Source organism: Rutidosis leptorrhynchoides, unplaced genomic scaffold (genome assembly GCF_046630445.1).
Source record: "Rutidosis leptorrhynchoides isolate AG116_Rl617_1_P2 unplaced genomic scaffold, CSIRO_AGI_Rlap_v1 contig233, whole genome shotgun sequence".
Lineage (NCBI taxonomy): Eukaryota > Viridiplantae > Streptophyta > Magnoliopsida > Asterales > Asteraceae > Rutidosis > Rutidosis leptorrhynchoides.
The window spans coordinates 18,380-84,537 of NW_027266482.1; the positions used below are offsets into that span (position 1 = coordinate 18,380).

The 66,158-nt window shown below is 34.4% G+C and overlaps 4 protein-coding genes and 1 pseudogene across 4 annotated transcripts; 4 read left to right on the forward strand and 1 right to left on the reverse strand.

Annotated features, from left to right (window-relative positions):
• The first annotated feature begins 14,228 nt into the window (after window positions 1-14,228).
• LOC139882138 (uncharacterized) lies at window positions 14,229-25,381 on the forward strand (annotated as a pseudogene).
• Window positions 25,382-26,800: 1,419 nt separating this feature from the next.
• LOC139882139 (DNA repair protein RAD51 homolog 2-like) lies at window positions 26,801-30,951 on the forward strand. The gene is given in 13 exon segments (XM_071866506.1): window positions 26,801-26,884; window positions 27,046-27,159; window positions 27,261-27,413; window positions 27,554-27,657; window positions 27,779-27,842; window positions 27,959-28,014; window positions 28,582-28,662; window positions 29,308-29,336; window positions 29,339-29,366; window positions 29,807-29,898; window positions 29,966-30,085; window positions 30,441-30,584; window positions 30,908-30,951. Coding segments are annotated over 13 exon segments (1,113 nt in total).
• A 10,998-nt stretch (window positions 30,952-41,949) lies between these two features.
• Window positions 41,950-44,835, forward strand: LOC139882140 (ethylene-responsive transcription factor RAP2-7-like). Its single transcript, XM_071866507.1, has 10 exons — window positions 41,950-42,434; window positions 42,550-42,575; window positions 42,682-42,712; window positions 42,796-42,883; window positions 42,971-43,116; window positions 43,349-43,393; window positions 43,482-43,583; window positions 43,684-43,816; window positions 44,115-44,213; window positions 44,569-44,835. The coding sequence occupies exons 1-10, from the start codon at window positions 41,950-41,952 to the stop codon at window positions 44,833-44,835; spliced, it is 1,422 nt and encodes a 473-aa protein (XP_071722608.1).
• A 4,006-nt stretch (window positions 44,836-48,841) lies between these two features.
• On the reverse strand, window positions 48,842-53,748 carry LOC139882141 (uncharacterized). The gene is made up of 12 exons (XM_071866509.1): window positions 53,653-53,748; window positions 53,222-53,349; window positions 52,987-53,134; window positions 52,793-52,902; window positions 52,541-52,624; window positions 52,397-52,445; window positions 52,205-52,296; window positions 51,800-51,938; window positions 51,386-51,465; window positions 49,840-51,296; window positions 49,477-49,584; window positions 48,842-49,365 (listed from the first exon to the last, which is right to left on the reverse strand). The coding sequence occupies exons 1-12, from the start codon at window positions 53,746-53,748 to the stop codon at window positions 48,842-48,844; spliced, it is 3,015 nt and encodes a 1,004-aa protein (XP_071722610.1).
• A 4,292-nt stretch (window positions 53,749-58,040) lies between these two features.
• LOC139882142 (L-ascorbate peroxidase 1, cytosolic-like) lies at window positions 58,041-60,517 on the forward strand. Its single transcript, XM_071866510.1, is given in 9 exon segments — window positions 58,041-58,159; window positions 58,270-58,444; window positions 58,874-58,939; window positions 59,234-59,282; window positions 59,390-59,475; window positions 59,897-59,918; window positions 59,921-59,975; window positions 60,113-60,215; window positions 60,446-60,517. Coding segments are annotated over 9 exon segments (747 nt in total).
• The last annotated feature ends 5,641 nt before the right edge of the window (window positions 60,518-66,158 follow it).

Below are 66,158 nucleotides of genomic sequence, written 5' to 3' on the forward strand. Positions count from 1 at the left end.
GCAGTTCGGGCGCCTGCAACATGTGTCGGATGCCCCTCTAAATCAGACAGGGACTGAGAGGTTGCACCGGATGAAGAGGTCATCCCACGTTGTGGACTGGGAACGTGTTCATGATTATCACGTCCATCATTGGCACGATCGGGCCAACCATGTCGTTGAGGGTCCGCATACAACTAACCCGACCGTTGTGGAGTTATACGGAGGGTGGTACATTGACAAGACCGTCCGATTCGTTCAACAGCCCGGTCGTGAGCCAAGCGGAGGTGGTTACAATGGCCACACGGATTCGGTGAATGCCCTGGTGCGTAAGATTTACTGTTGTTTATGTGTTATTTATTAATTCATTGTCTGTGTACTTTCATTCGTTGAACGATCTGTTTAACTACTGCCCTACATTTATTCATTGTTTGTGATGTATTTGTTTGCAGAGCCACGGGTTGAGCCAACTTATTTATCAGGCCAACGATCTGCAGGACCAGTACAGGGGCAACGAATATCACCACGGCTGTTCACAGCAATTCAGTGATATTTCGTTAGTGATACGAGATTTGATGGAGGCGACAGGTTTGCCGATACAGGAGGAGGCAGGGGTCGCGAGCCAGGGCGTCGCCCACGTAGATCCCACCCAAGGATACGTTGCGCCCCAGCGGAGATCACTACTGAGGCTCGGGAGTCGGGTCTTGGGTAGCGGCAGACAACGCAGACGACGATCACATGAGGTACCTCCTCCTGCGGCTGCTGTACCTCCTCCTGCGGCTACAGCTTCCCGCCATTCCGTATCGGATTTTAGGGCTGGTACCTCTCGTCCCGCAGGATCCTCTCATCACAGTGGTTCTTCATCTAGGCGTTCTACATCATCTCATCATGGAAGTAGTCATGCGCAAGTGCCAGAGTCACATCCATTGCACGTCGATGATATTGGCACTTCGCATTTGGGCTTCACGGATCTACTGACCGGCGGGGAATTCACGACCGATGACCTGACTGATCACACATCTCCGTTTCAGCAGCTCCCCGTCTCCTTCACGGATACAGGTCCGCTGCCGACTGCAGAACCTACGCAGTTCAATTTTGTCGCGGGTTTTTTCGGTGAGTCTCAGCCGCCGCACCAGACTCCTGACCCAGTGGGTGGAGATGTAGATATAAGTTTAGGCATCGGAGGAGATGCCCCCACTGAACGTGGTGAACCATTTGCGGAGGAGATAGAGCTGCAGCGACAAGATCGTATCGGTCGCGGAAGTCACACCCTTTAGTGATGCTATGATCAGGGTAGTGATTAAAACGAGCGTTCCAACTTCGGGAAGCTTGCTTTAGTCCATAAATAGACTTTTGAAGTTTGCAAACTTTTTGCTCACTCCCACTAGATGTGAAGCCTTCTGGTTGATCCATAGAGATCTCTTCCTTAATGTCTCCATTAAAAAAAGCAGTTTTCACATCCATTTGCCATATCTCATAATCATGATATGCAGCTATGGCAAGCAAGATCCGGATGGATTTGAACATAGCAACTAGTGAGAAGGTTTCCTCATAATCAATACCTTCTTTTTGGGTATAACCCTTCGCTACCAGTCTAGCTTTGAAGGTCTCTACCTTCCCGTCCATTCCACGTTTTCTCTTATAGATCCATTTGCATCCAATAGGTTTAACACCAATTGGTGGGTCTACCAAAGTCCATACTTTGTTGCAATACATGGAATCCATCTCAGATTTCATGGCCTCTTGCCATTTTCCCGAATCGATGTCTGACATCGCTTTCTGAAAACTCTGTGGATCAATATCCTCAGATGCCAATTCAGAAACACCTTCAATGACAAAACTACTTTTAGTCATTGATCTTGTAACCCTTCTAGTAATGGGTTCAAGTGATTTTTCAGAAGGTTCTTTAGGAATTTCCTTTTCCACTTGGGGAGGTGTAGTTTGTGTTTCTTGAATTTCTTCAAGTTCTACAATATTGCCGTTATTTCTATCAGATATAAATTCTTTCTCCAAGAAAGTGGCAGTCCTAGAAACAAAAACTATTTGTTCTATAGGATTGTAGAAATAATATCCAATACAATCTTTTGGATATCCCACAAACTTACACTTAATGGATCTACTATCCAATTTGTCTCCCACTAATTGCTTAACATAAGCCTGACACCCCCAAATTCTCAAATATTTATAACTGGGTGTCTTATTAGTCCACATCTGATATGGAGTATTAGACACTGATTTAGTTGGCACCCTATTCAAAATATGTGCTGCCGTTTCTAAAGCATAGCCCCAAAATGACTTAGGAAGATCGGTAAAACTCATCATGGAACAAACCATATCTAATAAAGTTCTATTCCTTCTTTCGGCTACACCATTTAACTGTGGTGTACCGGAGGAGTTAATTGAGAAATAATCCCATTATCTCTCAAATAATCAAGGAACTCCGTATACAAATATTTGCCTCCTTGATCTGATCGAAGAATTTTTATATGTCTACTAGTTTGGTTTTCTACTTCATGTTTGAATTCTATGAACTTTTCAAAGACTTCAGATTTGTATTTCATCAAATACACATAACCATACCGTGAATAATCATCAGTAAAGGTTACAAAGTAGACATAACCATGTCAAGCACTAACATTTAGTGGCCCAAATACATCAGTATGGATCAAATCCAATACATTTGAGGCACGTTCCGGATGTCCAACAAACGGAGATTTAGTCATCTTACCTTTTAAATAAGATTCACAAGTTATCATCGATTCCAAATCAAATAGATCAAATGATCCATCTTTTACCAACTTATGCATTCTTTGTTTAGAAATATGACCAAGTCTAGCATGCCAAATATTTGCATCTTCCTGATTACTTTTCTTCCTTTTTATTCTTTGTTGCATATGTACCATGGAATCATTTGTTTCGATAACATACAAATTGTTCACTAATGTACCACAACCATAATATACATTATCTTTAGATATCGTACATTGTTTATCATATATAACAAAACGATATTTCTCCTTGTCTAACAAGGGAATGGAGATAATATTTTTTATAAGTGCTGGTACAAAGAGGCAATTATTCAAAACCAAAACTTTTCCAGATTCCAAAGGTAAATGTACAGTCCCACTGGCAACGACATCAACAGTTGTACCATTCCCAAGTCTCAAGGAGACTTCCCCTTCATTAAGCTTTTGGCTTTTGGTCATCATCTGTAACATATTACAAATATGAGAACCACAACCGGTATCTAATACCCATGAAAGATCATTAACTGATAAGTTAATTTCAACAAAGAACATACCTGAAATGGAACGCTTCCTTTTTCAGATCTGCAAGATATTCTTCGCAGTTTCTTTTCCAATGCCCAGGCTTATTGCAATGGAAATACATTCCTTTCTCAGTTGGCTTAGACTTTATCTTTGTAATCTCCTTTTTAACGGATAAGGTATTAGAACTTTTCTTTTTCCCTTTATCCTTCTTCCAAACTTTCTTTAGTTTATGAGATTTTGAGGATGAACCAACAAGTAAAACATTTTTACCTTTCTTTGTTTGATTCTCAGCTGTGACTAACATGCTCAACAATTTGGGCAATGAAACATCCATTTGATGCATATAGAAGTTAATCACAAACTGATCATAAGAGTCCGGCAGAGATTGCAAAATGAGATCAGTAGCTAGATCATGATCTAGATACACCTCATTACTCTCGAGTTTTCTCTACTAGAGCAATCATCTTAGAAACATGATCATGGATCGAAGTCTCTTCCGTCATACGGGCTCTAAAGAGTTCCTTAGATATCTGATATCCAACAACTCGAGGGTTTTCACCATACAACTCTTTGAGGTGTTTGTAAATCTCTGAGGCATGTTTAATGGTCTCATGTTGTCTTTGAAGATCAGAAGACATAGAGGCCAACATGTAACACCTTGCAATTTTATCATCTTTATGAAATTTTGCCAAGGCGGCTTTATCCTCATCTTTTGCATCTGATGGCAATTCCGATGGAATTGGAGCATCCAAGATATAACGCAAGTCTTCGAAATCTAAAACAATTTTCAGATTCCTCAGCCAGTCGAGATAGTTGGGACCATTTAATTTATTGTTGTCGATAATACAAGCAAGCAGATTTTTAGACATTGTGAAATTCTACATCAAAATGTAAACAGAGAACAATCAGATAATTTGAATAGATAAAACATATATGATAAAGCACAAATCATACATGAATGCTCTCACTACACAAAATGAACCTTAGCGCCCTTAAGCTAACATTAGAATCATCATTCTAAATGTAATGAGATTGAGATCCAACTTAAAACCATTATACATCTGAATTTTATCAGCCATGTATAACAATTCTAAAAGGTAAATAACTCTTATCAATCACATCTCATGTGACTCTCATATCCTAGCCTCACTATTTACATCAACTCCAATTTTATGGACGCTTTAATGTAAATAACGTGTTAAGTCATTTAACCCATCATTCTTGCACATAGTCTAGTGAACACGTCATGATAGTCCCCAATTTTATGGTCGAAGTATCATAACGCACTATACTTACGTGCTAATCATATTTATAAATTAGCAATGACATCTCCACTACATATGTATTCCGAATTTTGTCGACAAATACATATTTGATGAAGATTCACAAACTAACTAATGATGGAAGGCCACAATTTAATTAAATTCTTTAACACAATTGTTAAGACATAATATTAATGAGAACTATTCTCATAAGGGATTTTGTAGGTCTCATCAGTCATGACAAATAGAGCATGCATATGGAGTTCTATGCATATGGATATCTCTCGATGTATTTATCACATAAATACACGAAGACAAGCAAGATATGTAATTTTCTACGCATCTTATGCGAGAGAAATCAAGTGGGTTGTACCTGGCTCTGATGCCACTGTTGGGAATCACATCCACGTGGACATCGGATTTAGCCAACACGTGGCAGTGTGCTAATTGGTGGAATTTTAAATTTGATCAGGTCGAAATGTTATCACGTAACACTTACATGATCAATTAACGCGTAGCGGAAAACCATGATCTGTCATATCGAGCATGTAATTGAATTACTCTAATTCAATCTAGCATTACACATGCAACAAATATATCATCATATAAAGCATACAAATGACAAAACCATTCACATGAAAGAATATCCAATGTCCAAATTATACAATCCGATATTGATTTACATCTTTCAAAAATTACATCCAAATAGAAAATAAAGTCTTCTTGTCTCTGAGTCTCCAACCTGCACAAGAAGGGTTCCAAACCCTAACTTCCGTTTCTCAAACGGAAAAGGTTCAAGAGCCTCACGTGTGACTCCTCTAACGGTATCCACACAAGAGAAAATATCCATACTTATGTATATGCTATGCTAGATCATATATACACAATTTCACAAACATGATATCTCAAAACTCCTTTTGAGACGATAAATTCATATAACTCCATATAATCGTCAAAACTCCTTTCAACGATTAACCAATTATCATATGCTAACAACTTAACATATCAATTCAATAAAAGAGAAGGAGAATGAGAGATTACCTTTGAAGAACTCGAGTAATAAGGTCTCCTTCACTCTTTATATATGCTCCTTGTCAATCAACAAGAACACCAAAGCTTCTAATTTTATGAGCAAAGAAAAATTCAAAATTTTCCTTTAAGCTTCCAAAGCTTTCTGTTCTTCTCTACTCTACTTTTTATTCTCTCCGTCATATATCAATATATATAGCAAAACTATCAAAGCTAATCTCACATTAGCTTTGGTCAAAAGTTTAACCAATAAGGAGAGCATATGAAGATAGAGATTTGACCAAGAAGTATGCCTGGAAAAATCCTGCCGCCATACATTCAATCAAGTTGCAAATTAATTAATCTTATATATTATATTTACTAATTAATCACATTAATTAGATATAACATATATCAGTCATATATGGAGTTACAATTAATTCCAACTCTTGAAATTATGAAATCGAATCTATTTCGTATCATCGAAAGATTTGAATTTCAACTCTAACACTTAGAACAATTTAATTTGATTCAATCGTACACTTACGATTAACCAAATTAAATATCATGTCCGAGGTATAGGTTTCTCTTTTAGTGTGTGACCCTTTAGGTTCACCAATACGCTAGTAATAGAATCGTATTCTATAAATCATGGTTATCGTCTAGCAACGAGTCATGAAGACCTAGATATAGGTGAGTTTAAAGTGAACCTTTCCGCTTACAATTTCCATGTGATACGATCCTTTCGTCAATCTATGTCCCGATTGAACTTAGAGCGTGAATGATTAGTCGAAACTCTATAAGTTCAATAACTATGTATCTATTCAAGCACATGACTTTAGGTCATTAGAAAACTCCTTTTCTAATTTCCACATTATCTTGGCCAAGGATTTAAAGTCATGGCTAATATGAAAACATAGGACATCATTATCATTTCGATAATTGACGAATCCTTTGTTGACACACACCAATCTTCATATATAACAAATCATGCCGAAGTCACACCCTTTAGTGATGCTATGATCAGGGTAGTGATTACTAACATAACTTGTTATATATAAGATTACCGTGGTGTCTCAAGTCTAAGGATTAATGACACACAATTGTACCGTGAGAATCCTATTTTCGACACATAGTTTCACATAGGATTTCTCGTCGGGTCAATACAGTGAACTAGTTCTCTAACTAGCACCCACATATGCACATTAGTGTCTCCACACTGATATCCATGGAATGGGATATCTTCCCAATTGAAAATGCATCATATGTACTAGTCTATCCGAATCATTAATGTCCCGTCTCAATGATTCTATGACTAGGTATATTTAAGATCTAGGCTTGTAAGGAACATATAACATGATTATCATCACTATGCATAACCATGTTCCATGTTCCATGAGCCACATTGAACTAAGGACCTTATCCAAATTACTTAAATATATTGCATATATTTACAACAAGTAAAATGATAAGCGGTGCTTTTATTAAATACAAATATTTAATTTACATTACTATTCAAAATAAGATTACAGAAATGCCCAGATACTAGCGAATCTAAAGCCAATCACATTGGTTCTAAGGGCACATTTCTAACACGACCGAATATCGAAATCTGCGAAATTTTAACAGTTTGATCTCATAAATGATGCTTCCATTGAAAAGTGCATAAAGTAACGATTCGAAAAAAATAAGTAGTGATCAGAATCATGCCAATCGGCGATGGTCAGTCACCGGATCTGTAGATTAAATTTCGGCCGTAACCAAAATGACAGATAGAGATATTGTACCTAAAAATCATCAAAACCAAAAGTTTTAGTCTAGATCTGGGAAAAAAAAACAACCTCAACAGTGGCCATAACGTCGATTCCAGATCTACGATAACGCTAGAAGATATGGGTCCAGACATGTAAAAATTGACAAGAAATCGGCAATAGACGAGCTCTCTCCGATCAGTTCCGACGCGAACCACCAAGAACGCCGAGGAAAGAACTTCAAATCACTAAAAATCGACCAAAACAACACTAATTAAACCAAAAATTTTGCACCAATAGACTCATAATCAAAGCTTTTATAACATATATAAAAATCAGAATGAGATTTAAAGAAATAAAAATCGAAACCCAAACTTTGGCAGTAAATCTATGCCACACGAAGCAAGATATGGGAAAAATAACCTTACCATCGTGATCTACGGGACAAAAAGAGTCGACCCATGTAAAATATAGCTGAAACCCGACGGCAGCACCGCCGCAAATGGCAGTCGGGCCACCGCCGGGGGCGAAATCGTTTCCTAGTCCCATAAACGAATTTCCTTTAAGTAAATCGACTTAATTGTAGTCCAACACATGCATTTCAGTTTAATTGACATCCAATTTGAGTCAAAACCCAAAAAAAATATGGAATCAGGTCACTTGAACCCAAAAACAAATGAAAACAATTTGAAAGAAACGACAACTACTCTCCTCTCCACTTCTCTTCTGCTATGGCCATGAAAACCTTCGACCGTATTGATTACGTAAAACACGCAAGTTGATCCGAGTATTATAGTACAGTTGATTATAGCACAATCTACTTTAACAATAATATTGGTAAAAATAGCGATCAGAATAATAAATTGCAGAATTGATAAGGAAAGATTGCACGCGATATTTTTACGTGGTTGAAATTAGAATGACTCTTACATCCACGGGATCTAGTCCGAAAACTGTTTTACTATTTTTGAGGTTACAAATATAGATTGGAATTTTCCTCGAACCAGTCATCAACTGCACTCCACCACCTATACTGTTTTTCCAACCCCTAGTAAAAGTGACTCTAAATCTCGATGAAACTCTTCGGTAGACGACGTCAGATCTTCTTGTAGACAACACGCATGAACAGTACCGCGTGAAAAATATTTTCGTGAATAGTAAAACGCACGCATAAGAAGCTTTTTCCTAACTGAGCAGCTTCTTATAAATCACATAATAGACTTTCTTTCTGGATAGAGTTCTTCAAAGCAATCCAAACACTATCACATCAATATCTTTCCTTCCAAATTTGTTTCAAACACTTAAAGGATAATAAGATATTTATTTTTGATTTAATCCAGTAAATAATTCGGAAGACTTAGTCTTCTAGTTGAACCGAATTATTACTCCAAATTGCTGCGATGAACCAAACCAAATCAAGTCAAGAATGACAAACCAAACCGACCCAAATCTTGTCGTTACATTCTCCCCCTATGTCATTTTTGACAAAATTGAAATTGCAGCATGATTAAATCAAAACAACTATGAAGACCTCAAAACGATTTGATCATCCAAAATACTCCCCCTTTTTGCCAAAAAAGGACAAAGGCATATATCTGACATAAATCTTCGGAAATGATCCAGCTTATACAGTCGCAATGAGAAATATTGCTCCCCCTCATAGCCTTCGGTTATTATTTTCAGACTCTTCACTATATCCTGAAGACCAGCGTTCTCAGCTTCGACTACCTTGATCCTGTTCAAAAGATCTTTATTTAAGGAGTACAATCTCTCCCAGTCTTCAATCATCTCAGCCTCGATCATCAACTCTAAATCTTCTGCAACTTCGACTTTCGATGCTATAGTAGTATGTACTTCGACACCTAAAATTGTAGTAGTCTGTACTTCAACGGATTTCTCCTTTTCACTCGGACATCTAGAAGAATAATGCACAGTTTCTCTAGTGACAGATCCTACATTCAATGTAAGAACTTCTGGTTTTTGAACCTTTATGCTGGAGATCTCAGAATTGCTGGACCCTCGTCGCGTATTTCTCTTTTCTGCTGGTGGGTAAGCCATTGAATCAGGAATAAAAATAGATCTATCCGGTACTACCGAATCAGATTTTGATACCACTTGAAAACCTTACGCCGTCCTGATTATGTAAAACACGCAAGTTGATCCGAGTGCTATAGTACAATTGATTATAGCACATTCTACTTTAACAACAATATAGCAGAAACAACAATCAGAATGATAAACTGCAGAATTGATAAGGAAATATTGCACGCGATGTTTTTACGTGGTTCAGAATCAGAATGACTCCTACGCCGACAGGACCTAGTCCAGAAACTGTTTTACTATTTCTAAGGTTACAAATATAGACTGGAATTTTCCCCGAGCCAGTCCTCAACTGTACTCCACCACCTATATTGTTTTCCCAACTCCTTGTAAAAACTGACTCTAAATCTCGATGAATCTCTTCGATAGACGACGTCAGATCTTCTTGTAGACAACACGCATGAACAGTACTGCATGAACAATATTTTCGTGAATAGTAAAACGCACGCATAAGAAGCTTTTTCCTAATTGAGCAGCTTCTTATAAATCACATAATATAGTTTCCTCCTTGATAGAGTTCTTCAAAACAATCCAAATTATATCACATCAATATCTTTTATTCCAAGTTTGTTTCAAACACTTAAAGGATAATAAGATATTTATTTTTGATTTAATCCAGTAAATAATTTGGAAGACTTAGTCTTCTAGTTGAACCTAATTATTAATCCAAATTGCTGCGATGAATTGAATCGAATCAAATCAAGTCAAGAATGACAAATCAAATCGATCCAAATCTTATCGTTACAGGCTAGATTTGGTTCCGCACATGGACATTTCTGAAGGAGATGAAGATGATGGCTTTTCTTTTTTTGTAACGTCTCTTCATATGCTCTTATTGAATTCATCGCTTTAGGTATTGGGCTTGGTTGTGCTGAATTTAATTTTTGATGGGTTTCATTTGATCAAATATTAATTAGAACAAATCAGAACTCAATTTGGAAAGGGAATGGTGCAAAAAAGAAACTGAGATCACGAGGAAGAACATGATAAAATAGTGGGACCAGTTAAAATGATCAGTTCATTTTTTTAACTCGAATGTCATCTGTAGACTCTAAAGTTTGATCACGTTAGAAGACACGTGTTATTTATATAGGATTGGCTATATTTGAAATATAAAAATGATTTGGATATTTATATATGTATTTATTTATGAATTAAAAGATTATAATAATTTAATTTAATTTTTATTTTTAGATAATAAGCTCTTATTTCATTCATAAAATTTATTTTATATAATAATAGAAAACATGTTCATACCGATTAAATCTTAGATTTGTCGTATTCGTACCCATTTCTGTACCGTGCTATACACAGTCTCTAAGTATGAGGTTAATAGTTATTTTTAGTGCTTATAAAAAAAATAGATTTTAAGAACATGAGCTTTCAAAAGTCGAATTCTTTCTTTTTATATTTTTTTCATACTTATTGTTAAATACAATTAACACTAAGCATTCTCTTACATATATACATGGTAATGTTTGACCTATTGACATGTCTTACTTCTTATAATTTGAGCATATCATTCGTGAATCATGGCAAATTCTTTAAGAAAAAATGTGTCTTCGGCAATAAAATATGATAAGTGAGATTTCGAATAAATATTTAATAATCTTCTTCTGTATGAGGGAATAATTCATCAAAATAATGAGTTATTTGTTTGTCAATTCAATATGTGTAAAGAAAAAATTTAAACTCATAATCTCAAATTATATGGAGAAAAAGACAAAATAAAGTGAAATATTATACCTTTAGTGAGTTTAAAATCCAGAGGTTTATACTTTTTAGTTCAATTTTTCTATTTAAAACAACACATTTTTTTTTATCTCTATCATTATTCGTAACTTCCGTCTACTCCATAGAGACTACTTAAAAGATTGAATTATGAAGAGGACTAGGAAAGGGACCAAGTACAAACGAGAAGAAAAGAATTAGATTAAGTTCCGTGACTTGAATTGATTGTGAAAAAAATTGCAACGAAGTCGAAGGGTCGATTGAAAATTATCACTACCAAATTAATTGGTTGAATACTTTAGTAGAATTTTAATACTTTAACCTGATGGTATCGAATCATCGTTTATATTAGCTAAGTAAATTGAATCGAGCCGGTTCGATTTTAGCCGGTTCGATTTAAAAATTCTTCAAGAAGCATAATCATATTTTTAAAAGGGGAATCGTGGAGCACGTATGCCCTTGGTGGAAACAGATCCTTTTTCTTTTTAAGAAGTTTGGAAAATACATTATTCTTATTTTCATAGTTAATTCAAACTAAATTAATTAATTAATACGGATGAAAATTATGTCGAATGTTAGAAAATAACCAGATCGTCATAGTAAATAACAGACTACGGACAACAATGGAGGATTAAGCTAATATCGATTAGATATTATATCAAAATTTAATATAGTGAGTAGAATTTAATTATAAAAATACTTATGTTTTAATTATATATCATGCATTGTGATTGTATATACTCCTAAATAGCGTATATTTACACTTAGACATTTATGCGCTCCATATTTTCTTTCCAAAGGATGAGTATGTATAAATAACTACGTACTTAAGTTGGTTGTGCTATATATATATATATATTTATATATATGATTTGAGAAAATGTATTGATATAAAAAAATTTGATAAATAAAAATGGAAATTACAAATAATTGTTTATATGGAATCGCGTGAGAAAATCATAGTAAATATAAGTTGATTCAGGGGTTTGACAGAACTCACAATAGAAGTCGACATCGGTTCTACGGAGCACCGCGGATGGTTGTGATGATACAGGCGTTGGGTTAATGAAGCGTTACTGTCCATTCAATCCAGAATTTGGAGGAAAAGTAATACAAGATAATTGTTCCAGATAAAGATACTAAATTTTAGTGGAAGAATGGCTCAACATTGAAAAAAGTTCGATAAGACGGATATCGGTTAAATGCGCACATACGCTTAATAAACTTATAATTATGATAAAATTAAAATAAATAATTTTTTTATGATCGGTTAAAATGATTGGAAATTTGAAATAAATTTTCAGAAATATAATTATTTGATTTTCTAAAACCGACTTATATAAGTCGAACAAGTAAAATGATCTTAATTGCATTACATCTAAATTAAGAAGATTATTTGGTCAAGGAACATAAAAATGACATAATAAAATAATTAAGTCTAACCTAATTAGTAAATTGTTACCACTTCAAATTTATTCAAATGTTAGGAAATAATTATTTGAATACCGTTATAGATAATGGAATTATGGACGATGGAGGAGGATTAAATTAATATCGATTAATTTATTATATCGGAGTTTAATATTATGAGTAGACTTTTAATTATAAAAGAGTATATATTTTTATTATATATTACAAATAAGTGCCCAAAAGTCATCATGTAATATTGCAAGATTTATAGATAGAAGTCTCGTTGAAACTTAGCACCGTCTCATATTATTTAGATTACATTGTATAAAATCCACCTTAGTTTGTATGTTTGGGTGTGACCACTAGATCGTAAAGAATATTTCATCCGTATCAAAATATACAGGATATTTTTGTGTATTAACGGAATAAAATAATTGGTTCCTTTAAATTTTGGCACATCTTCTTTCATCAACAGATTTAATAGTCAAAAATAAAAAATCTACTATAACAAATAATTATTCATCGTTTTATCTCGATATGACATTAATTGGTTTGTATTTATCGAATCTTCGGTCACTTTTTTTCATAATTATATCACCTCTATTTATTTATTTATCTATCTATATGTTGATAAAATAAAATAATAGATTTGTTTAAATATTCAGGTATGTTTTTTATCGGTGAATGAATGATAATTAAAAGTTTCTTATAATAAAATTTAAACTTAACTCCAATTGATATAATAATACTCTCTCCGATTCACTGCAAGTTTTTTATAATAAAATTTGTTTTGATCAATTTCAAGTATTATTTTATGAAATTTATGTATATATAAGTTTTCTTTTTTTAATTTTATCCTTGTATTTATAAAATTTTAAATAAATATTTATTACTTTTGAATAATAAATAATGGACATACATGTAAGTTTTTCTATTATTAATTTTTTTAAAAAATTTTCAACTTTCATTACGAGATATTTTGAGGTGGACCGAAAAAGGAACTCTCTCTAAACTCTCTCATCCCTGTAAAAGAAAAAAGCTGCTCTTTCAAAACAACCATCGAGTTGTAGGCCTGTTTAAAATATCTTCGAGTTGTAGGCTTGTTCAAGATCTCCCGAGATGTGACCTAGTTAAGAAAATCCCGATTGAAAAGAGTAGGGATTCTATCAAAAAAAAAAAGAATATTTTTTGTGGTAGTTGAAGCTGGGGAGATTTATGAGAGAACACTAGACGCATCACTCAGTCATCCACTTAATTTATTCCAGAACAGAAAGAAGAAAATGGCAAATCAACCAATTACAACCACCATTCTCATTATTAATCTCTCCAAGACGAAGAACTGGCTATTAGTATATTTCTTTCTTCCTCTGCTTCTACCTAAATGGTAAGAGCACCATGCCACCATCATAATCTCATAATCCATGTATGCTCCTCATTACTACAGTAATCATTCATCTTCTAGTGTTCGCTGGTACTTGTATGTTGTGAGATCATCTGGCAATCTTCATGGTTACTTGTTTTGATTACTTAATTTATCAACCTCTTCTGCTCCGATCATACTAGCACTCAAAATTGTCATAAGGATTTCAGTTATTGTGTGCCTATGGGCTATCGATTCCCTTTGTAATTTCATTTTGTTACTTTAAATGGTTTTTGTTTCAGCGCTGGACTGGCCAGAGTATATAATCTTAATTTATGATTGAAGTTTGAGAATGGTGGCTATGGCCTGGTTTAGAGCTGCTGGTTCTAATTTAGCAAAGGTTGCTATTACGAGGACAATATCTCACACTTCAAGGACTCACAATCAGTTATTTCATTCGACAACTTCAGTATGGAAGCCGCAAACTGCTCGTGTTTCTCGTCCTGTACCCCTCTCTAAGCTGGCTGACAATTTCTTAGACGGAACCAGTAGTGTCTACTTAGAGGAGCTTCACAGAGCCTGGGAAGAAGACCCACACAGTGTAGACGAGTCATGGGACAATTTCTTCCGAAATTTTGTGGCCAGGCTTCCACATCACCTGGAATTTCCGGTCAAACCATTCAGGAGAGTATGCGGCTGATGTTGCTAGTAAGGGCGTACCAGGTGAATGGTCACATGAAAGCCAAACTGGATCCCTTAGGGTTGGAAGAAAGACGAATATCTGACGATTTGGATCCAGGAATTTATGGTTTTACAGATGCCGACTTTGACAGGGAATTCTTTATAGGAGTTTGGAGGATGTCGGGATTTTTGTCCGAGAATCGACCTGTTCAAACTCTTAGATCCATGTTGACCAGACTTGAGCAGGCTTACTGTGGGAATATCGGTTACGAGTATATGGATATACCTGATCGCACTAAATGTAACTGGCTGAGAGACAAGATCGAAACTCCAACACCGCTGCAATACAGTAGGGAGCGTCGGGATGTTATCCTTGATAGGCTTATCTGGAGTATGCAATTTGAGAACTTCTTGGCCACCAAATAGAAAACAGCTAAGAGGTTTGGGCTTGAAGGTGCAGAGACTTTGATTCTTGGAATGAAGGAAATGTTCGATAGATCAGCAGATTTGGGAGTCAAGAGCATTGTTATTGGAATGCCTCATAAAGGTAGATTGAACTTTCTAGGAAACGTTGTTCGAAAGCCACTCAAACAAGTCTTTAGCGAGTTTAGTGGCGGTACGAAGCCTGTTGTCGACGACGATGGCGGGCTCTATACGGGAACTGGAGATGTTAAGTATCACTTGGGAACTTCCTATGATAGGCCAACTAGAGGTGGGAAGAGAATCCATTTGTCGTTGGTCGCGAATCCGCGTCATTTGGAAGCTGTAGACCCAGTAGTTGTAGGGAAAACTAGAGCAAAGCAATACTACTCTAGGGACATGGATAGGACTAAGAATATGGGCGTTTTGATACATGGTGATGGTAGCTTTGCTGGGCAAGGGGTTGTATATGAAACACTGCATCTTAGTGCTCTTCCGAACTACACTACTGGTGGGACTATCCATATTGTAGTAAACTGAAGGCGTATTCCGACCTGTTTCGACAGATTAGTGCAGGTGTGCTAACAGGTACGCGTTAGCACAGGTTAACAAAACACAGTACAGTAAATAAATAACACACGATATTGTTAACGCAGTTCGGTTTTCCTACTCTGCGGGGCCAAGCCCAGAGGTAAGCAGCATTCCACTATACTTGAAACAATAGGACAATACTTTGGTTACAACTCGCTCATCTATAACATATCTCCTATTTTCCTAAGTGTACTTTTTGCTTACCCAACCCGTCTAATCACAACTAATTAGGACTTACAGTAACGCCTACACCAAACGGGTGAGGACTTCACGCGACCCTCTTTCAGATACACGCGTCTCGTTGCCTTGTCAATCCGGACAAGGGCTTGCTCGCAACCCTCTTGAAGATATACGAGGACCTAACACTCCACTGTGCTCACAACTCTCTCTAGCTGCTAAGTGATCTTCTTAACTCTGATTAAGAAGCGTGTAAAGGATGCCTCTGCTAGTCAAGTCTTCTGCCTTTTATACTGGAGTCGATTCTGCTGTAAATAGGAATATTCTGCTCAAAACGGAAATAGCAGCTTCAATAGAATAGAAGTCAATCGTCAAGTGATTCCTTCATTCAATAGGAGATTCTGTCTTTTAAGTCTTCTCTTCAAAATAGGAATAGCTGTAGGATTTTGAGATATCACCTTGAAACAGAATCCCTGCTGTGATGGAGATTGATATTCTGTAGAATCTTTTTGCTGGTTGACTTACCTTTGATTACCAGTTTCCTTTTCCAACAAGGAAACTAAGTATTAATTCAAATCAAATCAAATCACAATCATATCTGAATCAAATCAACCAGGATTCGTGCATTACTAGTTTCCCAATCTGATTTGTACTGTAGGATCGAATCATATCTTCTGAAGTAAATGAGGTTTGACGAAAATAGCCAACTCATAGAAACTGCCGCAGACCTGTGTCCATACATCTTCAAGCACAGGTTAGACGCACAGGCAGTTTGCAGCAACAATCTCCCCCTTTGGCATTTTTGGCAAAAACCTCCGAGATCCTTCGTACAGTACCTAACTCCCCCGTGAGTAAGCATGCACCAAGAGACGAAAGTAACAAGTCCCTGGAAACTAGTAATAAAGCAAAAAGAATCAACCTGTGTAGACACACCCAAGAGACACGATGAGTAACGTGTGCAGACACACCCAAGTGACACAGTATTGACTTGCACATCTTTTTGCCTGCGCGAATGATGATGTAGACACATATTTCTCCCCCTTTTTTGTTAAGAAATCGCCAAAGAGACACCCAAGAGGTAAAAAATAAGTCTATTTTAAACAACAGCAGCCAAATTTTCTTCTTTTATCTGAACAATATGGGAAGTGTTTGATGTCTCCCCCTCAGCAGCAGCATCGTGCTCCCCCTTAATATGAGAATGAAGGGATGAAGGAACTCCTCCTGAGCACGAGCCTCCCCCTCAGCTTGAGGGTTACTCCAGAGCAACAACAGGATCCTCTGTGTTAACAGGATCCGCAGCAACGACAGGTAAACCAGAGACTTCTCATCTTACTGCTTTAGGCTTTCTCCTTGAGGTTCAGCTAGACACAGCTCAATCATTGTTTCCTAATATCAGAAACACACTCCAACCTTTTTTTTTTCTCTTTTTTTTTCTTTTTCAAACGAAAAAAAAATAAAACAATAATTAAACATGGTATATACAGGGAGTGAACACTTATCTCATTTTCACGTTATAGTGCAAGGTCCGAGAGCTCCTCTCAAGTATTCAGGCCTGATTGAATTAGGACTCTTGATGAATATATCCGCTTTCTTTCCTTCTGCAAGTTTTCGAGACAAGTTTTGGCTTGTGATAGCAGGCATGGTTTCTTGGACGTTCCTGGTATCTGTGCTAACAGGAGATGCCTCCACACTAGGTGCGTTTTCATTCCTGCCAACACCCTCAGTTTCTAAAGCTTCCACACCAGGTGTGTTCTCAATAGTTTGAGGTTGATTAAACACAGGTTCCGCCATCCTTTTTTAACTCCCATTCCAACCTTAGCTTGTTTCTCTTTTTTCCAATCTTTGTACCCACCGTCAGGATCACATGTGAGCACAGGACGACCATTCACAGGTTCTGATTTAGATGGATCAGCAATCTTTTTCTCACCAGTCATGTGTTTAGAGCAGCCGCTGTCGAAATACCATTCATCCTTTTCTCTTGATGGAATTCTGCACATCAGATTTCTCACATCTTCCTTCTTTACCCAGATACGTCGTTGAGAATGATGTATGATATCTACTTTCTTCCTTGGATGTCTTCTTAGTTTCGAAGCAATGAGATTTCGAATATCATCCTGTAAGATATAACACTTAGGACGTATGTGCCCGGGTTTGTTGCAGTAGTGACAGATAATTCTTCTTCCTCTGTCTTTGTGTCGTGAACTGTTTCCTTTCCCTATTTTAGAAGAACCACGACCAACTCCAAAAATATTATTTTTAGGAATCACTTTGTTTAGAGTTTCATCCAAATTTTCTTTCCCTTTGTTGAAGTTTTCAATTACACAGTTGGCTTCTTCTAGCTCCTTCTCTGTTTTTGACAGTTCAGACTTTAGTTGTTCAATCTCGGATTCATACTTTCCGAGTATCTTGTCGAAATCCTTTCTTTCTTCTTTCAGCTGTTGAACTTCATCGAAGAGCAGGTGATTGATTCTAAGAGATTCTCCCATTTGTTCGAGTAACTCTTCGAATTTAGAGTATATGTCTCTGTCGTCATCACTATCTGAACTTTCATCTGAACTTGAATCACCTACTGACTTAACCGTGCTTCTAGAATCTGTGTGCACGGTATTCTGGGTGGAGTTTCCAGTTGTATGGGCTGTAAGAGCAAGAAAGTTATTCTTACCATTATCGTTGCTTGATTCAGACTTGTCTACTGATGAACTTGAGCTTTTCTTTTTCTCTGTGGAAACAGCCCTTTTACTGGACTCAGGCTTAATAGCAGATTCTGTATGCACAGAATTTTGTGGTGTGCTCACAGTATGTGCAGTAAGAGCTTTGCAGGCAGGATTTTCGTTTTCACAATCATCACTGGTCTGAGAATTATCTTCAGATGTTTCTTCATCACTCCATGTGGAGAACAATGATCGCTTCTATCTTTCAAGTGTGTTGGCACATTTGGCTGCGATGTGACCAAAACCTTGACATTCATGGCACTGTATTTGCTCTTTTTCAAATCTGTATCTTCCATTTGGCTACAATGTTGACTCATTCTTCTTCTGAAAGCTTTGATTATCCTTCTGATTAGATGAAGTGTAAACCATTGCGTTTGGTCCTTTTGAACCCCTGTACATCTTTCTCATATTCTTCGTTAAGAGTGCTAACTGCTCACAGATTTGTTGCTCGCCTGTACTGACAGGTGTTGTGGCCACATCAGTTTTGAAAGCCACGCTTTTGGGTTTGAATTTGTCTTTACTTCTCATGGCCAGCGTCATCTCGTGGGTTCTGAGTTTTCCCATTAAATCATCAAAACGCAGGTTCTCAAAATCAGTAGACTCACTGATTGCATCAATCTTCGAGCTGAACTTTTCCGGCAGAGAAATCATCACTTTTCTCACTAGTTTGGATTCCGGAATTACCTCGCCAAGTGCAGCAGATTCATTAGCGATGCAGCGAATCTCTTTTTCAAAATCAGCAATAAATTCATCATCATTCATGGTTAGAGAGTCAAACCTGGTAGAGATGAGATGTAGCTTTGATTGCCTGACTGATTTTGATCCTTCATATGTGAGTTGAAGGGCATCCCACGATTCCTTGGCAGTCTCGAAATTCTGAATAATCTTGAACACACTAGGACGTACAGCACACTGGATAATACTCACAGCTTTTCTATTTGCAGCACAAGTGACTGATTATGCTGTGCTCCACTGATCTTCGCTCTTCACTGTTACAACACCATTAACAGTAGCAGTAGGAGGTGTCCACAGGTTCTGTGTAGCACGCCAGATGAGTTCATCTTGGCTTTTCATGAACCATTTCATCTTGTGTTTCCAATAGTCATAATTGGAATCCGTAAGTAAAGGAGGATGAATGGTTGAACCACCCTCTTCAATTCTGTCATCCATGGTCGGATATCGCAAGATCTTTTCTCAAGAGATTTCTTGAGCCCGCTCTGATACCACTTGAAGGCGTATTCCGACCTGCTTCGACAGATTAGTGCAGGTGTGCTAACAGGTACGCGTTAGCACAAGTTAACAAAACACAGTACAGTAAATAAATAACACACGATATTGTTAACGCAGTTCGGTTTTCCTACTCTGCGGGGCCAAGCCCAGAGGTAAACAGCATTCCACTATACTTGAAACAATAGGACAATACTTTGGTTACAACTCGCTCATCTATAACCTATCTTCTATTTTCCTAAGTGTACTCTTTGCTTACCCAACCCGCCTAATCACAACTAATTAGGACTTACAGTAACGCCTACACCAAACGGGTGAGGACTTCACGCGACCCTCTTTCAGATACACGCGTCTCGTTGCCTTGTCAATCCGGACAAGGGCTTGCTCGCAACCCTCTTGCAGATATACGAGGACCTAACACTCCACTATGCTCACAACTCTCTCTAGCTGCTAAGTGATCTTCTTAACTTTGATTAAGAAGCGTGTAAAGGATGCCTCTGCTAGTCAAGTCTTCTGCCTTTTATACTGGAGTCGATTCTGCTGTAAATAGGAATATTTTGCTCAAAACGGAAATAACAGCTTCAATAGAATAGAAGTCAATCGTCAAGTGATTCCTTCATTCAATAGGAGATTCTGTCTTTTAAGTCTTCTCTTCAAAATAGGAATAGCTGTAGGATTTTGAGATATCATCTTGAAACAGAATCCCTGCTGTGATGGAGATTGATATTCTGTAGAATCTTTTTGCTGGTTGACTTACCTTTGATTACCAGTTTCCTTTTCCAACAAAGAAACTAAGTATTAATTCAAATCAAATCACAATCATATCTGAATCAAATCAACCATGATTCGTGCATTACTAGTTTCCCAATCTGATTTGTACTGTAGGATCGAATCATATCTTCTGAAGTAAATGAGGTTTGACGAAAATAGCCAACTCATAGAAACTGCCGCAGACCTGTGTCCACACATCTTCAAGCACAGGTTAGAAGCACATGCAGTTTCCAGCAACATAAACAATCAGGTAGCTTTTACCACTGATCCTAGAGCTGGCAGATCTTCTCAATACTGTACTGATGTGGCAAAGGCATTGAATGCTCCTATTTCCATGTGAATGGTGATGACCTGGAGTCGGTTGTACGTGTCTGTGAGCTTGCAGCTGAATGGCGCCAGACGTTTCACTCAGATGTGGTTGTTGACTTGATCTGTTATCGTAGATTTGGTCATAATGAGATTGATGAGCCTTCTTTTACTCAGCCCAAAATGTATAAGGTTAGCCTTTCAGCACCAAATTTTGTTATTTCTGCAGTTGTTTCTCTTAAATATTGGTTGACCAATTCTTATTCTGTTGACTGATTATTATGACAGGTTATTCAAAGTCATCCCTCTGCTCTTGAGATCTACCAGAAGAAACTCTTAGAACATGCACAAGTGACAGAAGAAGATATTAAGAAGGTTAATGACAAGGTACTTAACATACTCGATAAAGAATTTGAGCAGAGCAAAGACTATGTTCCACAGAAAAGGGAATGGCTTTCGTGTCACTGGGCTGGATTCAAGTCACCTGAGCAGCCAGGGGCGGATTTACATGTACATTGGGGGGACCAGGGTCCCACCCAATTTTTTGAAAAAAAAAATTAAGCTGACTTCAATATATAAATTATGTGCATAAGTAGAAAACACAAGCAGTATTGGCGTAGTGGTTAGGACATTCATATGTAACTTGAAGTATCTGGGTTCAATTCCTCATTTTTAATTATTTTGTCTCTTTTTCATTTACCCAACATTTTATGTTTCACTTTTTCTTTCTTTTCAAAAATGTTTTTTTTATCAATTACTGGAATAATAAAATAAATACTTGCTCAAAATTATATATTCCATATTTTTTCCTTTCATTTCAAAAATATTTTTAACTATTACTTGAATGAAAAATAAAAATAGTCATATTAAATCTTGTATTACTTAGTATATTATTAGTATACATTTACTATTTTTATTACTACAACAAGTATTATCAAATTTTTATTTTTAATACTTTATTTTTACAGACAATTTTAATATGTAATAGGTACGTTTTATAATTTTTTTAAATAGTAAAATTTATTTGAAAGAATAAAACTTCCTATGTATAAAACTATTAATAAAATTAATTATTATTTTTGATTAATTTTTTAATGAATAACGATTTAAGATAATAAAAAAAATTTCGCGGTGCGACAAAAATTTTAAATTCACGATTACTATCGGTCCCACCCGAGATTCGATCCTGGATCCGCCTCTGTGAGCAGCTCTCACGTATTCGAAACACAGGGTTAGTAATTATTATTTCTTTAATTAAATTGTCTCTGTTCTGTTATTTCTCCTGTATCCACTCATTCTATATTTTCAATGGCGACTTTTTATACAGGGTGAAACCTGAGGTCCTGAAGAATGTTGGCAAATCAATCACAACCATTCCGGTAGATTTTAATGTGCATAGAGCTGTGAAAAGGGTATATGAGCAGCGTGCTCGAATGATTGAAATGGGAGAAGGCATCGATTGGGCCGTTGGCGAAGCACTTGCTTTTGCCACATTGCTGGCTGAAGGTAACCATGTTCTGTTGAGTGGTCAGGATGTTGAACGTGGCACTTTTAGTCACAGGCATTCAGTAATTCACGATCAGGAGACAGGAGAAAAGTATTGCCCCCTTGCGCATGTCGTAATGAACCAAAACAAAGAGATGTTTACTGTTAGCAACAGGTATAAATTCCATTTGATCTTTCTTAATGAAAGAAGACTTATTAATTTCTGTAACGACTATTGGCTACGTCTCCGCCATTCATCAGTATGTTATCTGTGCAGCTCTCTTTCAGAGTTTGGTGTTCTTGGTTTTGAACTGGGTTATTCAATGGAAAATCCAAACTCTTTGGTGCTGTGAGAAGCTCAATTCGGCGACTTTACAAATGGGGCTCAAGTAATATTTGATCAGTTTTTGAGTAGTGGTGAATCTAAGTGGTTGCGACAAACTGGTCTTGTTGTGTTGCTTCCTCATGGTTACGATGGGCAAGGCCCTGAACATTCAAGTGCAAGGTTGGAGCGTTTTCTTCAGGTACACAAACAGATAATTTTGATTTATTTAGCACTTTGAACCTCTCTTTCACCTTTTCTCAATCTAGTTTGTGAGGCTGGAGCAATACTAAAGAGCTGAGTTTTATATGCATGGTGTTAGTATTTAGTATTTCATACTTGTTATATTTCTTAATGTATTAGACAAGTAGCCGATCTGAAGTAGTTTGGTTTTAAAGCATGGTTGTTGTTTATGGGATGAAGATTGAACTAGCTTTGCCATAACCTAAGAAAACATAGTATTATTTGCAATTCTTAGGTTAATTTCTTAGTATTCATCATCTTTTCCATTTTCTTTTGCGACTATTTGACATGAAAAAGGACTGCCTATATGTGGGATTCTGCAAAATCTTTTATCATTTGTTTCTCTAGCATCAGTTGTTTGACAAATATTCTGACTCTGACAGATGAGTGACGACAATCCTTACGTCATTCCTGAGATGGATCCAACTCTGTGAACACAAATCCAGGAGTGTAATTGGCAGGTTGTGAATGTTACAACACCAGCTAATTACTTCCATGTTCTTCGCCGCCAAGTGAGTACTGCAAGTATTATATATCAATCATTCGAACAGAGACTTCTGTCCATTTCTTACATTTGATGACTTTTCATTTTGTAGCTCCACAGGGACTTAGGGAAACCTCTCAATGTAATGTCTCCCAAAAATCTACTCCGTCATCCAGAATGCAGGTCAAATCTAGAGGAATTTGATGACGTCGAAGGTCATCCAGGTTTTGACAAACAAGGGACCGGATTTAAACGCCTAATAAAGGATCGAAATCTCCACTCTGATCGTGAGGAGGGTATTAGGTGTTGTAGAAAGTTTGGGTTTGACCCAACTTTGACCAAATATTTAGAAGGGACCTACTAGCTAGAAAGTTTCGGAGATAGTTCAAACTTGTTCATCTTCGTGAGGAGATGAAGTTCGTATATTCATAAGCCATATTTGGTGGTGATATGAATATGAAATAGCTAGCCAAAGTTGTTATGTTGAAACCAAGTGGAATGTGAAGATTCACAAACCCACATTGATCATGTAATAAAAACACAAGCTATTTATATAGTATAATGTGTTAGAGGAGTGTAACTTGACTTGTCACTCTACTGGTTGGGCCTTAGTTTGGGCTTGGGTCGTAGACAAAATTATTTTTCGATTTTGGTCCATTGTTTGGTCCGATTCAATTGATTTGGTTCGATTGAGTCAATTGAATAATTCCCATGATTGTGCTGTTAGCTATAACAGTTGGATATGTATATATATATATGTATATACATTGGTCAGAATTGTATATACATTGGTCAGAAGCTCTCTCTGAAGTTTTCCAGAACTTGTTTTTCTAGTTTTCCAAAAACAAATCACATGAGAGCTCCTGAACCAACTGAAAAATGGTTTTCTCTTCTTTTCTTGTCGTGTCAAGTCTAAGAGAGAGTTTAACGATGTTCCGTTCTGTCCATACCTTCTTCACTAGCGCCCGGTGCTCGAAGGTAAACCCCACGCCGTTGTATCCTGGGAGACGGTTGTCGTAGCGTTGTGCGTCAGAGAGAACGTGGCAAATACGTCTTAAGGAAAGCAATTCAAAATCGTGCCTCGGTTTCGTATCTCTATCCTTATTTACTTTGCAATTTTCATATGTTGTTGTTGTTTATATGAATTGCCGTATGAATGAAATTCAGTAGTTTGATGTTATTCAATATTTGTTTGTAATTGTTGTTTAATTTTACACATATACATGAAATAATCCCAACAATAGGTGCCTAATTCTTTGTTCTGGAAAGGTCTGTATACTAATTTCTAGCAGGAATGTGATTGCTCAATTTGCTGTTAATTAATCCAATTCTGTTTCTGTCTTTATTTTGGTTTCAGGTTTATTACGAATTGGATGAGCAGCGTAAGAAGGTGAATGCAACAGATGTTGCAATATGTAGGGTAGAGCAGCTATGTCCTTTCCCATATGACCTCATTCAAAGAGAACTTAAGCGACATCCAAGTAAGTAATTTGAAACGATTTCTAGCTTAGTCTGATGCTATTTGTCCCGGATTTTTATTAACAACTACTGAATCTTGCAATTTATTATTAATATATGGTTAGTGTATTGATTGCAATTTTGAATATGGTAAGTACAGCTAGAATCTCAAACAAAATAAAATAAAATAAATGCCATAGAATTTTTATAGTATAGAATTTGAGTCGAATAGCATGGTCGAATGTCGATCTCACTGGTTCTTATTTCCCGGTTGGAGAATTTATGAAGGGGACAGATATAATAACTTTGGGTTAAATATTTTGGCCATAAAAAGTTGTGAATTTCTCTGAAGCTAATTAGTGTTTTTGTTGATAAATGAATATATTACAGATGCAGAGATAGTTTGGTGCCAAGATGAGCCAATGAATATGGGAGCATACAATTACATATCGCCTCGGCTCGGCACTTCCATGAAAGCATTGGGAAGAGGAAGAGACATGGTGGATGACATGATCAAATACGTTGGCCGTCTTCCAGCAGCGGCGACTGCAACTGGTTTCTACCAGGTTCACGTGAAAGAGCAAATTGAACATGTACAGAAAGCCTTCCGACCTGAACCAATTACGTTTCCACAATGAAATCTCCCTTTTGTAAAAAGAGAAGAGAATAATAAACCGTTTTTAGTTTACTGTAGAATATGAAATTTACATTGGAGTGCTTGCTTAACTCCAAAGAAGGATGCTGATTTTCTTGTGTGAGGAAATATATTCTTTGGAAGCTAGTACTTAACTACTCCCCTCGTCTCAACATGTCACAATAATCAAAACAACATCATGTATTATGAGATCGAGGGAGTAAATGTAATGTTTAGAATGATTGAAGTACTGTAAGTGTCGAAATTATCACTTAGCTTCCTGCCTACGAAATCATATTGTGATGTGTACAATTCACAATCATAAAAAAATTCAAAATGTGGTTTACTTATACTTATTTTAAAGTAAAGTTTTTATTTATTATAATTTATTTATATATATTCTTATCATAAATGTTTACATTATTGGATATCATCATAAAAAAAATAAAAATTGGATATTTCTTTTATATAATAAATTCATCCAACAGAGCCCCGAGTGACTAGTTACGTACATAAATTGTATTTGATTTGATTTTTATACATGATTATAATTTTATTTAAGATGCTGTATTTTAGATTATTTATCGACAGGATTATATTTAATTATTTTACAGAAATAATTTTCTACTTTGATAAATAATGACTTAAATTAACTTTTTCGCAATAAGTTATTAACTTATTTTAAAAATAAGGATATTCTTGAATGTAAAGTTGTGCCGTTAGGAAAAAAAATGTCTGTGTTTTAAAGGTTTCGTTACATTTTTTTTTAGATATAGTATGAGTAAATTTAACTAGTTGCACGGAGACCCATCCTTATAAAAAAAAGTGACAAAAAAAAGATAAAAATGGGTTGTAATAATTTATTTTATAAAATAGGGATAATTATAATTAATAATAACAATTTAGAAACCCTCATCCCTCAGATGGGAATATATTTTAAGAATAAATACGTAAATTGATCGTATAAATAATTAATAGGTTGTATTAAAAAATATTATTTTTTGAATTATTTGATAAAAAAAATTATAATATTTATATATATTAATTAGGTAAATATTATAATAGTTAGTTAAAGAGAATAAAAAATTAATAAATATATATTAATTTTAATTTGATAATAAAATATATAAATATAATAAATCTGTTCCTATCCAAAGAAATAGTAAATGAGTTTTTTTAAAGGAAAAAAAACGACAAAAAGAAGTGAGAATTTTTTTATTTAAAAAAATAAAAGGTCCATCTCATGACAAAATATATTTTACCATTCAGGTTCGGGTTCCGGCAAACCCGCCCGCCCATCGTATGAAATTTATGAATTAGGTTTTCTGATTTGGCGGGAAATTATGTACTCCATGACCATGATGGAGTCTCCATCCAAACAAATAATGAGAGATAATTGATCGTAGAGAGAAAGAGGCTTAATATGGCGAACAAGCTGATCAGAGAAATGGCGTTGCCAAAATCTATTGCTAATATTTTCATTGCTCGTAATATCACTACTGCAAAAGTAAAAAAGATGAATCCCTCTTTTTAAGTTGGTTGCTGTTTGTTGCTATTTTATTTTTCCTTCGTCCGAGATCTATCATCATGATTAAGTTGGAATTACACGGATAAGTCAGAGTATAACTTCTAAGATCTTAAATTAATTGCATTTGATTTCATTTTCAGGATGCATTGTCTTTAACCGAATTCGAGCTGATGGAGTCGTTAGATGTAGGTTTGGCAGAAGCAAATTCTGCAATAGCGCATATCAGTGAGGTCACTTCTCCGCAATGTCAAACTGTAAGCATATATTTTTTGATTATTCAAGCATGGCTCATCATGGTGTAGGACAACCATTCTTAAATTTATTTATAAAGATTTGAATATAGCTATGGATTTAGGCACTATCTCTTTTGGAGGAACGGGTTCGAAATGAGCATATGGCTGGCCATCTGCCTACTGGCTTGAAAGGATTGGACGAAGCTTTATGCGGTGGAATTCCATTTGGAGTTTTGACAGAGTTGGTTGGCCCTGCTGGGATTGGCAAGACACAAGTAAGACTTCTATTGCATCTTTGGGGGGGTCCTTTTTTTACTAAAGCTTGTGGGGTCTCACTGATTGTACAGCTCCTTGGACAGGGAAGTCAATTGTGTGGCTGATTTTTTTTTTCCTGTTTTTTGGTCGCCTCGTGTAGTTTTGCTTAAAGATTTCATTGTTGGCCTCGTTGCCTGCAACTTATGGAGGTCTAGATGGCTGTGTGATATATATCGATGTGAAATCCAAGTTTAGTTCAAGAAGGTATTAAAGCAATCTTAATGGCATCACTTGTTACAGGCTCATGAAGTTATTACATTGTTACTCTGATGAGAGAACAAAGTTTTCAAAGCTGTAGAGTTTGACCTATTTTCTTTTCTTGCAGGATGACAGAAATTGGAGCAAAAAGTTACCCAGAAATATTTCTCATGAAAGAGATGGCACAGAAGGTGTGTTAAATGCTCATTATATCCATCTCCAACCATTTCTCTCGTCTTCCCCCTATCTGTTATGGATATTGTGTGTGTGCATGTGTGTTTAAAATAATTTACCATTCATATTGCAGATGGCTGGAAGGATTCATGTTTTGCAGCCAGCATCACTGTCTGAGTTTACTGAGAGGTATAAATGACAGTTAACTATTTGATTAGCTTTGGTAGTTAGAGATTTGAACTAGTAGGTGGATGCTCAAAGTTGGAAAAAGGGGCATGGCTCATATGAAGACTTTACCATTGCGAGTTTGTTGGGGAATGCCTTGGTAAATGGAATTAAAGTATTTTAGTCATGCAACTTTATGCTAACTTGTGAACTTAGTATATATTAATCAGAGAAATGGAGAATTATGTGAGACTAGAATGACATCATATTATTCACGCTTTAGCAAGTGCCAAGTGTTATGTTGGTATGTGTACAAAACTTTAGCTTTAATCCAATGTGTTTTTTTTACTAAATGATGCAACCGACTTTATTTTTCTATATGATGGGATTATGAGCAGAGCTGTTGAAATGAAGAGTAGCTATAAATAACTCAGGATGGTTGTACTAAATTTAGGTGCTAGATACAGAGATATAAAGTGTGGGCATGTTGTACTCATCATCATTATGCGTGTTTGTTTCTGAAGTATTCCTTGTGCAGTATAATTTGTTGTGACTGCTTGTTGAAATGACTATTGAAATTAACATGACCAGGTTGCAACAAATTAAGGTTTCCCTTCTTCAAAATCAAGTCAAGCTGCTAGTGATTGATAGCATGGCCGCTCTTGTTTCTGGGTAAGTTTTAACTTTGCATTTTCCTTCATTCGCCTCCTATTGTTAAAAGTATGACCTGGTTTAGCCACTCCTGAATCAAACGATGACCCTTACCCAGTCACCAAGCTGGGATTCCGTTTCAGACAGCAACCTGCCTCATCTTGTAATGATTTTTTATATATATATTAACATATACATAACATGTCGGATAGAAGACTTAACTCAGCTAAATGTGTGAGCTTTAACTTCCCTTGGACATAGAACTGTCTAAATTATACACGCAGTGATACCAGTTGATGTGTTTTAATAAGCTTTCCCTTAATCGTAAATGTCTATTTAAAGGGAAAAGGTCCTATTGGCTATCCTACTTGCAGGATTAACAAATCTGTCGAAAACAGATTTACATAATCCATCACAATGCATGGTAGAAACTTCTATTGTTTTGAAAGTTTTTCTCGCTTTCTGATTCAACTGCTAATTGTCACAAATTACAGAATAGGGTGCTGCACTTGAACTTATGCATGATCAGCAAGATGATGCGAACACGGCTACAAAATTAGGGCCATTCATCGGTCACATCTGAATAGTACTTTTTTTCGTTGCTTTTATCAACAAAGATCTTCTGCAAATTATTTTGAACAGCATACTTTGGATTTTGGATGCCAGGGGAAATGAGCAGGGTCCTCAAAGACAAAATTCATAGGTTGGCATATATCTTTCATCAAGTAAGCACTTACTCTTCTATGGTTTCCTTCTCAGTTTGTAGCTTAGTTTATTGATTTATGTTAGGAAATAGCAATTAAGGAAATTAAAGAAGATCCTCCAGGTATTATTAGAGGACCCTGGGATCCATATCTATAACCAAGATCATGTTTATACCTTTATGCTGCTGTACAAAGAGGGAACGAACTAGTGTAAAAACTCTACCATTTTATTTTAACTCAAGTGTGGGAGCCTTTTTTTCTGGATGAGTACTTGTGTTAATGGAAAGTGGATTGAGACTTTTTTCGCTACAGGAAGCCTATTGCTGTAAAAGTACATAAAAGTAGCTCTTGTATTGCTCTTTTTTCTCTAAATCTCTCTTTTATATTGATAGAACAGCAGTTACTCTTTTTGCTCTGACGATTTACCAGTCAAATTTATGCTCCTTTCCGAATATATCTAGGTCCCTTGCTGAATTTTCACGGTTTCCTGTTATAGTCACAAACCAAGTGAGATCTCAAAACCATGATGCGGCCTGCCAGTATTCCTTCCAGGGTATGATGGCAAAATAAGATTGCAAAACTTCTGCCTTATATGTTCTCACAATCAGTATCCTTTGCAGCACATAGGAGGGACGAAATGGCAGAGTGTCCCATAGGCTATGATTCGTAACTTGTTGCTGCCTTGGGACTTAACTGGGCTCATGCTGTCACAATTCGCTTTATCCTTGAGGCGAAATCAGGTTTGCTTCAGCATTTTTCTTTAGCATAAATTGAATCAAGTGAGTTGGTGATAATTGGAACTTGATGTGCTGTTCTTGTGCATGTTGGAATTTCTTGTCCTAACTTCTAATCGAATAAGGAAATAAATTTTCTTATTTCTTTGGGCACTTGGATGATTTTTCTTGTGGACTTTCGGATGATCAGTAACTCGACAATCTTTGTTTTCAGTTTCAATTCAATGTGCGTAAAATAGTTTTGGATAGAAAGACTTCCCATGAAGACAATTATTCTTTGCGACAACAGATCATTTCTATGTTTGAGAGAGAGAGATAACTTGTAATGGCCAGAGAATATCGCTTTTATTTTTATTTGCAGGCCAGAGGGTTTTGAAAGTGGCGAAATCTCCCATATCTCCACCTCTAGCTTTTCCTTTTCACATAACCTCATCTGGAATTTCGTCGCTTAGCGATTCTGGTTCAGAATTGGCAGGCCCTGAAATTAACAAAATCCACTTTCAAGGTCTTCTCTTCCACTTGCAAGCTTTTGGCACATCAACAAGCAATTTTTTAGTGTCCCTACTATTTTTTTTTTTAATTACATGTGGAGCATTTACTTGGTATATCAACATGTGTTTTTTTTTCATGCCATTTTCCCTTGATGACTCATCGACCACTGTTAGTTGTGTGGCCAGGTCGTGGTGTTCCACATATGTATAAACTGTTTAAAGTTCCTGTTCCTTGAGACATTCCTGTTAAATTGATTGCAATCTAAAATATCGTTTAATATAATCTGTTTCTAGTTTTCCAACTATAATAACATTACAACTCGTTGTTTATATGCAGGCCACAGTGGCATTATCAATTTTGGCGTGGAAATGATGCGTTAATCGGCCAAAAGTTGCAAATTAGTTCTCGAATGGGGTCTCCTCCTTCTAATGCCAGGAAAGTTTATTTGTGATCAGATTTAGCCTATGAGTGAATCCTAATTAAAGCATACATATAAATGTCATTCTTTAGAATGATGTATGTATGTTTGATTTGGTTAGTTCTGAATAGACATCTGAAACTGTTGTGATATAGAAATCTTTAAGACACAACATTTGATGAATAATTATAAATATTATTTTTAATACATATATTTTTAGCTTTTTTTCATATTTTTAAACTAAAATGTATTTAATTAATATTAATGAATTTATATATTTTTTATTAAATGTATCTAAAAAAAATTTTAAAAAAATATATTAAGAGACGGGGAGTATTCTGTGTTTGATGTTGATTCTTTTGTTTTGTCATTGTCATCCTCCCCTCCTGCTTGGGAGAGGTCCTACAAGCTTTATTCCACGTTCCGATTATTACCGTTATATTATTTTTTAATTTTTTTGATAATTATTACCATCATTATTATTATTATTATTATTATTATTATTATTATGACTGACTTGGAAATATCTGAGATATTTCAAAATGTATTGTTATGTAAAAACTTGTAATGTAATGGGATAAGCTTTAGGATTTAGGGATACAATATGTATATATGGCTAAATTGGATTATCTAATCGAAGCGAGCTTTTTAGAAGAAATAAACCTAGCTAATCTAATTGAATCGATTTATAGTGAATTAAATGTCTAAAATTGAATTGAACCAACCAAATGCAAAACTTTAGAAGATTTAGTTGGAAAAAACATTTATACCCGATCAAAAAAAGAAAGAAAGATCAGTTTCGATGGAATTAAACCGACACCGAGCCTATAATATGGTGCTTTAAACATGGTCGGCCAATTTATCTAATGTGATTAGGGTAAGATGTCCATTGTGTGAGTCAAAAAGGAAGGAAAAATAAAGGATGGGATGGGAAGCAAAAGTTGTGAGCAAATCCTTATTAACTAGGAGTAGTACGTACAATCTTTATTTTTTCCCGACAACTAGTAAAAGTGTGAGCTGAAGTTTAGGATTTTTTATTTTTATTTTTTTTTCGATTCACAAGTACATTTTATCATAAATTATATTTTATCATTTGAACTGAACCAACTCTCTTCATTTCATGTCACGAGCAATAAATTTTTAGTGTAATTTAATGAAATCAACTTATATTTTAGCTATTTTTTTCAATCATACGTTTTACGGTTAAATTTTAAAAAAAAATCATTATATTAACATAATAATATTTGGAGTCTAAAAAACAGAGTATATTTTTCCTTCTTGTAAGAAAACAGCACATCATAATCATTGTTGAGGTCCGACACTAAAGTAAAGTAAACACTTGAAACAAGAGAGAAAAGTGCAAGTTAAAATAATAATAATAATAATAATAATTCAACAGTAATGATACTTCTTTCTAATAACATTAATAGTAATAATAATAATGGCGAATAATACTGGAAGATGTTATGAATAAATTCTTGAAATGTAGTAATTAAGAACGTTGGTTTCTAACCTCAAAAAGAGAAAATATTCAAACCTCACTACAATAAAGTAATCATCAATGGACGAAGTATATGCACTGCAAACTTTAAGCATTAAATCTTATCCTAATTTCTTAATTTACTATAAAAATTTATAAATTCTTATCTTCTTAACTATAGTTAATCTTTATGCATTAAATAATAATATATTATTCTACAATTAACATAGATCAACTATAAATTTTAGTTAAAATAATATTTTTAACCGTCTTTGATTAACATAGTTAAATCGATGAGTTTGTTGTATATTTTATCTCATTAAATAATTATTTCTCTCTAAAATATTATAAAATGTAACTGATTTTAACTTGTAAAAGTTTACTTTATAATAAAATATAATTTTTGATAAAATGTAGTATCATATATGAATTGAAATTTAAAAAATAATGATTACATAACAATTGAATTTTTAAGTTTTTGTACTTTACACTTACAGGTAAATTATTTGAAAATAACTTAACATATTACCTGATATAGTAAAGTGAATAAATTATATTACAATTATAAAATGAATACTTCATTTATTCTTCTTTTATGAAAATAATAATAATTTATATGCTAATTATACAAACTTTTGTATACCATAAATATTAGTAAATTACTTTATTTTTTTAATAGAATACATGGAGTATATTCACTACAGTACTACCTACATTGTAGTACTTAATTAAAATTTGTTATGTTATTGATAATAATTAACTAGAGTTAATTTGACATGAGTTAAAAAGAAGAATTTATTAATTTTTGTAGTGAATTAAGAAAAGTGGGATGAAATTTAATGATTAAAGAGTGCAATATTACAATCATTAGAAAAATCCTTATTTGTTAATTAATTTGGTTTGGCATCTCTAATCTCCTAGAAACTTATACTACTAAATAACATCAGAAAAAGAAAAAATTCTTATACTGCATTAATGTCCTAGTTACGTTATTCTCTACCCTCTTTATTTTGAATTGATTATTTTATTGATAAGTGAGGTCGAATTCTATGATATGTAGCAGACAACTTTTATGTTTTTTGAAAAGAGCGTAGTGGAAAATTTAATACGAAGTTTATTTCGAATCCTCTCATTTTGATTCATTATAATTAAAAAAATATCTTCATTAAAATTTTAATAATATTATAATATATACTTAATTATTTATCAATTCTCTAAAACAACTTTTAATCATAATATTTATCTTTTTATTTAACTACATTCCAACCATCCACTTAATCCATCTAATCAACTAAAATAAATTCTATGTTTATTTATATGTATAGGTGTAAAACACTCCAAATGAAAATTTGACGTGGCTTCGATGTTACATGTTTGGCGTGAGTTATATGATGTGAACATGTAATTAAAGATATATATATATATATATATCTTGTCCTATTTAGTACTAGTATTTTATAAAGTATAAATGATTTTGAGTGGTTTTATATTAAATTTTTGTTATGTTAAATATTCCTTGAGTATATATATTTTAAAGATAATTATAATGTACGAAATATGCTCCAAATATCAAACGAATACATGTTAAGTAGGGGTCTGGCCTCACCAAATCGTTCCTAGTTTTTTCATGTATTCATCTTTATTAGTGCTAGGGATAAGCTGCAACGACTAGAGCTGTTAAGTAGTAAGGTAAGAATTATTTTTATGAACCTATTACAATTTACTCATTTAAAATTTACTTCTCTTTAAGCCAACTCTCACATCCTCAGAACATGTCAAACAATTAGGGTTAGCAATGAGTTAAGTTTAGTTGTAGATTATGATGGTTTGATGATGGCCTTAAATCACAAATATCTTTTATAAATATCTTATATTTTTTTTCTTACATTAAATGATTATATATTTAATTATATTCTTTAATTATTATCTTAAAAGTCAAAAAATATAATCATTTTATAAAAAAAACATATAAAGTATTGTGAAAATATACTTAAATTTTTTCGTTGATGATATGATGGAAAAAACTTAAATATAATCATTTTACGTGTCTTTTTTTTTTATAAAATTTTTTCACATTTAAAATATCGATCAACATAATATAATCAAATATATAATTATTTAGAGTAAAAAATATATGGAAGGTACTTATATTTTAATAATGTAGGTCAAACGATGTGTAAAAAAAGAAAAACAATGAGTAATAAATTGGTGAATGGTGATTGTAAATATATCTAAGATTAAATATGTCATTACATGACTCACATCAATTTCTATTACGGAGTACCTTTTTCTTCAAACTAACCAATAATTGTAAGTTGGGAAAAATAAAACATGTTTAATAGTGAAAAAAAAAACAGAGAGAGAGAAGAATTGAGTAAACGACGAGATAACAATAAAAAAATAATTTCTATGTATAGATATGAAGCGTCCACGTCTCCCGAGGCTTAAACCTCGTACAATCCTTTGCCGACAGGATACACACCAGAAATGGAAACCCTTAATTGTACTTTCTCTCATTCCTATCTTTATATTAAAATATATATATGTATTTTTTAATTTTTCGTTCAGCTAATTTGTTGTATTTTTTATTTTTACAAGTTGCGTGTTCATTAAGCCCAAAGAAAAGATAAAAAATATTAACTGTATTATTTTACTAGTACATAAGATTTAAAACAAAATATAATAATACTACTTGTGAATCTATATGAAGATATATATATATATATATTTTATGAAGTTATATGAAAATATATTTAGTACCCTTTTTTTTATGGTATACATTAATTAAAAAGGTCATTTGGTTTTAGCATTTGACATAATCAGTGACGTCTTTTCAAATTTTTTTAGGACATTTATTTATGACAAATTGTCAATGTTAAGGATATTAGTATGATATTACTATATAATTATCTTGATGTTGTACAAATAAAAAAAAAATCGACGTTTTATTTTAATTACAATTGGACAATTAAGTAATTTAAGTTGGTTGTAGTACCATGAAAAGAACTGGTCTGGTACTAGTCATGTCTTAAAGTACAGTTTGATAATTTTGACGCGTCAACATAATTTGACCGTTTCATTAAAGGGGACTACACTACTAACTACGTTTAGTACATGTTAAGATTGAGAACCGAACGCGCGTTGATCCACGCTCCTCCTTGAGTCAGAGAGATATAATGCATATGATTTTCATGTTGACAACACTGCTCAGCAGAAGCACGAGTCGTTCATAACCTGAGGGATGATTTAGTTCTTAAAAAATCTTAAAGGACTACGTAACATTATTTCTAATACAAGAAGGACCGAATTTATACTTTGGCCAGTTTTTTGTTATCCACAAAGACATCCGGAAGATTACGTGGCAGATGATGAATGGTTAGAGTACCAATTGTTCAGGTTTAAAGGTCTGGCTTTTGGGACAACCGGCTACAGTCGGTCACAAAAGGTCACGATCGTTGTTGTGGGGGTGGGTGGGTGGTTGGAGAATTACCATAATTGGCAAGTTAAAGTTATGTCCACCTAAAAGGATTTTTAAGGTAGGAGGATTGCCTTAACGGGAAAGGTACTAAATTTGACTAATTTAAAATAAAATGTGACCCTCTAGCTAGTAATTTGCTTCTTTTTTTTGTACATAATTAATCGTCAAACTTTCATGTTTCCAACTGCCATGTGTATGTAGGAACTTATTTATGCACATTAAATTACAATCATGTTAATAATGGACCCACCTATATATACAGACAGATTTGGCATAATCATTTTTTTGGGCATAATCTTGTTAATGTTGTAAGCAAGAAATACCTAACTTCAAAGTCAAGCCTTATGTAGTTTCCTGATTAAATCATTTCCTTTTTTTTTTCTTAAGAGAAAAAAATCAAATTGTTTTTTTTTTTTAAGTTAAAAAATAAACTTGCTCACCAATTTTCCTATCGGCTTTTTTATATATTTTGTACATTTTCATCATAATCAATAACACAAATAATATTTTTCAATCACGGCTCGACTTTATTTATATACCAAATAAGTAAAAAATCAAGATAAATAGTAGTAGTATCTAATCAGAATGTGACTCAATGATTAAAGTGTATTCATGGGTTCAATTATTGGAGAGCGGATTTTAGGGCAGATTATTGTGCTAGACGTATAATATATATATTGAATATAAATATACTATTTTCATTTCAAAATATTTGGTATTTTGAGTTTTAGTGACATGTATAATTAATTAAGTAGATTAAAGATATTTTTGTAAAGAAAAAAGAGTTTAAACTTCCCCCAAATTGAACCAAACAACATGTATAGTTTAACAAAAATATTTTGTTTTAAAAAAAATCCTCATTTTATCTATTAATTATACATACCATTAAAATTCAAAATATCAATTATTTTAAAATAAAAAAAAAATATATCAATAGTAGTACAGTACTTACTTAATAAAGAGATAAATACAAGATTGAAAAATGATAAAATTCAAAATATCAATTATTTTAAAATAAAAAATATATATATCAATAGTAGTACAGTACTTACTTAATAAAGAGATAAATACATGATTGGGAGATGACAATTAAAAGGAGAATAATAAGAGTTAGGAGACAAACCAAATCAATCAAGTGCTGTTTTGGGTGAATCTGGGACAAGCACATCAAGTTAATTGGAATGACCGATTAATACATTTTTGTACATAGAAAACACAACACAAAAAAAGGAAGAGTTGTTGTCAAGTCTCTTCTAAAATAAGTAGAAAAAAATATACGACTAGCAAGTAGTATTAGTTAGGATCCGTAACAATATATTATAGTAGAAAGAAAGAAAAAGAGAAATTAAGATCCAATATAAATTTTTCTGTATGTGGATTTTATCTGTATAATAATTTATTAATTGTCTTGTCTTTTTGAAGAGGGAGGTAGTAAATGCCAACTTCGAGGAAGTTATTTTAGTGACCCTCGGTCTTTGATGATTCTATATATAATTACATGGCTTAGGCCACTATACATAGTTTATTTATTTATTTTGAGGTCATCAACTAGTTATTTGTTGATTAACTTAGTTAATTAACCATATCATTTAACTTCTCCCAAGGCACTTCTACAATTATCATAAAAAAAGGCACTTCTACACTTCAAGTATCATACATCGCGAGCTATCCATAATCCACCATTAATACATAGTTAGTACCTAATTACCTCCATTCTTGATGCACCTAATTTTGTAGATAACCTTGCTACACTCATCCTATCGTTGTTCTAGTTTGTGTATCAAAAAGAAAAAAGGTTTAGTTTCTCTTTTACTTCTCTTTAAGTCAATTGTTCCATCAGCAAAATTTTCTAATTTTAACCTATGATATCCGTTTAGGTATTTTAAAAAAAAAATAACAAAACTATTTTGTTTTGAATAAAATGGTTCGTTTGTTTTGACTCGTGAGGTTGATTCAAAATTTGATATTTTTAGACAATAATAATGATTAGATACATAAAAATCGAATAAATTTAGAAAATCAAACCAATATCTTAAATACGGAGAGCATTATTTTAAATGAATTTTTTTCCTTCACTATTTCTGTTCTTATTATTATTGTCCTCTAATTATTATCGTCCTATTGACGTTAATTGAATCCCATTCATAACAAAATTCACAAATGATTGGCAAAAATTTTACTAGTGTTTTCATTTTTTGGTAATCAATTTACTAGTGCTTTTAGTGGTTCTTTGTCTTGCTCGTGTTAGAGGTCGTTTTCTCTTTGATTATAGGAGAGACTTTCTCAATGGCGCGAGAGATTGTTTTCGCCTTAAATCACGCAAGAGATTTCCTCAATCGCGTGAGAGATAGTTTTTGCTTCGATCTCATGAGAGGCTTCTTCGATCGTATAAGAGATTATTTTTGCCTCAATCACATGAGAGACTTCCTAGATCATGTGAGAGATGGTTTTCGTCTCAATCATACGAGAGACTTCTTCAATCTTGTGAGAGATTGTTTATGGCATCAATTACATGAGAGACTCCTCGATCACATGAGAAATGGATTTCACCTCGATCACACGAGAGACTTCCTTGATCGTGTGAGAGATTGTTTTGATCTCAATCACACTAGACTCCATCGATCGTGTGAGAGATGGTTTCTTTTTCTCTATAGATTTTTCAAAATATTGATGATAATGCATTTTATAAATGTTAAACAATTTTACACATAATATTTTCTCAAGTGTAAAGAATTCCACGTGTTACTCATTTTCCCTCCATCCATAGTTTCCGATGGGTATGTTGATGGATCGATCACCGAATGAATGTTGTAAGGACCTTCCCAATTTGGGCCCCTCTTCCCTTCATTCATTGGTCGTTGGATCAACCTATTTTTCCTGACTACTAGATTATCTACTTAGAACGATTGATGCTCAACCCTCTTGTTTTGATATCTCGATGTTCTCTATTGATAGGCTGTATTATATTCTTTAGATCAACATCTAGTCTTCTTCTATTAAATTCATTCATCTCCGAGCACTTGTGAATTTTATTCTTCCATTGAAAGCGAGCAATTGAGGGGAACTAATCATAACCTCCACAGGTAACGCAACCCCATGCCATAGACTATATTGTAAGGTGAATTTCGGATCGGTACCTTTTTGAAGTATTGTACGACAATACAACATTTGGAAAGTCATCCCCCTACTATCCTTTCCGAGTCTCTATCCTTGTTTTCTATCGGTTCAATTTGAAACTTCGGCTTATCCTTTACTCGGCGGGTAGGCCACATACGTGAATCTATTTTGAATTCCAAAGAGCAAATAGAGTCAATGCATCTCATCCCCAAACAATTGCGTTCCATTGTCGGACATTAATCGATACGGAATCCCAAACCGACATATAATTTGATTCATGACAAATTTTATAATGGTTTTTTGTATTTTTTTCCAAGTGCTTTCCCTTGGATCCACTTTGTAAAGTTGTCACATGCCAAGAGCCAACTGACATTTCCTACCGCGGTCGAAAATGGTCCAGCCAGATCCATCTCCCTGTTGGAATAGATCATCTCGAGGAGCTTGAGATCATAAAAGCATAAATGGCTGCAGGAAAGAAAGGAAAGAAGAAATCAAAGCTTGCTGTTAACTTCCAGCAGAAACAACAGAGCATAAAGAAGAAGAAAGTGACTGTAAACATGCCCGTCCTTGACAACTCGATCGTGGAAGGATTCTACAAGTTGTTAGAAGAGTTCTCGAAGAAGATTCAGTCAAAACAGTGCACGGAAAGGTCGAACAGAGAAGAAGAAAAGAGTTTCTGCAGAAAGGACGAAACTGCACATCGTCAAAAGCTTGAAGACTGGGCTGTACCTGCATCAAAAGTTAGGGACCCTGCCAGCTTTACTGAAAGTTTCTCGGCAGAAATCAGTCCAGACGATCTGCGGAGCGGCCAGAGCATAGTCGGAGCTCGAGCCACCTACCAAAACACTCAGGAGGATGTCGCCTACAACACCTCTAAGAGCAATTAGCCCGCAAATCCCTAAATCAAAAAGCCCCAATTTAGTTAGGGTTCTATCTTTAAATTTGAGTCTGAATCTTTAATTTCTACAGTAATCAATAAATTGATGATATGGGTAGCTTCGTTTAGAGAATATGAAGTAGTTGATAAGCTCAATTTAGTCTGATATGGTCTGAAATTCAAAATCTATGTTCGAGTTGTGTACTGAGGAACGGAAATCAAGCATTGCTATTATAAGTTATGGCAGTTGAATTCATTGATTCAGAAACGATGAGGATACTCCACTGAAGGTGACTGAATGTTTAGATTGAAGTTCTGAAGCTAAGATGAAATGGGTCTGTAGCTCAGTGTAGCTTGTTCGTCAAGTCAGAGACGAAATTCAAATTCTAAAGTTGTTTTCAGCAAAGTTAAAGTTCAGAGAAGTTACTAGTAGTATGTAGATGAAGTTGCAGTCACGATCAAGTTCAGAACGAAAGTCAAGCTAAAAGTCAACAAAAATGGCGTCGCTGTCGCGAGGAAGAAGATGAATTTCAGGTTGTTATTCTTACCGTTTTATAGTGCTAGTGTACTCGAAGACGTGTTATGACTTAGTCTAGAGTGAAAATATAGTCTGTAATTGAGAGGAAAAACAAAATCGTGTGAGGAGAATAGCATTTCTAGTTTTTCACTTTACCGTTTTTGGTTTTCCTTAAAATCCAGGTTGTAATTCAATTTAAATTTTCATGTTAGCTAGGTCAGTGTGTGATCTACTATAAAAACAAACTATCTGTAATAGTTTCTCTAAAAGCAATGGTAAAGAATCTCAAAATCGAAATCGCTATTTTTCGTCTTTGTTTTTACAGTGTAAAAGCTTGGTTGCATTGAGAGAAACCTTAGATTTCCGATAACCCAAATTAGTTTTTAAGTTCCAAACACTTTAGATACCTGCATTAAGCCATTATAATTGGGATTAGAATCAAATCGATCACAAATGGATATGATTACAATTCTGTTTTCGGTGCATCAATGTTTGCAGCCCAGCAAAATTGTTTCTTTACGTTTGATTGCTGTGTTAATCTTCGTTTTCTTCATTCTTTGAGCTTGTCAACGAGTCGAGGGTTCAAGGATTATCCAACAGTCCCAAATTGTAAAGGGCCACGAGCTCCTTAAATAATCCACTATGGTTCGGTCTTTGTCAAATTAGATCGATTAGATTGTTTTTACCGATCAAATGAAGGTTGAACCAGTTTATTTCTTCATACAACTTGATCAACCAATTGATCGATTCAGATTGATTGATTTTCTTACCTACCCCTCCAAATAATAAGGCTGTTTGTGTCTTTACAAAATCTTTTTTTTCATGTATGCTTCGTGCCTGCGTCCGCTTGTGGGAGAAAGCAATACATCCATCCTGTACGATACATACAGTTTCTACTTACACAAAAGATACGATACAATACAATACAATGCCAAACACGAAAAACCGGTACGCAACCGATTTAAATTAAATTAAATAAATCAAAAAAGCAATATCAAAGTGACCGGGTGACCGTCCAAGAAGGTTTCCCCAATCACAGAGAGAGATAGGAAATAAAAAAATTGTATATGTTTATTTTCGTAAATTCTGATTATTTGATTGTCTTCGTCCTCTGTAAATCTACGGAAATGTTCATCTTCAATCTCTCTCTACAAGACTCACACAGAGAGTATCTTCTCGCCGATGATCTCTAATTCCTCGGCGATCTGATTTTTGTATTTAATAATGCCACTAGTACTCCGTTTAACTCAAACCGGAAACGCCGCCGTTTTTAACTTTTAGTTTTCTTGTCTTCCTCGTCACCGGAAAAGTTATGTTTTAAGCAAAACTGAGCTTTTAATAAGACAGTTCTCAATTTCTCGTTTCAATTTCTCTTCATTTTCTCGGCTCATCCCTCTTGAATTGATTAAACTGGCTGATCGTTTCGTTGGTTACATTCTGATAATAATAATATAAGATACGAACCGTTAAAGCATCTGGTTGAGTTGAGCTATGTTGAATTTTAATCTAAATATGGCAGCGTCGTCTGAGTCGACTCAGAACGACGACTCCGCAGCGATCCTCGAAATGGCCGAGTCAGGGACCTCCAACTCATCCATAGTCAATGGCACAGCAGACGCGTCTAGTAACGACGAAGAGTCAAGCTCCACGCGCGCCATCAACTTCGACATACTTAAAATCGGAGGCCGGAAAACCGAAAACGAAGAAGAAGTAGGAGACCAAATGTTGACCAGAGATTTGTTTCCAGTGAGCAAAGTGAATTTCGAGTCGCCACAACAAGGGCAGACTTCCAATTCCAAAAATTGGATCGATCTTTCATGTGGTAGCGGTGGAGGAGGAGGTGAGCCGCCGCGTGTGGCTGCGCAACAGGCTCCACAGCCGGTGAAGAAAAGCAGGAGAGGACCCAGGTCGAGGAGCTCGCAATATAGAGGGGTCACGTTTTATAGGAGGACTGGAAGATGGGAATCTCATATTTGGTTTGTATACATTTTTATCTGTTTTTGTTTCCATCAATCTTCAGGAGAATATATTTTGTATGATTGAATGTTTGGCCAATTATAATGATATATAATCTTCTTTTTTTGTCTGCAGGGATTGTGGGAAACAAGTGTATTTGGGTATGGATTTATTATCTTAAAAAATTTCCATTTTTGTTGAGAATTTATTAATGCCAAGTTCTATATTTAGAACACTTCATCTAATTATGTTGGTTTCTATATATAGGTGGATTCGATACTGCTCATGCTGCTGCTAGGTAAATTTCGCATATACATTGTTGAAAGTTATCTAAATATATTGGTCTCTCAATTGACCTTACGAAATTCTTTTCCTATCCAGAGCCTATGATCGAGCTGCTATCAAGTTCAGGGGTGTTGATGCTGACATCAATTTCACTCTTGCTGATTATGAGGAGGATCTGAACCAGGTTAGTTAATGACTTGCCTTGTCTGGAATTTTTACATATACATCAATTCACTCTTACTGATGTTTGCATGGTTTACTGATTTTGCAGATGAAGAATCTGAGTAAGGAAGAATTTGTGCACATACTCCGGCGCCAGAGCACCGGTTTCTCGAGGGGGAGTTCGAAATATCGAGGAGTGACGTTGCACAAATGTGGCCGCTGGGAGGCGAGAATGGGACAATTCCTCGGTAAAAAGTGAGGAACCAACTTTGGATTTACATATATATATTTTTATTAAACAAAATTGTGTTTCTTGAGGGTAGATATATAGATTGTGGTGTGTGACTTGAGAATTGGTACAAATTGATTCTCAAACTGGTTGTTTTTGGCTTTTTCGGCATGGAAAAATAGATAGAAAACCGTGTCTGTTTCAAAAGAAGAAATGATTGGGGTTGGTCCGTCGTTGAGACTAGATGCTTGCATGCAGGTATATTTATCTTGGACTATTCGACAATGAAGTAGAAGCTGCAAGGTCCATGTGAAATCATGGCTTTTCTCTCTACATGTACATAATTTGAAACCATTAGCGCCATCCAACCTTTTAATTTTGTGAAAATCAGGGCTTATGACAAGGCAGCTATCAAGTGTAATGGAAGGGAAGCAGTCACCAACTTCGAGCCAAAAACATATGAAGGGGAAATGGTCGCTACCGGAGGTAGCCATTTAACTCCCGTACAACACCATTCAAAATTCTGTCAGTTTGGGAAAAAAATTATCACACCATTCAAAATTCTGTTAAAACATGTTGGTTTTTTCCGGTGCAGGCATTGCACATGATCTCGATCTAAACTTGGGGATTTCTGCCTCGTCGTTTGGGAAAAGTCCAAAGGAAAGTGAAGGGAGACTTGAGTTACACTCTGCCCCTTACAACATTCATAGTGGAAGGAGTTGGAGGGTAATACTTGAAAACCACTTTCACAAGACATCTAATTGCTAGCTTAAACTGTAAACGAATTTTGTTGTTTCTCATCCTTGGCTAGCTCTTGGACATCGCCAATGAGAATCTCTGTCCATATTTCTGTTATGTAGATATGTGTTCTTTGGCTAATTTTTAAACACGAATTTTTGTTGGTATTCATTTTGTCAACCTTGCTAGCTTTCTAGGTAGCCAAATCAAGTTCTCTGTAGAAAATGATGAGAATGTCACTCATACTGTTTTTGTCCATAATATGTGGATCTGTCGTGTGTTGCAGATGGAGAACCCAGCAGCTATGGCTGATTCGCTCTTTAAAGGACTGGAAAAGACATCTGATTACCCCACTTTCATACACCCTAGCTTCTTTTCCAACGAGGTAAAACGACATTTTCTTTAAAGTTGGGTTGAGAATTTAGCATAGATAAATGTTTTTGTTTTTTTTTTGTTTCAGCAATCATATGGTGCATTGTAGAATTTAGTGTAGATAAATTTATTTTCATTGGAAAAACCATATGTACTTAAAAAGCCCCCATTACCCTTCATTAAACTAATAAAACAAATGCATATAGTGTAAGTATCCTAATTTCATGAGTTACGCAGGACAGAACGGGATGAAACGGGACAAGACCAAATAATTCCCCCCCACAGTTCTCCCGCCTTATCCTGCGTAACAAAACGTACTATAAGGGCATTATTGTCTTTCTCTATAAAGTTTTATTCATGATTCGCAGGAAAGAGCAATGCAAAAGAAAATGGAGTTAGGATCTCCTCATCAAGGCTTTCCGAACTGGGCATGGCAAATGCATGGCCCACTGCTCGCTACTGCAGCATCATCAGGATTCTCATTCTCGGCTACCCTTCCTCCGTCTTCGGCCCCTTCCGTTCTTCCGTCAAAACCAATCAACTCGCCATTCCCATTTTCCTCAGCGGCTTCTTCCCCCGTCAATCCGTCGCAATTCTACTACCAACAGATGAAGCCACCACAAGCACCACCATAAGTGATTATAGTGGTTAAAAATCCAAATTGACTTGAAAAACTGATAATTATTATTATACATAAGAAGACTGATTGCAACATTGTTTGATTGGCTACTTGTATGTGGATAGTACTTACATCATGAAAAATGCTAATTCTGTGGCTTCTTTCATCTTTTTTATTTATTTATCTATTTTAATTAATTTAATTTCTTTCATGTGTTTTAATTGAAGGTCCCCACTTAACTACTCATGATTGATATTATATATATGCAGTACAAATACCTCGTAACGCTAGGAAAAGTAATGTAGTATTTATGGTCAGAGACTTCTAAAAAAAAGGAAGGTAAAAGAAAGAAAGAGAAAGTTAAAACTACATTGTATGGGACTTTTATGTGACAAATGACAATACATCTAAAATGCTTTACAAGTGGGTTAGGAACATAAATCCAATAAGAAAAGAAAAAGTCTATTATTTTGCTATATTAATTATTAAAAAGATTATAAATAAAATGAAACAAAATAATATTGTGCCTCTTCAAAGCACGAAGGTTTCATTCATTTTTTTTTATGATAACGAAGGATTCATTCAAAACTCATCAAATTCCAAAGCTAATGTTAAAAAAAAAAAAAAACAAATAAAATTCTAAGAGAGGGTCTTAAACTAGGAAAAGGACTGGTTGATAAATGGACAGATATTTGCCACTTATGGCATATGAGAAATCTTGGATAAGAAAAGATTCTTTGGCAATAAAATTAAATTACCAAGCAAAATAAATAAATAAAAAAACAAACAAACAAACGATCATGGGATAGATATTAGCATCCTACTTTTGTCAATTGGTCACATCACTAAAAAGTTACATTCATTTACGAAGGGAACATTGGTGTCAACACTAATGACTAAAAACGAATCACCAATTTCCAATATTATTTTTATACTCCACTACAGGATCAAAAGACGAAAATGTTTCTTTCATTGTCCAAAGTGTATAATCTTGAATCGTAAAGTGATCTTCAAGTAATCGATCCCTTATAATTTTTTTTTTAAGTATCTAAAACAAGACGGATTAATAAGATAGATGTAGCCATACTCCAGATATACGAAGAATACACGTTACAGTTTCGAGAATGATCCGATCACCTTACCCTAACCAGAACCATATAGAACCACATGTTTCAAATGTTGTAGTGCATGAAACATTAAAATAAGTATATAAAATGTTGGCCTCCATTATTTTCTTACTTTTTTTTTTTGAAGTTCATTATTTTCTTACTTTATGCCGACACCATCCAATAGTTAAATTGTAGAGCAGAGGAGTAAAATATAAAAACATCGGAGGGTGTTTTAGGAACACATGGTGGGCTCAAGCCCACTATCTTTATTTGGCCTATTATTAAATTAGGTGTTGTTGTTGTTGGGAGATGACATAAGGGCAGGTTGCCAGGTGGGGATTGCCTTTTGTTTTTTGTTTCTATTTAGCCAAATTTTGTAATAAACAAATATTAAAACATATGGCTATAAGATAGGACACCCATCCCCTTTGAAAATTAATAATTTTATTTTGTACACTAGTATGAAAAATAAAAATAAAAATTAGGGTTTTCTGTTAAGTGGGTCCATATTAGATAAGATGCCAGAAACCTCTGCAACTTTTTTGTCCTTGTTGATGTTATATTATATATACAATTTGTTTGTATGAGTGTGTGTGAAGTGACTAATACTATACTAAAAAAGGTTTAAATAATAAAACCTATGTACTCTCTAATGGCTCATCTTTACCTAGCACTGTGGTTTTGATCTCTTTAAGGAGACAAAATGGTCCCAATCTAACTATTTAAAGGGCACTTGTCATCTATATATACCCAATTATACTGTACTAAATAAATTATCTTTTTTCTTTTCTTGTTCCCACGTTTCCGTTTTACTATGCATCTACTCTCTCCATTATAGATATTTTGGTTTTAAATTAAATGTTAAAAATCAATTTTTACACATATTAAAAAAATGACAATAAATATATTTTTGACAAAATTACTATCAATAGATATTTATTATTTTATAAGTTTTTATTTAATGTCTCATGAAAGTTGTAAATATTTATTATTTTATAATTTTTTATTTAATGTCTCATGGAAGTTGTAAATATTTATTATTTTATAATTTTTTATTTAATGTCTCATGGAAATTGTAAAGTTAAAAATAATAGTATAAATAATTGTCTTGATTGTCAAAATGAACATTTAATTTGAAATTTTTTAAAAAACAAATTTGAATTTTTATTGTAGAATGAAAGGAGTAGTGTGTATGAGATTAAGAAATTGACTTTTATCTTTTTCTACAAAGAAAAGAAAAGAAAAGAAAGAATCCTAACTTTCATTATACCATCGCATTATGAATTTTAGATTCCATTAATATTCCGTTTCAAGTACAGTAGAAGTATGTTTTATTCTTGCTTGCACCATATATAGGACTAATATTTTAGAATTAAACTTTAGTACTCATTCCCTTCCATAATGAGTGTTTTCTGTTTTACCCCAATCTAAGCATCGTTTGAATAATATCCACAAATTAAACTTAAAATTTTAGTTCTGTTCTTGTAGTCAAATTGCTATATTATTCATAATTTTTCACTTTTATTTTTAAATTAGGATAATGTCCATCGCTCCCAATACGAGACAACCTAAAAATGTAAACCATATTATAAAGGATTCATCCAATTCACTTGACAGGCCATTAATATTATATTAATACCTCCGTCTCAAATACATGTGTTTCATATGTATTTTCATAAAAAAAAATATAATATATTTTGAGACTGAAAAAATATTATGATCCTTGAAGACGAGTTTAAACTTGTCTGTGCCAATACAATAGCGACATTTCTCAAAATTTTCTTAGTGATTCTTTTGAGAAACAATGTTCTTTCTCCCACTGGAAAGGGCAGATTCAGCATCGTCTGTTTTGCAAAACAATGCTGAAATTGATCCCGAAATTTCTGAAGTCAGTTCGTACTCTATGCGAGTCCCTTTGTCAGTTCGTACTCTATCAATACTCGTTCTTACTCAAGAATGCAGAACAACAATCCAAAATTGCCCCCCCCCTTTTTTTTTTTTCCTTTTGAATCCAGGAAAAGTCATCAACTTACCGATACTGAAAATTAAGTACCAAATTGAAACAAGAAAAGTAAAGAAGCAAAGTGCCATAATATGAAAATCAGAGAGAACACGAGGGAAACTGGCAGTAAATGAGCTCACATATATAGCAAATATAGCAACACAAGGACAAAACACAAGAGATATTGGATTCTGTCTATATAACTGAAAATAAAAAACAATGTTTTTCACTCTTTCAACAGTTATAATCAAGACATAAAAAATAGCACTCATCTCTTAGAGGAATCAGCCTCCTTCCCATCACCATTCCGCAACAGAATCTGATATACAGATTCCATTGTCTGCGCCAATTACGTTTCACCTACAGACAAACCACACATCCCAAAAGGATCATCTGTATGCAGCACATTATGCCAGACATAGAAGGTAAATCTAGATTAAGCCCCTTTATAATAAACTTTGATCAGTGAAAAGGACAAAATTAGACCATATTACAAATTTGAAGGGGGCAATTTGAATCGCAAAATTATAATTCACGAGGTTTTTTCTTTTTAATTGACTAAACGAGAAGAGGCAGACTACTCTTTGACCCAAACGTCAGGATATTTCATTATTTTAAAAAACAGAAACCCCTGGCTAATCAAATTCCAAAGCTTCCTTGGGCAAAAAAACAGTATAATAAATTATAAGACAAGAGCGGAGTTAAATGTCCAAAGTACCTGCTAGTTTTTGGACCCTCCTTTTTTCGGCCTCATGGTTTAGGAGATGATCCGTAAAGCGGACTGTCCGGGCAGACCAGTTTCAAGTCAATCCCATCATCGAGTTCAACACAACGGCACTGCACCACGACAAATCTGATCTCTCTATCAAACCATTTCTGGGCCAAGCAAAAACATGACCACTCAACAGGCATTACATCCCAAATGTTCTGTTGTACATATCTCCTGAGCTAGGCATCCGAAATTTCGTATCTTCATAACCAGAGTACAACTTATTAAAGCCCGGCTGCTCATTTCTAAGCATGTTACCATTCTGAACATCATTCCAACCATCCCACTGTCCATTTGATAAATATGGATTCATCCTCTGTTGTAGGGAGACCTGTGAAGCAAAAGGGGCCATATTTCCATATGAATCATTATTTGAAGAAAAACTATTCCCAAAGTCGGGGATTCTCTGGGCCGGGTGAGGAGATGGAGATCTTTGCATCAGAAGCTGGAGCCTCGCCTCATTTTCAAATGCATTTAACTGTGACGGAAAATTTGATCTCACGTCCAAGCCTGAGTTATTGTTAATCCCACCTTGAAATCTCCCTTTCCCAACTGCAAGGATTGCAGGATCCATAAATTCAATATCGCCAGGACTAATTACACTTCCAGTCGGTGGCACCTGATATGAATTTCTCAGCAACGAATAACTGTCAAGCATATGGCTACCTGTAAAGATTACAACCAAGAAAGACATGCAAGGTTATTCAAAAAAACATTTCACAAGCAAAAGTCTCATGAAAAGATCCAGGAAAGAAATAGAAAAGGTGGATAACTGACCGCTAGAAACAAAAGCTTGGTCTGCTCTTTCGTGTGAGGAAAACCCTGGGGGCGGTGCCTTGTTAGGAATGGAGAATCCAGGTGGCGCAGACATTTGGGATCTTGAGACTGCGAAAGAAATGCAAGAACTTAGACCCCAAAGGCCCAAATAACAAATACAAGCAGGGTGTAGACAAAAAATCCAGTGAAAGTATATTTGGCAAAACTACCACCATTTTAAACGAAATTAATAAATGAACACATCAAAGGAAACAGTAAAGAGTTTTAAGAATCCACTGCCTGGAAAGACTAAAGGCCAAGTCAAAAAAAAAAAAAAAGCAAAGGACGAAGAGCATATTCAGCCAATGTCAAATAGATACTCACCAGATAACCTTTTGGAAGGTAAAACTGAAGGATTGCTGATAAAATTCTCAGATGTATCAAAATTACCAGAAGCAAAAGTTCTACCAACTCCAAAGTTTTCCATGGAATGATTCCTGTTTTCAGCTAAATCTGAGTTGAAGGAGTGACTTTTTGGCAACTGCCCAAAGATACTTAAAGTCTGTTCAACCCCAGACAGCTGATTTCTAGTTTCCTCTTGTCTTGCAAACGAGAATCTGGACTGATTATTACTGTGCTGTTTCCAGGAACTAGATGTTTTCAGTGAACTGGGCTGCTTTTCACTTTCACCAAACAGCTTAGCAAAATTCTGAGTTGCAGCCGAGTTATCCCACACATCAAACTCCATTGACAAAATATTTGAGATTATACTGTTCTCCCCAGAATCTACGGCAACATTACCATTAGAACCACCATGAAGCCGGTCTGTGTGACTCTCTCTTCTTTCATATTGAAGAGGACAAGAGTTTTCAGAATTCTGATAAGAACCATGGTATCCGTTTGACAATATGGATCGGCCCGATGAATGTAGGAATGAACTCTGACCAGTTTTATTATCCACCAATAGAAGGTCATTACTAATATTAGCAGCACTAAATAAATCACTATATTGCAAGGAATGAGATCTAGAATGACTGGAAATGTGAAGGGAATTAGCCGAACTAGGCAAGTAACTTGAACAACCGCTCACTTCTGGATCTTTTAGTCTCTGACTATCAAAAGATAATATGTCGTCTTCTAACTCGGAACTTTTATCTATCGCACCATGTGTTCGAGAATCCATTCTCCAATCACAGAGTTCTCTCGGGGTATATAGTCCATTCAAAGATGAGTCTGTTTTCGCAGATGCAGGTAAATATGAAGCTTCACTAGATTGTTCTGTAAGGAATTGCTCCAACATTTGAGTTCCAGGCAATTTAATTAACCCTTCATCAGCAAGTGAGTTCTTATGCAATGGTCCAGAAGAAGGTTCATTCCGCACCCCTGAATCTACGCTCATTGATAAAACGTCTGAGCATAATTCCAGCATTTTTCCATCAGTTGCAGCATGCCTTTCTTCCTCAGAATGCTTCCCGGTATGATATGAATTGTTTTCCACATTTGAGGGCATACCATTTTCATCTTCATTGTGATTAGATGGAGCCGGATCAGATCCATTTGTAGCAGAAGGTTTTTTGGAGACAACAGTCCGAAAATCCACACCAGCATTCTGCTTTAGAGGTTTAAGCGTCTCTGCTTTACCTTTGACATGTGTATCCTGACTCTCGTCTTTAAACGTCGACTTCTTTCCTTCATTGCCATGCAGTGCAGAAACCTGAGTTGTGCTTGTCTCGGAAGTTGAAAAGGCCAATGTATTAGTTACAGTCTCTGGTTTTTGCTTACAAGGTCCATTTGAAGATGCTAAATTTCCTACTAATGGCTGATTTGAAGCTCGCGTACCCCTGGGACATGTATAAAATTTCAGACCAACAACCAACAACCAACAACCAATCACCCAAAACTAATTCTAGAAAAGAAAAAGCTAACCTACCATGAAGCTGCAGCAGGAAGTGCAGTGGATCTAGCATAAGTTCCATTTGGAGGTGAACTTCGTGTTGGATTTTGCATACCCTGCTACATAATTAAGAAATTACAACAGTCAGCTACATTAATCTCATGATAGAAACAGAACTCTGGTAGTGGTCGCTAGTGCATAACTTATTCTTATGTCCTTAGGAAGACATTACAAAGTTGGAGAAGTGAATACACATCAGCAAGCAACAATATTAAATATCAAGCAAATAAATACCAAAGATGTTTGCAAAACAAAGGTCTCACTTCAAGACTTGCAAAACACACAATCTAGAATGGGGAAGTTTTGCAAACATAAAAAATAGAAGATGGCAAGTTCACTGTGCACAGTTTAAGTTTCCCCACAAGTGAAAAGCAAAAATAAGAGACTCACACTTGTTGCACTTTTAACAATGGGTTTATCGGCAGAAGCAGAAGTATCGATGCAATAATCATCGACCGGTGGAGGTAGCATGCTCCCTGCATGCCTCTGCAGATTGTTTGTGGCTCCAGTAATTTGCTGAACTCTATTCCTTTAAAAAGATATAATAAGTTAACTAATCATACACCAGAAATACTGCATGTAGAATTAGCGCAGAAATGATAAAGGATGAAATCAAAAGTACCAAAATATGAGGTCAAGAAGCTTTTCAAAAATTAGAAAACTTTTATCCTAGCTTCTTGATTAAAAATTTTCATGATGGTAACCTTTCAAACATTATAGTTTTACTCAGCATAACATCGCTTAACTACACAGAAGAATATCCAAAACCCAGAAAGAAAGTAACAAAAGAAATACCTTGTATATGCTGATATTATCTCATCTTTGGTGAAACTATCCTCATGAGATCCAACCTCATGCAAATACAGACAATCAGCATTGGTGCAAGGCTGAATTAAACAGAAAAATCTTCATTTAGTTAAAGAATTTTTTTTGCTCGAGAGCTAGATCGGAGTGAATAATATAAAAAAGGTCAAGTGTACTACATACCACATTTCTAAGCCATGCATGACAATACTTCGTGGTACCAAAACACGCCCTGCAATGCACAACCATGAAACAAATAAATAACTACGCAAGAAACTCTAACACATTGAAAATATCGTAATCAAACATTTTAGCGTGCAGACGTACTTTAAAGATTTACCCTCCAACACAAACCCATGAACAGACTGAATACAACGAACCGCTTCATCCTCTTTTGAATAAGTTATATATCTGGATTCAAACAAATCAACAACCAAGTCAGAGTGGTAGTCACATATTACATAAATGTTTGAAGTATTTCACCGCCTCAAGACTGAAGATTGGAAATAAAAGTTGCTATCTATTAAATACTAAAATCAAGGGAAAAGTGTTGCCAACTAGCAGGTAAGTAGCACTTACACGCTACATGTATTGTTTGGGAACTGTTGAATGACACCAGCTGCCGTACGAGACATTGACACTTTTAGAACCTTGCCATATTGGCCAAAGTATTCTCTGTGCTGGAGAAGCTGAACATGCAATAAAAACCATAAGAACTAAATGCATGGAAATATAGATATAGAGCAAATGTAGGAGAGGGAGCAAGAGAGTACATCTTCGTCCGCTAAATCAAGAGGCAGCCCAACAATGTAGACGAGATTCCTTTGGATCACTCGCACAGTGCTAAGTTGCTTCCTTCCATCAGTTGATTTAGGTTTTGCCTTGGACTTTTTGCGTTCCCAACTCATTTCAGCCACCAATCTATGGTACACCACAAGATAGTTTACAGGAGACTCTTTAGAAAAATTAGTAAGAAGTAACATGATGTACAATTTAAGATGAACCAACCTCTCACAGTTTGCAGCCGTCCCCACAATTTTTTGCTTGTCATAAGCAGAACGGCATGCAGGACAACGCCCCTCGGTGTCATCCTTCTCAGCCATATCCATTATATGGTGCCAACACCAAACACATATCTGCAACAAATGTTCTATTTCAGTCAAATTTGATTAAGACCAAGAATAAACTATATAAGCTTGTGGAAACAGCTGTCCTCAAGCAGATAGCAGGTGCCAGCATAGGCAATTATCTGCCAATTCTAAGAAAAAGAAGAGACATAGTAAAGGCATAGGAATTCACATTTTAATGAATTATTAGCTTGCAAAGACATACATATTTGCAGTGCAGAATACAGTCATATACAGCTACATAGATTTGCATAAGACCTTTTTCCGCTTACATATACGAGTGAAGTTGAATAAAGATCAGCCTTTTCATACCTCATAACCACATTTGCAAGGCTTCAGCTGCTGATCAGTCAAATCCATCTCCTCAGCACATAGAGGGCAGGTCCTTTCTCCTCCTTCATCACTCATGGTTGCCTATACATAGTTGCATGAGTATAATGTGTCAGCAAGATGAGGCAAGCTAAAATATAATTAACTAATGGAGCACAAGAGATAGTGAGACACTAACAGATGGAAAAATAATTTATGCCGACCTACAAAAAATAGCACGAATTCAAAACATTTGACAAAATTAAGATTGCAACAAAATCGTATGGAGAATAATTCTATTCACAAAAACCCTAGGAAAAATCTCAATCAGATCAAAAACAGGACTACAAATACAATCCCGAGCTGATACTTTCTCTCACACAAACTATAATCGTCATACTCCCACAGATCATCTCGTCGAAATCAAAAATCACACCGACAACCGAAATCAAGATGAATTACACCCTAACAAAAACCACGGATCGCCGACAACGAATCCGCCAATGTAGAAACGCGTCATTAAGTCAAATTAGAGGAAAGGAAAATCAAACGAAGAGAAACCGAATCCATGCAAAACGCAAACATAAAAATTTACACATGAAATCGATACAATCAACACGGAGACGGATGTGATTGATATTTTAAAGAGGATCGAGAAATTAGGGTTTCAGGAAAGAATTCTTACAGTTTGGGGGGATCGGAACGGAATCTCCGAATATGAGATCACAAGAGAGAGCACGATATAGAGATAGTCAGATAAAGATGAAACGAGAGAGACGGACTGCTGCAGGTGAGAGATTGAGAGAAAATCCACAACGTCAGAGATAGAGATGCCTTTTAAATGACAGACAAGAGAGAGAGAGAAAGAGAGAGAAAGCTAGAGCGAGAAGTCTTCTGTTTGTTTTCTATTGAGATTGAGATTCTATCTTCGGAGGTCCTTGTACTTCTTGCTTTAGGTTTAGAGTCCTCTAATAGATCCGGGTTTAAATATCGTCGGTCGGTCCAATCCGTAAAAAAATGGGCCTGGACTGGAGATTTGACCCTTTAAAAATGTGATTTGGAACTGGACCGGTCCATTAGTAAATGGATTAAGTCAACCCAAATCATAAAACTCAATAGTTGACCCCTTAATCTGTTATAATTATTAAAATTAAATTTGATAAACATATAAAATAGAAATATAGGAAAAAAGAAAGAAATATAGAGATAAATGATATACTTTTGTGCTTCGTAAGTAAAATAGGAAAAAAAATCCACTATATGCTCTACAAAATTAAAAGGGTATAGAGGAAAAATAAAATCTGCAGGTTCTTAATTAATATTCATCTCTTATTAATAAATTTTATTATGCTTAATAATCAAAATGGGAAAAAAAATTGACCATGTATTTTGGAAATCAAAAGAGGATATTTTTTTTTATCATTTATTTATGTATTTCTCATTTTATATTTTTATTAAATTTTAATTTTGATGATCATAATGAGTTGACAGGATCATCCATTGAATTTTACAGTCTGAATTGGCCGGATTAACCCGTTAGGTTAAAGGATCGGTTTGAATTACATTTTTAATTAATGGGTCAAATATACAGATCGTGACCCCTTATTTTCACGGTTTAACGGGCGTACTCTTTTTTTGACAACTATATACTATAAATGTCTAACTTTTTTCATTTTGCAGTGTTCTCCACCTCTCTCTAGAAAAAAACTACTCATAAAAGATCAAAGTACTAATTTAAAATTATGTTATAATTAATTTTTAAAACATCGATCTATAATTATCGCCGCTGGTACAACGCATGATTCACCATATTAATTTTAGGTTATTCGAAATTGACATATAAATAGTTGATATAAAATTAAAAATATCATGTATTTTGAGATGAAGAAAATATATAATATAAAAAATGAAAATTATTGAGAGATTGATGTATTGGATCCTGTTTCCGTGTGAAAGATAATAACTTTTTATCTCAAATATACGAATTATTTTTTAAGGGTAAACATGCAAATTATTTATCGATACTATATGAATATAAATATAATTATATATATGAATAATATAATCATTAAAAGATGAAAGGAAATATATTAGTGCTTGACCTAATTGATGAGCATTTTCTTTTTCATTCGTTAAGAGTTTGAGTCGTGCAGTCCGCATAAATATAATGTAATAAAAAACAAAAAAAGATGAAAGGAATTAAAAATTAAAAAAAAAATGAAAGTATTAACACGCATGCATGACAAACTAGCTATATAGATTAAGAGGGAAGAATTTATCGTCGCCGTGCCTTTACTCGAGAAGATACGTGAATCCTCATTTACTTATTATTTTGAATTGTTTTTTTTTTTTTCAATTGTTCGTCAGTATAGTAGTAATTATTTGCATTATAGTTGCCATTTACAATAAATAAACAAATAAATAAAATTCTAGAGGTAAAAGGCGGTCGAACTATTTACTCGATCAGTCCCAAGACTTTGGATCCCCTCGTAGGATCTTTGAAATTGAATTGTGATGCAGCTCTGTCTGCGTCCATTGGAAAATGGGGTTTGGGTGTTGCAATCCGTAATTAATTAGGGAAAATTTTGGTTTGCAAATCTGTTTTTCTTGACGGACCTATGAACATCTATACAGCTGAAGTGGCAGTACTTCACATAGGGATTCTACTAGCTAATCCGATCAGAGCCTCCAACATTTTGTGTGAATCAGATGATCTCTTGATAATTAAGGAAATCAATAGTCTAGGAACTTGCTTTTTATCTTGTCGTAATCTTATTTATGATATTAAGTAATTGATTTTCTCATTTGATTCATGTAACTTTTTGTATATTTCAAAATTCAAAAATCGATTCGTCCATAAACTAGCTAATCTTAAAATTAATATGGTGGATCGTCTACCGGACTCGGTTTACTCTAGTAATATAATCTCTTTTGTGCTTAAAAAAAAAAAAGCCGGTCGATGTGGCTGATTGACTCTGAATGAATCTTCTCTAAGCACGACCCGTTCACACCCAAATTGTATATATTTCCAAAGACAATAAATAACGGTTCCTACGTAAATTGCATTTCGTAAATTTGTATTGTGTTTTCTTTTCACATCATTTCACTAGTCCACCATTGAATATCCCTACAAGAATATAAAAAATAAAGTTTGTGTAAATTTAATCTCTTCTTTTAAAATAATATTCATTATCTTAAAAATTTGAAAAATGCATTTCATATTCATTCGAATTAAGAAAGATAATTAGCTGTTTTGGGGAGCAATATTTTCCTATATTCACTAATAAGATTTGAACAAATAGGAAATAGAAAAATTTAATATAAGGCCGTGTTTATTTGTACATATTTTTTACTCATCGATTTTCGAGATTCATAAAAATAAAAATATATTACTATATCTTATAGAAGAATTGTGAATCCTGAGGGAAAAATTATAAAATTATATCGTAAAATTTAAGTATGAACGTTGAAAGTAAAAAATCAAACAAACAACCTTTAACTATAAATTTTATAGATTTTCAATCTTTTTTATGTGGCAATTTTTAATTGGTTGGAGCAGTATTTTGTTTCTCCGAAAAAAGTAGCAAATTATTTTTCTTCGAATAAATATCTACGATTTTAAAAAATATGGACAATACTTGGATGCTCTTATAGTGTCAGTCAACATTGTGCTTCCCAATTAAAATATGACACATATGATAGTAATTTTTTTTTCTATTATATTCTAAAATGAAAAATTCCTAAATGATGAGTTTTAATTGAAGAGCCTTGCGGGGAGCAACTAGCCAAGTATTTCCCAAAAAATATTATATGCCACCTAAAATATATTTTGATTAATTTTTTTTCTTAAAAAAATCTTCTTCAGGACATGTAATTAGTCGCCTTTTTTTCAAATTAATTCCCATATTTGTTAACGAAGAAGGTAATTTTGGTCCATTTCTACTTCGGCAGGTGAATCGAATTTTGATTTGTATGCATGATGCATCCTTGTTTTCATTTCCCTAAAAAAGGCTTTGACTATTTGTCCTCATTCATGCCACCTTTGAAATACAATCGTAACCATTCTTTTGTTAAATGTCGATCACAGCCACACGCCAGCATATATCCAACGGCTCATAATAAATCATTAGAAGCTTCCTTATATACGCTAGCTCCAAAACGAGCACTATGAATACATGCATATATTCTTGACCTTGTCTACTCGTGTCACATATACTACTTAGTCTCTCGATCTTAAGGTTCGTTTTCACATATATAGCTATTGATGTTTGAGTTTACATTAATTTCTGGTTTTAAATTCTTGTGCTTTAAGACAATCGATAGCAGATGTAATCAGTTGTTTTTAATGTTGATTAATTTGCGTTTGATTTTTGTAGGTTTAGCAATTAAAAATGGTGAAGAAGTACCCGACAGTGAGCCAAGAGTACAAAACGGCCGTGGAGAAGGCCAAGAGGAAGCTCAGAGGTCTCATCGCTGAAAAAAACTGTGCTCCTATCATGCTCCGTCTCGCGTAAGTACTTCCCTCAATATTAATCCGGTCCCTTTAACGTCTAAATTTGACATCTCCGTCCCATTTTATGTGTCAATATAAAAACATATTTTATATATGTTTGCATGCAGATGGCACTCTGCTGGGACTTTAGATTGCAAATCTAAGAGTGGAGGTCCATTCGGAACTATGAAGCACTCTGCTGAGCTGGCTCATGGAGCCAACAACGGTCTTCACATTGCCGTTGGCTTGCTCGACCCTATCAAGGACCAATTCCCCACCATCTCCTACGCCGACTTTTACCAGGTACTCCATATTCATTTTGAGACGACGATATTGCATTTCAAATGATCCATTTAATAAATTCCTAGATCAGTATTTTTAGATCTTTCCGGTATCATTAATGAGTAGTATTCCCTCAATCTTTTAATTAATGTTTTTTTTGGATTTCTTTTAGGATAATAATGTTTTTTTTGACATAATTTTAATAATGTTTTTCGACATGATTTTGATTTTTTTTTTAAATATCTACGCTTTATAAATTTAATTCAATTATATAGACATTATACGAGAAAATCAAATTAAAAAAATCATTTTTTTTTCTAACTTGTTAAAATAAATTATGTTTCAAAATGATAAAATATATTTCAAAAGTGTTAGAAAATCAACTATGAACCGAATACTATATAAGATAGTCTATTTTAAGTTATTCTAAATCTGTGTGCTTTGATTTAGTTGGCCGGAGTTGTCGCTGTTGAGATCACTGGTGGGCCAGAAGTTCCATTCCACCCTGGTCGTGAGGTTAGTGAAGTGACAATATTGATATTATTAATTTCAATCTCTCATACATTTAAGTTCAATTACTAGCTCCCTTGTTTTGTTATTTTATGGATCATTTTTTTCTTACCGACTCAATTAATTAGTAGCATATATATAATGATTTGGCGTTGATGAAATTAATTTCCTCTCGATCGAGAGGCTTAAGTTATTTTTGGAAAATGCTACTAGATGAAAGTTTCTGCTTTATATATATATGATTTCCGAAACATAAAATTTATGCCAAGTAATTATATTCATGTGCATTTTTTCCCTCAGGATAAGCCTGAGCCACCTCCCGAGGGTCGTCTCCCTGATGCTACCAAAGGTATAATACTAAACTTAATTACGACTAATTAAGAGTTTTTGGTTGAGATATATATTAATTGTAGGCATCGGAATAACTCTTGTCCAATTTTTTGTCAACGCACTCAGGAGCTGACCATTTGAGGGTTGTATTTGGAGAGCAAATGGGACTTGGTGATCAAGATATTGTTTCTCTTTCTGGTGGCCATACCCTGGTTTGTGCTATTAATTACACTTGATGGTTTGATTAGTTGAGAATCTTTTATTATTTATTTTAGATTTTTTTTTAAAAGTCAATATAATAGTTATTTATTCGTTGCAAATCTGCCCTAGCTAGCTACATCATATATAAAAAGGTAGAACTAACATAACATATATATATACCTCGTAGGTACATTTATGATTAACCAACGAATGAACGAGTGCTATGAGTCTATATATTACCTTCCATTTTAACAAAGTAATTCAGACAAAATACTACATATATGTAAACCTTGATTTACCTTCCATTTTAACAAAGTAATTAAGACAAAATACTACATATATGTAAACCTTGATTCCTCTTATAATTATCTTTCACGATGAGATTTTCCTTATCGTTATTGATATTGAATAGTGTTTTATCTGCTTTTGCAGGGAAGGTGCCACAAGGAGCGTTCTGGTTCGAGGGAGCTTGGACCTCAAACCCTCTCATATTTGACAACTCCTACTTCAAGTAATTAAAGCTTCCTTAATTTTGTCCCTCTCTTTAATTATATACATGCTTTCCCGTTAATTAGTTCATTTATTTTTGTGATAGATTTATGCTGAGTATTTAAGTTCTTACTTTGTTACTTAATATTATGATGATAGAGAGCTCTTGAATGGTGAGAAGGAAGGTCTTCTGCAATTGCCTACCGATAAGGTCCTTCTCTCAGATCCTGCTTTCCGCCCTCATTTGGAGAAGTACGCTGCTGCGGTAATGATTTTATTTTATAAATGATGGCATAAGTAAAAGTTGTATGTTGGTTAAAAACCAAACTATGCATTTTTCAGCCTCGATTATCCCTATATATCTTGAATGTTTAGTCCCTCAGACCTGGTCAAAATTTGTAGACGTGTCAATTTTAACCAATAATATATTATGAAGTGTTCCATTCTCGTTAACCAATGGTATTTTTAAGCGCTAGTACTCTGTGTTTTTAGGATGAAGATGCTTTCTTCGCTGACTACACTGAGGCACATCTAAAGCTATCTGAGTTGGGGTATGCTATCTAATAATCTTGTACCAGTTTTTTTAAACCTTTTGCTATTATGCTATACATGACTAAGTTTTATATTGCAGATTTGCTGAGGCCTAAGCAAGCTATTGGGAAGCCAACCGCTCACAGTTTGCTTTTTAGATATCTTGGATAAGAGATTGAAATTTACCACAAATTTATTTCGTTTGATACCGAATCTAAATTTAGTAGATTGTATGTTTCTGATCGATCTTATGTTTAAACAAATAATTCTTTTAGCTATAAACTCATTTTCTTTATGTTCTCTAGTCTAGTGTTTTACTAGATTTTATCATTGAAAGATGCAAGTACAAATGTGGTCCAACATGTCTTTGTGCACATAGTCACAATATCTAATGCTCAGGCCGTCGACATTCAGATAATGCACATTGAAAAACATTAAAATGTGAAGTCTTGCTCAAGGCCATGCATAATCTCAATTTCAAATTTTAGCAGTAATTTACTTGATTTACTGTAGTTTATTAAGTAAATTACATGTAGTTGACTATACTAGCATTCAGGATATGGGATGTTGGGTAAAACCGTATAAGTAAAAAATATAATGTAGGTTAAGAACTAAATCTAATCATTGTTAATTAAATTAATTGTTATCGTGAGGAGTCGATGCGATGCAAGCGACTTTTGAGCATTACTACTCTTTAAAGCATCCACAACAAGAGTTGTTTTGGGGTAGTTCGATGATGTGGCTGTAGAGATTGCTTGTTTCATGAAACCTGCATACCGAGAAGTGATTGAAAGCTTCGTGAGCTCCAAAGTCAAGCTCATGAACTATGTAACAAAGAAGAAGAAGAAAGCAGATAAGAAGAAGAAGTTTGAGCTACAAGCAACTGTCTTGGGAAAATGGGCTGCAAAAACCTTTATGGAGGTATTTATGATGAATCATGATCAGGCCGGACGGAAACAGTTCGCCGGAGATAAGGCCATGATCGATTCATGGATGATTGGTGAAGAAGCATTTGCTGCAGGGAAGGATGGAATTACACATCGAGGAGAGTTGAAGGACCTTGCCGTCTCTGCTGAAAAATCTGAGGACCTCGCTGAACAAAAGAAAAGTTTGGTTGATGTTGCATCCACTTTTCAGACGGAAAATAAATCTTCTTTCCTTGACGCCGAAGACGGAATTGGCGGACCACCAGCGACCGTCGAATGTAATCAAGAAGATGCCCCCAACAACGACAAAATACCTAAATAGACTGAATTTCATCTAGAGAAGAAACACCCAAATCTGCTAGGGTTTGTCGGCGTTTATGTCTACAATAATAGATATTTTCTATCTTTTGTCTTCTTGATGGATTTAATCGATTCAAAAGTGCATTTAGCTTGTAAATGATGATGCGAGTCGATTGGTAAAGTCAATTTTACTTAATATCTACTAGTGAATAAAATGTGTTTTGAAGTTCTAGAAAATTAGAAAATGAGTATGTAAATTGGGAAAATCTTATGAATAGCACTTTTATTGTTCTTTTCAATTCAGATAAGTTACATTATGCCTTAAAAAATTGTAATGAAGGTATATGGATGATTTGAGTCTGAAAAGATGAGAATAGACTATTAAAGTAGTTCATTTCAGTCCTGTAGTCATTTTCATTTCCAATTTAAGAAGAGAACAACTAGTATTACAGTTTCATTTAGAATAGCATAGTGAAGCTTTCTGTAATGGTCATACCATCATCTCATTTCCGTATCAAAAAGTCAACCTCAAGTCGACATTAGCATTTTGGTGATCTAATTTGAATTGGGAGAAGAAAAAGTTTCTACGGCAAAGTTTTTACACCAATTACTTTATCAAAAGATTAAAAATGAAGATTAAGAGCAAGAAATGTTTGGAGCATTTGGCCTTTTATGCTGCTAGCTTTTTCAAAAACCACTTGTACTTTTTCTGGTTTTGCATTTCTGGTAGATGTAAAAAACCAGTCTCAAATTTCATTTTCTCATTATTGTAATCAGATAATTATGACGTCTAGATTTTGTTTGGGATCACTATATAAGATCTCTTGTATTTCCAGTTTTAGTATGAGTTTTGAATGAAAAATTGTAGAAAATTTAAAGTTCATCAATCTTTTTCCAATGTTATACAACCTTAATTTCTTGTATTTGGTACTTAGGTAAACCGAAAATCAAACTTAACGTTATTTTATTTTAGGATTCCACACCCTTAAACACTTTGAGAAAGCCCCATTTACATTACTACTCATCAAAATCAAAATCATGAAAAGCAGCAATCATCTAGTTCTTTCATTGTGTATCTATTTTCTTTATGCGAGGCATTTACTTCATCAGCAAGCTACAAAGATCTCTTGGAGCTGACCTTCATAATGCAAGGCTCAATTTCTATCATCCATTTGTGGCAGAGTATGATTAGGAGTTATTGTGTGGAGAAGGAGATTTGGGGAGACATGAGAGAGGGGGAGTCAAGTTTGGTTTTGGATTTGAATTTGTTTGTGTTAGGCCGAGTACGTCTGCAATCAGTAATATCTATAAAAGCATACTTTTTAAAATTGGGAGATTGTGGAGCCTCCCCCAATATTAGGTTTATTGTCCTATTAAAATTTTTTAATTTCTATTTTTATATATCTATTAAAAAAATATCTTTAAAAATAAAAATGAAAAGGTTTGATGGTTGAGATAAAAAAATGAAAAGGTATGATGATTAGCAAGGGTTCTTATAAATAGACACAACTCTTCAACAAATATTATATTACAATAATAATAATAATAATAATTATAATAATAATTTGATTATTTTTCTTTCCAACACAACGTCTGAATTATGTTCATGGTGTGTAATGAAAAATCTGAGTGAGGAATTAAGATTTACGTTGTGAGGATGTAATATGCAGTGTAGAAACTTAATTTGTTCTTGATTGTCTTTTTTGTGGAGTAAATATGCCAAAAATTCAGTTGGGCACTTTTCTAGTGAGAACTTATGGAGTCAAAGTTGCAAGGGATGACTGGCTGATTTTTCTACTCCTCATTATAATAGACAATGGCTTGAACTGTTACTTGATAAAACCTTTCCATCGTTTTGTCGAAGAGGGCTTGATGACAGATTTAAGATATCCTTTGAAACTGAATATCGTTTTGGGCTGTTTCGATATGGTTAGCGTTTTAAAAATATCTTGTTAGATTCATTATGAAAACTTGGCCAAATAATAATTGTTGTTTTCATTTCCTCAATTTATAGCGATAATTCTACCTTTGGTAGTCATCATCATCTACTACTTTATAAGAAATGATGTCTATGATCTGCATCAAGCATTACAGATTTGAGAAGTTTTTCTTTTTAGAATAATAACCCGGTACTTTCTTATTTTAATTTTACATGCTTAAATTCTTCAATGATAGACTAGGACAACAACAACGTGAGCTTTAACATCTAGATGGTATGAAATTTGAGACACTGAAGGAGGAGAATGCTAAAAAAAATCTAAAAAATCTCGAAGTTGACTATGAGGACCTCAAAATGGAAGAAGCTGATGTTGTTCCATGTGAGTACACTATGACTCAGATTTTATTAAAACTAATATACAGTATGTCCAATTAATTATTGCTAGGCTAATTTCTTTGTTTGTATTATTTTCTCACCTCGTCGAAAGGCCAGGCAACTTCAAATAGATATTTGTCCATTAATCAAAGAAAATTGTTCAGAAGGCTCATTTGATCGTGTGGTTATGACCAAGAGTAAGAATCCCACATCACATCATCAAGCTCGAAGATCTCTGTGGAGAGACTTATGGTCTTCCAAAGTAAAAACTAATCTTTAATCACTAATAATATGTATATGCAAGTGCAACAGAAGTTTTATTGATTAGGCTAATTCTTTATTTATATTTAATATTATTATATTTTCTTTCTCTTTTTGGGTAGTATTCAGAAACCGATCAATTGTATTTGAAGAATGGTCCGAATTCCGGACAAATATAGAGGTAAGAGGATATAGAGTATATGTTGAGCAAGAGAAATAATGATTATTGGATAAATTCTTGCACAAAAAAGGTATGAGACATGAATGCTTTTTTTTATACATATTCTGTTTCATTGCGCGGCATTCTCCTTATAACAATTTGTACCGTGAAAACTATTATGTTTTGTCCAATTTTAAAGTTGTTTGTAATTATTAAAACCTTCAATTTTCTGGAATGTCGAAAATGAAGATACCTACTTTTTCTTTTTGAAAAACAAAATCAATTAATTTTTTTAGTTCTGGAACAACGTCCGAATATTATATTAATATCCATTTAAGTCTAAATTTGTCCGTTTAATTTTTATAAAAAATTGAAATATAGCAGATTTAATTTCTTTTATTTCTCTTTTTATATTTTTAAAATTAAGACGTGTTGTAATAATTTTCCTCTAACATACCACCTTCACAAGTCACAACTGTCTCTCTCTTTTACCATGTCACAACTGTTTCTCTAAATGTACCGAAATTGTGAAAAATAATATTTATTTTTAGACAATACTTGACAAAATATAACTCTATGAAATATATAACTCTTTGTAATAGAAGATGGTTTTCAGCTACACTGATGTTAAGAATAATCCATAGATCTTCGAAAGAAAGAATAATCCATTGACCCTTTACACGTGGTTGGTGCAATTGGTACATAGAATGAAGTTTCATGCTAAACGCATGTTAATTTTGATGCACACCACCGCTTTAAACGGTTGTACGTACCGCTTTAAACGGTTGTACGTATCATAACGTACAATCGTTTAAAACGGTGGTGTGCATGGTGTGCACCAAATGTGGTGTGAATTTAATTTCATCGTCTTCTAATGAATCATGCTAAACGCACACCAATTTTGATGATCGTTGGTAAAACCGTTTAAAGCGGTAGTGTGCACCGAAATTGGTATGAATTTAATTTCACCGCCTTCTAATGAGTCATGTTAAACACATACCAAAAAATAATTTATTTATTTATGTTAACAAATAACAACATTAATTTATGAAAAACTAACAAAAGTCATGACGTTCTAATTAAAATTTTTAAAAGTTTTAATTTTACCACATGTAGCTTAAAACTCGACCCACCCTTTTGGTACAAAACAGTAAAAGAAGAGGAAGAAGCAAAACGACGTCGTGTTGAATGTCAACTAAAGGGTGAGGAATCACGTGTGAAATGATTATTTGCCATGTTGATAAGACCACCCCATCCACCAAAAAATTTATTACATTATTAATAAATAAATAATGTGTATAAAAATTATAAGTTGCTATAAAGATCTTATTTCAATGTATGAAATAAAGATCACCTAAAAAACGACTCACCTTAAACATACAAAAATACCACTCAACTGCCTTCTCCATAGTAATCTATATGTGAGCAACCATCTTATTAATACCATGGACCCCAGATTTTACCATCTTCATAAATTGAAAATGACAAGAAGATTAAGAAGTAATTAAAGCTCTACAGATAGATGTATCATATATATGTATGTTGATCATTTTGCTTCAATCAAGTTCAAAATTAGGTAGGCAGATATTAAATGCAAACCAAAATTGGTCGATACTTTATACTCCGTCCACTTCAAGTGAGAAAATAATGCTAAGTGGAAATGAAAATAATCTACCGAGCTCAGAACGTATGAGGTTTTTTGAGTTTTAAATT

Coding starts and splice junctions, on each gene's coding strand:
- LOC139882140 (XM_071866507.1), top strand. CDS start 41,950: ATGTTGAATTTTAATCTAAATATGGCAGCGTCGTCTGAGTCGACTCAG. Junction 42,576..42,681: donor TGGGAAACAAGTGTATTTGG/GTATGGATTTAT, acceptor TTCTATATATAG/GTGGATTCGATACTGCTCAT. Junction 42,713..42,795: donor ACTGCTCATGCTGCTGCTAG/GTAAATTTCGCA, acceptor TTTCCTATCCAG/AGCCTATGATCGAGCTGCTA.
- LOC139882141 (XM_071866509.1), bottom strand. CDS start 53,748: ATGAGTGATGAAGGAGGAGAAAGGACCTGCCCTCTATGTGCTGAGGAG. Junction 52,297..52,396: donor ATGCATGGCTTAGAAATGTG/GTATGTAGTACA, acceptor TGTTTAATTCAG/CCTTGCACCAATGCTGATTG. Junction 51,466..51,799: donor TTGTTAAAAGTGCAACAAGT/GTGAGTCTCTTA, acceptor ATTATGTAGCAG/GGTATGCAAAATCCAACACG.